General features: G+C 43.2%; 3 protein-coding genes and 2 pseudogenes across 3 annotated transcripts; 3 read left to right on the forward strand and 2 right to left on the reverse strand.

Annotated features, from left to right (window-relative positions):
- The first annotated feature begins 615 nt into the window (after positions 1-615).
- pabpn1l (PABPN1 like, cytoplasmic) lies at positions 616-10,632 on the forward strand. The gene is made up of 6 exons (XM_061814977.1): positions 616-834; positions 3,062-3,200; positions 3,591-3,658; positions 7,558-7,664; positions 7,753-7,840; positions 10,030-10,632. Exons 1-6 carry the CDS (start codon positions 763-765, stop codon positions 10,357-10,359), a joined length of 804 nt encoding a protein of 267 aa, XP_061670961.1. The 5' UTR covers positions 616-762; the 3' UTR covers positions 10,360-10,632.
- Positions 10,610-12,273, reverse strand: trappc2l (trafficking protein particle complex subunit 2L). Its single transcript, XM_061814978.1, has 5 exons — positions 12,193-12,273; positions 11,807-11,979; positions 11,016-11,103; positions 10,826-10,905; positions 10,610-10,749 (listed from the first exon to the last, which is right to left on the reverse strand). The coding sequence occupies exons 1-5, from the start codon at positions 12,223-12,225 to the stop codon at positions 10,713-10,715; spliced, it is 411 nt and encodes a 136-aa protein (XP_061670962.1). The 5' UTR covers positions 12,226-12,273; the 3' UTR covers positions 10,610-10,712.
- A 309-nt stretch (positions 12,274-12,582) lies between these two features.
- On the forward strand, positions 12,583-48,045 carry galns (galactosamine (N-acetyl)-6-sulfatase). The gene is made up of 14 exons (XM_061814976.1): positions 12,583-12,762; positions 14,897-15,020; positions 15,112-15,186; positions 15,326-15,428; positions 16,545-16,688; positions 17,617-17,683; positions 21,027-21,154; positions 21,228-21,367; positions 21,474-21,577; positions 35,394-35,536; positions 35,650-35,752; positions 40,882-41,003; positions 46,127-46,244; positions 47,662-48,045. The coding sequence occupies exons 1-14, from the start codon at positions 12,598-12,600 to the stop codon at positions 47,746-47,748; spliced, it is 1,623 nt and encodes a 540-aa protein (XP_061670960.1). The 5' UTR covers positions 12,583-12,597; the 3' UTR covers positions 47,749-48,045.
- Positions 48,046-50,116: 2,071 nt separating this feature from the next.
- On the forward strand, positions 50,117-50,235 carry LOC133498730 (5S ribosomal RNA; annotated as a pseudogene).
- Positions 50,236-50,532: 297 nt separating this feature from the next.
- LOC133498729 (5S ribosomal RNA) lies at positions 50,533-50,651 on the reverse strand (annotated as a pseudogene).
- Between the last annotated feature and the right edge of the window lie 1,509 nt (positions 50,652-52,160).

The following is a 52,160-nucleotide window of genomic DNA, read 5'->3' on the forward strand; positions in this document are numbered from 1 at the left end:
AAGAACATACAAACTCCACATAGGCGGGGACAGCATTTGAACCCCGGTCCTCAGAATTGTGAGGACAACGCTCAAACCAGTTGCAAAACTGTGATGCCCATCTAATCCATCCACCCATCCATCCAGCCATCTTCTACCGCTTATCTGAGTTGAGGTCGCGGGGGCACTAGCTTTATAAGGGACACCCAGACTTGCCTCTCCCCAGCCACTTTGTCACACACATCTTGAGTGTCATAGAGGTCAAAGAACACAGGTGATAGGTGAAGCGTGAAGTTTTTTTCTATCGTTAGTTGATCCGATTGATCTAAGTATGGTGGCGACACACAAGATGGCGTATTTGGAAACCTATCCATTGGCTGGCAACCAGTTCAGACTGTACTCCACCTCCTGCTTGATGATAGCTGGGATAGGTTCCAGCACTCCCGCGACCTTTGTGAGGATAAGCGGCTCTGAAAATGGATGGATGTCCATCCACCTGCTCTTGACAGTCGCCTCCAGTCAAGGGAGTAAAGGTCAGAGGGGGGGGGACTTCCGGCGCAGGGAAGCGGCCCTGACATCCAAGTATGAGAAGCGAAGTGGTTGACTCACGTGGTCCACGACGACGTTGAAGTTCGCACAGGTGACGCTCGTGAGCGAGTAATTTGACGTCACGCGCGTCCACATCACGCCGCTCTTCTGCTTCCGGGGTGACATAATTTGCTTGTGGCGTGCTAGCAGGGTACGGTGAGACTTCGGTGTAGATGCCATGCTTAAACCGTGAACATGGCCGACAATCATCTGGAATACGCCTATCTGCAGGGTCAGTCCATTGGGGAGCACCTCACCGAGGATCCCGTAAGTGTGGCTTTATTATCGGAGTGGAAAGACATGCCGCGACGTTAGCAGCGGTAGAGGAATTGCGCACACTCGAATATCATGTCGCTTTGCCGAACACGGACCGGTTTCACATGCTTGTTTTTTTACGTGCATTCTTTGAATATGTATAGATAATGTTCCAGTTATTCTTTTCCATGGGTGCGTAACACTTGATTACGGCATTTTGTCTGTAACACAAGTGGGCCGGGGAATCAGAACCGTTCTACTCAATCCCTTTGTAACGGTTTTATTTTGTGTTTTTGAATTCACCGATGTGTTTGTTCAACATGAACGAGCGCTTTTACAAGGATACAATGCACGGTAACCGTGCATTTGATGCACATCCACAATCGTATGATAACTAGGGCTGTCTGTCTTCAAGAGCTGTACGATGAATGGCTACTTGTACGTAATGGCACCCAGAGTAGAGGCTGAGCCGAGGCAGAGCAACTTGGATAAGCAACGAAACTGTTATGACAAGAATGTTTCTCAACCTTATTTAGCTAAGGCATGTTTTGCTTGTAAAAATCTCATTGGACACATAAATGTCAAAACCATACAGTACGGGTGTAATGGTTTGTTTCGACGACTTGTTTTCAATAGCTTTTTAACCCAATAGTCAAACATCTGACTGTGAAATAGATGCCCGGATATTGGACAGTGTAGGTGAAATTTTCTAAATTCCTCTTGTTTCTTCTACAAGTATTAGATTAGGTGAAATTATTGGAGGGTGGGGTGGGGAATCAACAATAAGCAAATTCATTCATTCTTTTTTCACAGTACAGCTCATGTCGCTTCACGTTGGATTATCAGAAGATTTACCTGCTACTGTTGTTTTTCAACACAGTACTGTAATATAAACTTTTTGTAATTCAGTACAAAACACATAATGTTCAGATGTTCTAGTAGTGTGTGTGTATACATGCTGTGTTATGCCCCATTCAACTAGTCACAGTGGTTATGTATCTGCTGTCAGAAGCTCGTGATGTCCAAGTTACCATCTGTCATTAGTGAAACACTACAGCGTTTGTTCCCCAAGTATGGTACAAGTACCACTAGTACTGTACTGTGTGGGCTCACTCTAGTAGCATGCAAGAATCAGACCGTTCAAGTTGCATCATGTTATGGGTCTTAAACTTAAGAACATTTTTAAAGTACAGTTGTATTTAACTTTGACATTTACATATGTGCAAATTTTTGTATATAGGAAAGATGGCTGATTGTGATAGTTTTTTTTTTTTTTTTTTGGGGGGGGGTGGGTCAGATATTTGTAAGCTATATAGGGCTGTATACAGTCATAATTTGCTTTCAATAGTCACAGAGATTGCGGACAGACTCATATCCTCATGCAATCAGTACAAATTAAATTGCGAAGTCACAATGAAGAACTAAAATTATAATCTAAAATTGTTTTACCATTTATAATCTGTGTCTAGTGGGATTGCCAGTGTCGAGTGACATATTAAAGCAGTGGTTTTCAAACTTTTTGCCCCAACCCCATTTTTTTTTTTTTTTTAAATATTCTCCAATGGTAGGGGTGCTACTACTGAAAAGAGCAAATGAATGTCCTCTAGCTTGGCTTACACAAACAGGAAATTACAAATTGTACAATAATATCTTTGTTCTCAGAGTAAAACTCATTTAGTTTTGTGAAACTATTTTGATGTGTGTATAATATATATATATATGTGTGTGTATAACCACATTTCATACACAAAGTAACTCAATGAGATTCAAATACATTAAAAAAAAACTTAAAGTACAATTAAAACAGCTTTTAGTGCAAGAAATATCCCTGAAAAGTGGAAGTACTGTAAAACACGTGGTGGCTGACTACTTTTTTGCCCCACTGTAAATTCCCAGCAATTAGCTGGCAGCCAGTTCAGAGTGAGGATAACCAGTACAGAAAATGGATGGATGGAGCTCTTTGATGCAACAATAATACAAAAAAAATAATAATAATAAATCTCGCTGATAGTGTCTATCAAAACTGATTGTCATCTTTAAGACCATAACGATACAGTTCATGTACTGGATCTCAATAATGTGCTTCTGCATATACTGTATGTTGTGTTGTGGCAGATACAGTGCATGACCCTGTAATATTTTGTGCATTCTTGTCCAGGATGTTTATGAACTTATGGTTCTCTTCATTACCTCTGTATTGTACTTTAACTGAAGTTATGCACATGTTTGTGTTTAACAGGAGCTAGCAGCCATCAAAGCCAGAGTTCAGGAGCTGGAGATGGAAGAAGAGACTGAACGAATTAAGGAAGATGGAATAGAAGAGGAGGATAGGTGTGATGGTGAAATGCAGCAGCTGCTGACCAGTAGCCCCCGGCCTGGTGAGACAACCTGTTATTTGATGCTTGGTACCAGTCAATACGGACTGTGGGAAGTGTAACATTGCATTTTAGGCTGGTTTATGCCAGTCCAGTTTTAACATTCAGTTGAGCTAGCTGTGTCGCCATGTGGCTTAACACTTGAGACAATTGATTTGCCTCATCGCTGCTCAATGAGACAGAGTAGTTTTTTGTTTTTTAGGGGCCATATCTACTTCTATGCTTCTCCACTCTTTATTTATCCCCCTGTCTTGCAGTGACCCGAATAACATTTTTTTTTTTTTCTTGTGGGGCCCAGAAATACAAGTGTAGGTGCATTCAATGGCTTATTTAACCTGATCTTGAACAGTTTATTAACCTTGAATCATACCCGCCATTTTTGTTTTGCCACAGGCCCATTCTACAACATGACACCTGAGGAAAGGATAGATGCAGACAACAGGTCCATCTATGTCGGAAATGTAAGATTTATTTTTCACGTTTATTACTTTTATCCAAATGCAAAAAAAAAACAACCTTATGACACTGAAAACTGATCATGGGAAAGCTCTGGTCAGCGATTACAAACTAAATAATCACAACACATAATTTCTCTTTCTTGAGTTATGCATGGTTATGTTCCACAAATGTTTCTTAGTGGCAAAATAGCTTCACAGTTGAGCCAGCTGCATACCGAAACAAACAAACTTGCAGTGTCGCACAGTGTCTGAGGTACTGTAATGCATTATTACTAGTTGCTGACTGTTTGCAACTACTACATTTAAGCTGGGATTCCAAATATCAAATCACATTTAATGGTGTCACAGAAGCACCAGATGTTTGCCAATTAAAATGGAGGTTATATTGTGTTCATTTTACAACAGAAAATGTTTCTTTCCAGGCTGCCACATTTTACCAATAGTCTAGAGCAGAGTTTCTCACTTTTGTCATCCTGGGACACACTATCTGAATTGTGTGAAAGTGGCAACCCACTTCCATAGAAGAATGGAGATGTTTTTTGGGCCCTGGAGTATCTGAAAATAGCCCATGAAAACATATGTACAGTGTTGTTTTTATATCTGTTTGAAGAGTTTACTGTACCTTCCGATAATGTCCACGAGGTGGACACTTTGTAGATTTGTAAACTAGTAGCTAGAGAACAAGGAAGAGATTTTCTTGTCACTTTATTTTAGTGTACGTGTCTATACTTTTTGTTGGGTGGGTACATAATAGGAATGAATACCTGTAATTTTTCACTAGCTGTCTGTGACCCACCCCAAATTGGTCCGTGAAACACTTTTAGGTTCCAACCCACTTGAAAATTACTGATCTACACTACTGTGTGTATATTTAATGACTAATAGCAATGCAACCAAAATGAAAAATCTTAGTTGAAAGTGAGGAAACAATGGCAAAATTCAAAACTTTTTTTTTTTTTTTTTTTTAAATTGGATTTTATGGCCATTACTGCACTCTAAATTAGGATTGGGCAACGTGGGGGAAAATGATCAAACCATTTTTTTTCTTGGTGTTCAATCACAATTCTTGTTGTGATTGGTGAGACTTCCCTTTCCCCAGCCACTTCATTCAGTATTTCCAGGGGTGTCCCGTTGCATTCCTGGGCCAGCCGAGGAGCTGTAATCTTCTTCAGCGTGTCTTGGGTCATTGTTGGGGCTTCTTTCCAGAACAGTCTGTCTGGAACACACCACAAGGGAGGAGTCCTGGCGGTATCCTAACCAGATGCCTGACACACTTCATTTGGCTCCTCTCAATACAGAGCAGCTCATTTCTGACCACCTCCCAGATGACTGAGCTTGCCTTTCAGCTCAGCGTCTTCTTCATAATTATAGACCAGTACATCACTGCAGCCACTGCACCAATCCTCCTGTTGACTGACATTTTCATTCTTCTCTCACTCACAAACAAGACTTTGACCTACTAGAACTCCTCCCTGACCAGGAGTGGTGATACGCCACCTATTTCTGACTGAGGACCAACATCCTTAGAATTGGAGGTACTGATTTTCATCCCAGCTGTTTCACACTCTACTGCAACCCTAACCAGTGAGAGCTGGGAAATCATGGGTTGATGAAGTCATCAGAAACACATCTGCAAAAAGCAGCAACATGATATTGTCATCATGAAACCGGGACCCCCACAACACCCAGCTGTGCCTAGAAATTCTGTCCATAAAAGTAATTAACAGAATTGGTGACAAAGGGGCATCCTCGACAAAGTAGACATTACTGGTAACCTGACTTACTCCTGATAATGCCAACCAAACCCTGAGATCGGTTCCACAGGGACCAAACTGCTCCTATCAGGGACTCTGGTATGCCATATTTGTGGATCGTCCAAGTCCACAAAACATATAGACTGGTTGGGTGAACTCCCATGCACGCTTGAAGACACACCAGAGGATGTAGAGTGAGTCTATTGTTTGACAGGCAGGATAAAAACCAAATGGTCCTCCTAAATGAGATTTCTTTAGAAGAGCCTTTAGAAACCCAGAATGAATCTCATTCACCCCTTGGGTGCTGCAACTGATCAACTTTTTGATCAACTCGGTGACCTCAACCCAGTGATAGAAGAACCGACCTCAGAGTCCCAAGACTCTTCCTCCTCATGGGAAGGCATGTCAGTGGATTTTGAGGTCTTTGAAGTATTCACCCTACCAACTAAAGTCCTGAGTTGAGGTCAGTAGTGGATTGCCCCCACAATACGGTGTTGACAGTGCAATGGTTCCCCCTTCCTGATGTTCCTTGTGGGCCAAAATTCCCTCAAAGCCACTCAAAAGTCGTTATCCTTGATCCTCACCTAAGATCTCCCACGCCAGAATTTTTGCCTGAGCGACCAGCAAAGCTTTGTTCCACTCGGCTAGCCAGTACCCTTCCTTCAGCTGCCTCTGGAGTCCCACAGTCCATGAAGGCCTGAGAGAAATCCTCCTTCACCTTGACGGCATCCCTGATTGCTGGTTTCCACCAATGGGTTCGGGTATTGCCCCACGACAGGCACTGACAACCTTATGGCCACATCTCCGGTCGGTCACCTCAACAATGACTGCACGGAACATTGTTTATTTAGATTCAATGTCACCCACCTCACCAGGGACATGGGCAAAGTTCTGTCAGAGGTAGCAATTGAAAGTCCCTCTGACAGGGGACTCTACTAGACTTTCCCAACTTCACCCTCCCCACATGCTTGGGTCAGCGAGGTCAGACCGGCATTTTCCTCAATCGGAGCAAACTTACCACATGTTTTGTTTCTTATGGACAAGACAGGTCAAGCACAGAACTCTACTCGTGTTTAGATCAGGGGGTCCAGTCCTCCCAATCACGCCCTTACAGGTCTCACTGACATTGCCCACGTGAGTGCTGAAATCCACAGAGAAACTCAGTCCTCAGCAGGGGCACTCTACGGCATCACTTTTAAGGACACAAAAAAGGGTGGGTACGCTGAACTGCTGTTTGGTTATACACAGTCATAACGTATGCTCTCACCTAAAAGCAGAGAGAGGCTAGTGTCTCTTCCACAGGAATAAACTCCAATACCCACCCCGACTTGCCATCTGTCACTGTGGACAACTCCATAGTAGAAACGGTCGACTCCTCACAAGAGGACTGGTACTGGAGCCCACGCTGTATGTGGAGGTGAGCCCAACTATATTTTAAACTTCTCAGGCGCCTTTGCTCCCAGAGAGGTGAAATTCCACATCCGTAGAGCCTTTCAGGGCTTGGACCGCTAAGGGTACTACCCAGATGACTATCCACTCTTGTCTCCTCTGAGAGTTGGTGAGCTAGCTCTTGGGAAGTTTAACCCTGTGGGTAGAGGGCTGGGCAACGGGCTGTCACCTTTTGAGTCCCATTTCCAGGTCTAGCTTGAAAGGGATGATATGGTGACCAGTGTCCGGGCATAGAAAACTGAGGTCAATGTATGTTCATCATAAGGGTCATTGGAGCCATGTTGTCTGGTCCCTCACCTTGGACATGTTTGCCATGGCTCTCCCAGGGGTATAACACCCCAGAAAATGTAGCTCCTAGGATGGTCAAACCCCTCCACCAAAATAATGTGATGATGGTGGCATTTTTTTTTTTATAAAGATGAGCATAGACAAACGTTGAAACAATATTTACTCAACAGTAAAAAAAAATAATAATAATAATAATTTTGCGGTGGGAGCACCATTTCTTGTTTTTGGCATATGCTTACGTGAATGTGCCTTCGAGTTGCCTTGTATTTCAAATTTCCATTGATGGGAGTAGTTATTTTTACCAATGTGTGGGAAGCATTGTTTTTTTTTTTTTTTTTTTTTTTGGAACAAGGTGAATATAACCCTGGCAGGTTTTAACCTTTTTAAGAGGATACGGTGTTCAAATTTCAGGTGGATTATGGAGCTACTGCAGATGAGTTGGAGATCCATTTTAATGGCTGTGGCCCTGTCAACCGTGTCACCATCCTCTGCGACAGATTCTCGGGTCATCCAAAAGGGTCAGTTTATTGTAAACCCCTGTGTTTTGGACCTCCTGTCTGACACAAACATCCTTATTTATACCTTTTTTAATGCTCTGTTTTCCAGCTTTGCTTACATTGAGTTCTCCGATCGCAACTCGGTACAGAGTGCCGTTGGCCTGCATGAGACCTTGTTCAGAGGAAGAGTTCTCAAGGTGAGACTCTCCCTCAATGCTCTAAAAGAACACAGCATGTAGTTGTAGCAGTGGTGTACTCTAGTTGACTCTTAAACAGCTAATGGCAGAAATAATTTAACAGTTTCAACAAAATGATTTGGGATAACTCTTTGTGGATTTTTTTTAAGCTTGTAGAAGTTAAATTTTAAACAAATGGTGGAAAAAGTGTGCAGTGTAATTGACCTTTCTGACCTGTCTATCACTCGTACAATAATGGCCAATCACATAGCTGCATTGTCTTAACCCTTGGCTTGACACGCACCCCTTGTCGTCATCTCCCATAAGCAATGCTGGTTATCATTTGCGTGCGCTTTGAAAAGTTAATGTTAAGAAGAAAATGGTCCTCAGATGTGCTTGGGGAACCTGCAATTCTGATGAAAGATATCCGGCTAGGTTACAAGGGGCCCGGTTGATTCATTTTCCAAAGCCTAAAACACAGTTAACCAAGTGTCTACGGTGGATAAAAGCTTTCGAAAGAGCGCACGTACAACTAAACGTGAGCAATATCAACAAACACAAGGCTGTATGTTCGAAAGTAAGTGAGGGAGAGGTATCTTCTCTGAGTTTGATTTCATTATTATCAGTGCTTTATACATTGCAGGAGAACAACCTTCACTTTGTTAGTGTGTTACTGACCTGCTGAATACAGTGTGTAATGTTTTATGCCGAAGAGTTGGATTAGTGATACGTAAATGCGCGATGTCATGCAAGAGAAACGTCTATTTGCCCATTTGTATCACATCGGACTTTTAAGACAGAGCACTGGGTTCCATTACGAGTCAATGAATACACCCACTCACTTATAAAGACTACAATATTACTCGTGATCTTTCCAAGTAAAAAGTACTCACCCTGCTTTACATGCGCAGTACGATTCCCCTATTTTATCCTGTTGGATTTCAATATGAAGTTTGACACCTCAAACTTTTTTGCATCGATCTCCAACTTTTCGCTATAACACTGACATTGGGTCCTGCTCCGTCCAAAATCTTAATTCCGTGTACATATCCTCGCGTGAAATAGTTGACCTTGCTGGAGTACCCTCTTGGACAAGTCTGGCACATTTGGCAAAAAACATACCGCAATGTTACCAGGAATACGTGATAGAAAATCCACTTGAAACCTGTTCTGTTCAGTCGCCATTTTGAAGATTGTGGCTAAGCTAAGGGGGGGTGGAGCTGAAGATCGCCAGTCGGAAAGGTCCATTCAAAATGATGGCATTTTTCATCCTTATACCAACCTGACTTTCACTCGCAGCTGAAGTCAGAGTACATCAAAGTTACTATTTTTAAACAAAAACAAATTACAAAGTTTGGGATACTTGGCTTTCAGGTGAACTTTTATTGTGAACCTAAAATGCTCAATTTATAACCTTTGCAGTTGAATTTAATCTTTGAATACAAATGTGTTTAATATAGTACTGCTTTGAACATAGTGCTGTTCTTTAACAAGGAGTTAAATGATAAAATTCACAATTTTTTCTTCATCAATAATGTGCCCAGTAAATTCCCAAGGATGTTTACTTCTGACATTCTCAGGTTAGTGGATACTTCCCTCTGAATATCATGTTTGAAGTCTGGTAATAATAAGGTACTGTACAAGTATGGTTCACTGTCTTCTTAGTCAAAATGTGAACAGAATGGTCAAGACAACTTTTTAAGTACCAATTCTAATTGAACCAGAAAATGTGTTGGTTAATAGCAAGTTGTGCGGAAAGTACTGGTGAGTAGTGCATGTTCTAAATTGAGTGTAAATATTTCCACTTACATTTTGTAGGAGCAATGAGCAGTGGAATTTGTACTTTGGGATGCAGGTAAACATTTTAACAATGCAGTGATAAATGGAGGGAACATAAAGGTGCATCTCAAACTTTATTTTTCAAGGGGTAAAGAATATTTTGACATAGTGTGACAAGAGTCAAACAAAAGAACTTATATGGCACCATTTATGATAAAACTCTTCACAGTAGCACTGATCTTAGTGCTAAATGTTGTGAGAAATATCAGGCTGGTCTATCAACTTTTTGCCATGACAGTTGTCCTTATTAAAACCATGTGTAGCTTCTGACAATTATCGCTGTTGGTTTCTGTCTTGTTGAGGGGAAAGGAAATTTTAATTATTGGGGCTGAAGACTTGTTTTGCTTCCCCTCCCAAAAAAAAAAAATCAGGTGTTGCCCAAAAGGACCAACATGCCCGGCATCAGCACCACTGACAGGGGAGGCCACCGAGGTGGCCACTCAAGAGGCCGAGGGCGAGGCTTCCAGCCCCCCAGGGGCCAGCCTGGCACTCGAGGCAGGTTTCGCTACCAGTCCACTAGACCACAACACCAGAACCTCCACCCATATTATGGAGGCCCACCGTTAGGGAAGAGACAGTGGGGCCACCTGGATTATCACGAACAGACATCCAAACGCTACCCTTGTCTTCTCCTCATCACCCCACCTTCAGAAGAGATGGGAGCCGCAACCAGCGGACAACACTACCCCCAACAGCGCTAGTGACCCCTTTCCTCTGCTTGTGTACAAAGTAGGTGTATGAACTGATTTGAAACGAAATTGGCTTCACTGCTTTGCATCAGTTCTTTATCATTTTAAGCTTGTGTAAATGCATGATCGGATGGGTGACTATCCTGTATTCATGCCAATGCGTCCTACCATTTTTACAAACTAATGGAAGTATTTTGTTTGTGTTCACTTGTATAAATCCTTTCTTTTTAACTTATACACCCCTTTTGCTTTATGTGAACAAATAAAGATAATTGTGATGCTTCATTTGTACTGAAATTATGCATGTACTCTATGTACACAGATTAGTAAAGAAGGGCAATGTACATGGGAGGCCGTACATGACATCAAGCCATCATTCCAGAGACTATTTCATCAAAGGCCCTGAAAGAAGGAAAAATTACTACACTGTTAACATAAACAAATGACTTAATCCACAAATGCTTAAGTATGAACTTACTTTGATTGAATAGGGTTTCCTGGCGTATGGAATGGGTTACACATTACATCAGTGAAGGAGTTGTGCAGTTTTCTGAACATCTGTATAAAAAAAAAAAAAAAAAAGTCATGTTTGGAAATAAAGGTATTGTTACCGAATGAGGAACATGGGGGGCGGGGGGGAATCTGAATTCTTAAATTATTCAACTTACACTTCTTATTTCGTTGTCTCTCAATGATGTGTTAGATGAGTCAACCACAATGACAAATTTAACCTTTGAGTTTGTTACATACCCATATCTGGTGAATAGTCAAGGGTTTACATTCAGGATTCGTACTCCACCGACAAACCATGACCCTGCACTCGATTCATTCAATACAATAAAGCGCCAGTATAACAGCTGTGTAATAAGGGCTGCCTTTCCACATATAACCCTTTTCATTGGCACTATCAGTGAATGTTATTTTAGTCTGTTCGTCACTGTGTTCAACTGGTAAGCTCATTCACCTCAGTTCTGAGGACCTGGGTTGAAATGCCCCCTCTTTGCAGGTTCTCCCTGTGCCTGCACGGATTTTGTCCAGGTACTCCTGTTTTTGCCCAAAACATGCATGGGTTAATTCTGGACTCCAAATTGCACGTAGGTATGAATGTGAGTGGTTTACATGTGCCCTGCGATTGGCTGGCAACTGCTTGTAGGTGTAGGGATAGTCTCCAGCATACCTGCACCCCTCATGAGGATAAGCAGTGTAGAAAATGGTTATACTTGCCTATGATGCCCTGCATCATTTTGAAGTTTCACGTTTTAGTCACCTTATCAACGTGGTTGGATTAATATTTTCATGACGGTGGCAATGAACATTAGTATTGCGTTTGCAATGGTGAAATCCGAGATACAACTTGTATTAAATAGCTTGGAGATGGTGAATGTGTAGACAGTATATTTATGCTTGATAATTCATTTCAAAACAAAACATCTATGCGTTTCTTGAGCAAAAAGGATACACTTTGTAGTCTTCGGTGGGATAGAGTAGACCCAGATAGAGCTCTCTCTGCTCCCCCAATGACTTGCCCGCAGCAGAAATCTTTTCCTCCACCACATCCAGAGAGGTGTGCACGGTGTAGTGAAATTTGAGCTCATTTTGAGTAGGAACGGTTCGGATATACAGCGGGTAGTTCTGAGCGAGAACAAAACAATCATGGAACTGTCATCATGTAAAAAAACAAGAAAATATTTCCAGCCAAAGGAAAGCGATTTACATTGAATGCTACTCTACTATACCACATGATTTTAACATCCCATCTGTGGTCTCCATAAACAACATAGTTTTGAGATTATAAGGACTACAAAACAAATACTGATCTTTTAAGGCCAGAAGAAGAGATATTACCTCTTTTGCTACAACGGCAATACACACCGCCATTTTAGTTGGACCGGCAGGGAGATCATGTGACAACGAGGCGTTCGGGTACTGTAGGAAACGTGATAATTATACATTTTTTTTTGCATTAAGCGTGCTAGTCATAGATTTAAAGCAATAATGCTATTTAAATTATTGTCAAACAGTAGATACACTTTATAAATTTTATTTGTGACAGTACATTTGATTAAATACCAACAACTGAGGGAAAAATGTATATCAGCATGTTCTCTATACGTTTTGTAGATATTAAAAATATTCCACTTTAAAGACAGTGACTACGTTTTATGAATACTGTAATTCTAAACTGCATGAAAATGACTCAACGACCGCGTTAGAGCTTTTGTTGAATGTGTATGCGCAAAATTTACGCACATGAGCTGCTTGAAGGGAACCAAAAGCCACTTCCTGGTCGGCATTGCAGTGTTTGGGATGTTTGCTCCAACTTTCACTTTGTTTTGTGTCATAATATGCGTTTCCTGGACAGAAAAGCAAGCAGCTGCGTCTCCTCCAAATGTTATCATTATGCTTATGGATGACGTGAGTTTTAGTTTTTCTTCTTGCGTTAGTCCACTCTACATTGTGGATGTTATTTTGGCATCATTTTACTGTGAGTGAGTCAATTACAACACGTGACAAATATTAGTGTTCTTTTTTTTTAACGGCTCTGGTACGTACAGGAGCCGAAATAAATATTTAACGTGTCATTGTTTTCCCATCCATCCATCCATCCATCCATCCATTTTATTTCACGCTTATCCTCACGAGGGTCGCGGGGAGTGGTGCAGCCTATCCCAGCTGTCAACTGGCAGGAGCAGGGTACACCCTGAACTGGTTGCCAGCCAATCACAGGGCACATCGAGACAAACAGCTGCACTCACAATCACACCTAGGGGCAATTTAGAGTGTCCAATTAATGTTGCATGTTTTTGGGATATGGGAGGAAACCGGAGTTCCTGGAGAAAACCCACGCAGGCACGGGGAGAACATGCAAACTCCACACAGGCGAGGCCGGGATTGAACCCGGGACCTCAGAATTGTGAGGCAAATGCTTTACCTGCTGATGCACAGTGCCGCCTCATTGTTTTCCCATTAAATATATTTCCAAAGTTGCGATTGGCATGAAAATTAAACCAGTAACAACCCAAGTAACCTACACAAACAAAGAATGAAGAATAAATAACATAAAACATTAAGTGTGTGAAACAATGTGACATGACACAGGGGAATGTATTGAGCACGCCAACTGGTTTTTAATACTTTGTACAAAAGCCTTTGTAATTACATCTACTGTATGGAGAAACTAGTCGCATCTGTTGCTCTGGAGTGTTGGCTTGCTTTTGGGCCACTCCAGTCTTCAAGTCGTGAAAGTTTGAGTTTCATTCCGTATTTTTTCATTTGGATTCATGTTAGGTGATTGGCTGGACCATTCTAGGGGCAGTATTTATTTATTTTTTTCTTTGAAACCAATTTAGAGTTTCCTTGGCAGTATTTTTTTGGGGGGTCTTACCCTTTTCAAATCTCCACCCTCATTTCATTTTCATCATCCTAGTAGATGACAGGAGATTTTTCTCAAGAATGTCTTGGTATCTTTACCCATCCGTCCTTCCTTCAATAATGTGAAGTTTATCTGTACCATTTTCTGAAAAAGAGCCCCATCATGTTCTCACTCATGTTCCCACCTCTGAACTTCACAATTTGTTTGGTGTTTTAAGGATGATTTGCTGTGCAATTTGTCCCGGAATCATGGTGTGCATTATGGCATCAAAAGTTTTACTTTCATCAGACAAGACTATTTTCTCCCAGTATTTAGCTGGCTTGTCTAAGTGTTGTTCAGGAAACTTTAAAAGATCTTTGAAATGGTATTTTGTCATCGTTGGGGTCTTGCTTAGTGAGTGTGGATACATGCTATGGCGGTTGAGTCCATTAGTCACTGTTTTCCTTGTGACAACAGTACCTGCTACTTCCAGGTCTTTTTGAAGCTCTCCACAGTTGGTCATTGGCTGTAAGACAACTCCTCTAATTATTCTTTGCACTCTTGTGTTAGAGGAGCACCTATTCCGGGGAAATTTATAGTTGTAATGATTGGCTTTCCATTTATGTATTATTGTCCCAACCGTTCTCACTGTAACATTCAGAAGCTTAGATATGCGCCTGTACCAATGCCATCATTATTTTTTTGCAACAATTAGTTAGTGATGGTCTTCAGACAGCTCTCTCTTTGTCATCATGAGATGTGTCTTGACTCACACCTTGGTAATGAGATCTTTTTGCAGGCCATCATTTAAGAATGAACTCGCTTTTATTCACTTGCACTGACAAGGGGCTGGAATGCTGTTTGATTATTGCTTGATTTTAGGTGTTGTCGTGACTTTCTATACCTTTTTGCACCTCCCTTTCTTCATGTGTTTTAATATTTGTCCCCGGTGTCATTTCAAATTTTTACAAGCATCTTCATTTGTGATTGTATTTGTTCAACAATCTGAATATATGTGGATTACTTGGGTTGTTCCCAGCATAGGGTGAATTTTTTCAGGTCAGTAGCACCTTTGGAAGTATACTTTGTGAGATAAATTGTCACATGTAAAATACCCTTTTCAGCCACTCTATGTGTTTGCTATAAAGTTATGCATTTGTCAACTATGTCCTGATAAATTCTCTTTCTGCAAATCAGATGGGTTGGGGAGATTTAGGGGTTTTGGGCCAGCCCTCCAGAGAGACCCCTAATCTGGATACTATGGCTGCACAGGGCATGCTTCTCCCAAATTTCTACACTGCCAACCCTTTATGTTCGCCATGTGAGTGAATAGACTTACTATCCTTTCTTTAATCCTTTCTCCTCATCTTGAAAATATCACCAAAAAAAAAATGTTGTCCCGTTTTACACAGCCAGAGCTGCGCTTCTCACCGGGAGGCTACCTGTCCGAAATGGTTTCTACACCACTAATGGCCATGCCAGAAATGGTGAAAATCCACAAAAACATCTTCACTGCAGCCAAATAAGCAGCTGGAAAACATTTCAAGCCATCATGTTCATCTCCTGTCTGCTAATGTCAGTTTGCTCCGTAGCCATATAAACTAAGTACTTCTACCTCTTTTATAGCATACACACCACAGGAGATTGTAGGAGGAATCTCCCGGGATGAGATCCTGTTACCACAGATGCTGAAAAAGAAAGGCTACGTCAGCAAGATAGTTGGGAAATGGTAAGTGCCTTTTGATTTCTCTCAGGTGCTTTCAAAATGCTGTGTGAATTTTGAGATTGTTTACCACCATGCATCACCACAGAGGCAAACCACCCAGGCCCAGCTCAATTCAACAAGTAAGTAATCAAGTCTCCCATAAGCATCTGGGGCACAATTCCCAATTTTGACATTCTTGGTCATAATGCCAACATTTATATTTATCATCATAAGAACACCACATCTGCAGTGAAGCACAGTGGAGGCATTATCATGCTTTGCAGTTGTTTTTCTTCAACTGGAAGGGACTCTTCTGTTAAGACGGAGGCAAAAATGAACAGTTCCAAAAGCCAGTAAATGTTGGCGCTAAACATTCAGGGGGTTGATGGCAAGCTGAAGTCGAAGAGGAATTTTAGTTTTGAGTACTGTAATGACTCAAAGCATACAGGATCATTTAAAGTTGTATTTGGAATGACCTAACGAGAGCCCAGACCTAAATCCTTTAGAAAATCTGTGTAGTGGCCTGAAGAGGGTTGTGCTCACCAAATGCCCTCTTAATCTTTTAAGTGTTTTGTACAGAAGAGTGGAAAATTAAGTCAAGATTTACAAGATGACTCATAACCAAAATGACTAAACTTTATTGAGAACTGTGTTGCCAAAGGTGCTGAAAGTACTGGGTATTTGTTTTAGGGTGTGCACGCTGATGCAACCGGTAAACATGTTTTCCCCATAAGGGGTGGGTGGCTTTTCAACTGATATTACAGGCTATAGGTCACATTCTTATTAACAATATTATTATTATTTTTACCAATTCACCTTATTTATTTTGGTAAAACCTTTTGTATTTTCTTAATGTATGTCAACAAGGTTGTTTTCTGTTTTTTTCTGAATGCACGAATTAACTTTATAACTTCTCAGATTGTTACATAAGCCACAACTTTTCCATTTGAAATATTAACACGGATTGTGAAGGGTAACATGTCAGCAGATCAAAGGCGGTCCCTCACTCAAGTGAATAGAGTCTGACTTAAAATCACTGCAATGTGGAAAATGTACACAGCATATGTGACTAAGTGGAAATGCACATGCCTAGTCAGCCACGTTGACACCACACTGTGAGAGCACTTTACTTCACGATAGGCATCTGGGCCACAGAGCGCAGTACCTCCCCCTGGAGAACGGCTTCGACGAATGGTTTGGGGCGCCCAACTGCCATTTCGGGCCATACAACAACAGCGGGCGACCCAACATCCCCGTCTACAACAACGCGGAGATGGTCGGCAGGTAGAATCGCACACGGACATTTGCGCACGGGGCCTTTGACAATAAGGCTCGATCATTTCCGCTCTTCTCCTTCTTCTGTCATGGTTGCAGTTATGTATTCCTTTTTACGCATGTTTGTTTCACGCGAAAACAGCCATGCGTGTGTTCAGGATTGCTGCAACTGGGAGTCAACTGTGTTTTTCGCTAAGGGTTTTAATCAGCGCAGCTTACCTGCGAGGTCGACAGACGCACCTACATGAAAAAAACGTTCAAACGGACATACACACAAGCACGCAAGCAAGCGCCCTCCAGAGACAGCAGGTTGTGTTTGTTGAGTGTGAGGACACCTGGAAGAAGTGAAGCGCATGGAAGAGAGATGGCTGTCACTGCATCTGTGCTCACAGTGCCACGCTTCAGCAATGCCTTATAGTGGTCTCTCCCGCTTGGCTCTGTGGAGACTTCCCAAACATGGCAAACCTCATCACAGTTTGCACCTGGGAAAGCTCCATCATCCCACAGTTATAACCTCCCCTCTGTTTGTTTAGTTTAGATTTGGGTTTAAATGATCAGAGTGGCAAGTAGGCAGCACTATGGTACTGTTTTTAGCTCATTTGTCTGGTTTGGGAATTGAATCTCACTCTTAGCATCCCTCTGTTTTAATGTCCCCCCCTGTTTAGTTTTCTGCGGGTACGCCTGCCTTCCTCGCACATTCCCTACACGCATGTTAGATTCATTGACGATTTTAAATCGATGATTGGGTGTGAATGTGGATGTGAATGGTTGTTTGTATATCTTCTATGAGATTGCCTGGTAACCAATTCAGGCTGGCATAGGATCATCCGTGACCCTAATGAGGACAAGTACTTCAGAAAATCAATGGATGAAGTAGTCAGTGCTTCAACGGGATGTTGGATAACTGATGGTCAAATGTTATCAATCTGTTTTGTAGATACTATGAGGAGTTTATGATTGACAGAAAGACGGGGGAGTCCAATCTCACACAGATTTTCTTGCAGGTAAGTGTCAATATTTACATTAGATGCATATTGTCCTGCAGTGGATGTCACTTCTTAAAAGAAGCACATGACATGCTGCATGCCGGAGAGGGTCATGACAAGGAAAGAAATTGTGTGGCTCTCTAAAAAAGGAGCTGAGTCTTGTTGGGGTGGTAAACTAAGATTTATCTCTTCGGGGTAATGGGGAAAATTTTAAATGTGTTGCCTAAGATGCACCACCATATCCATATTGCGAAGAAAAAAATAAAAATGAGGGGAATTCTTAAATAACACATTCATGACAAAGTGACTCACTGGTGCACATGGCTTCCACATTGCTGTATGGACCCCCTGCAATGTTTGGGAATGCTCCTGGTCTTACAAACAGACCAGGAGCACCTGTAGATGTCAGATGCTCATGCCACCCTTGCGTTTTTCCGTTGTATAGTTTAGCAGTCCTTTTGGTCTGTCTCCCTTCTGCCACCGGTCCTGGAGTAACTTGTACTGTGTCAGAAGACACAGCAAACTCTCCAGCCTGGGCATGGATGCTGTAAATGTATTGACCTAGAGCAGGGGTCAGGAACCTTTTCGACTGAGAAAGCCATAAAGGCCAAAATATTTTAAAACGTAATTTCAAAAGAGCCATGCAATATTTTAAAAACTAAGTACAGGTGGATTTGCGCATATATGTAAGACCAACACTTTTAGAGTACAATAAGTCTCGGAATTATTTTAAATAATATTGTTACGCTGTTGCTCACCAATGATGACAAACTTACCATGATTGCGACTTCTGGTGGTGCACGGTTTTGCTGATGGCTTTGGAGTCTTGTTTCATACATCGTCAGATTAAGTTTCACGCAGATCAGACTTCCATCCGTTCATCGTGAACGTAATTCAATTTGATTTGTCATCATGGTGGTACGATGGTGAACAGTTCTTGCCGACAAAGGCATGTGTTTTATTCGTTTGATTATCTTGATTATCGAAGTTCACAAAATGTTTATTGGCCATGTGGAGTACCAATGCTTTGGCATACTCCCCATCTGTGAATTTAACCACACAGCAGAACCCTCCCTTTCCATAAAGTCTGTCCATTCTTGTTGAAAACTTCGGTACGCCTCATATTTTTTTCTTTGAGCGACCTTTGTCAAAAGCGTTTCCATGATTAGTTGTTCCGACACGATCAGCATTAAACCCTTCTGCGCCTGTGGACATCGACTACCCCACAAAAACTACGGCCACCCCACTAGGACAAACTGCTTCATCTGCGTTGCCTCCCACAACAAACTATGGCAACCCCACTTGCACAAACCTTCCGTGCACCGCAGGAGACATGTACAGTGTGTTGTTATGGGGGCTCCGCGAGCCATATACAACCACCAAAAGAGCCAGGTATGGCTTGGGAGCCGTAGGTTCCCAATCCCTGACCTAGAGCAACTGCAGTACCCCACCAATGTCTGTGGGTTACAAATGGTACCTCATCTTACCACTTGTGACAAGGGCAGTAGACAAATGCAAACCAGCTAGGAATCAGTCAAAGGATTAGGAGATCGAGTTGCTCTGTTGCTTCACCTTCTGGTAGCCGCGCCCTATGGTGCAGTCCTTGAGTAGACTGCTGCCTGAGATGGTGTTTCCTAACTTGGATGCTCTGTACTTACCCTCGGGTTATTAGGTTATTACGGTTTTATTTTTAACCGGTATATATGGCGCCATGGTGGCTCAGCTGGTGAAGCGTAGTTCTGAGGACCCAGGTTCAATCCCGGCCCCGCATATGTGGAATTTGCATGTTCTCCACGTGCCTGTGGGGGTTTTCTCCGGGCACTCCGGTTTCCTCCCACATCCCAAAAACATGCAACATTAATTGGACACTCTAAATTGCCTCTAGGTGTGATTGTAAGTGCGGCTGTTTGTCTCAATGTGACCTGCGATTGGCTGGCAACCAGTTCAGGGTGTACCCTGCCTCCTGCCCGTTGACAGTTGGGATAGGCTGCAGCAATCCCCGCGACCCTTGTGAGGATAAGTGGCAAAGAAAATGTGTATATATATATATATATATATATATATATATATATATATATATATAATAAATTTAGGTAAAAGGATTTGTATTGCACTTTTTGTCTGAATAGTACTCGGGAATTAATTTTGATTGATTGATTGATTCCACATGAATAACCATTCTTTAGGGAGTCGTAATTGCTTAGTTGTTTTTTTGTTTTTTTGTGTTTGGCATCCTGTTCTGCTCTTACATCAAGCAGAATGGAGAATCAGCATTCCTTTTATGCCAGAACAGTTTTACTGCAATAGTGGACCTTTTGAGCTTCCTCTGTGATTTCTTAGTACATGTATTTTAATTGGAGTTTATTGAAGATCTGAGTCGATCAGTCGCACAGAACAGAATTTCTAGAGGGTGGAGAGAAAAGGTACTTAACAACTTAAGTTAAGAAGTTACTGTCGACTAATTGTTAGGTGTCATCTTGGTCTCATGATGTCAATGTGAACAGTAAGATGAAGGCGACTGTTTAAATACGAATTCTAATTGAACAACCAAATGTATTCGTTGAGTGTAAGTTGGTCACTGAAAAATTGAGCACTTGGACATTTGCATTCAAAATTTAGAGAAGCATAAATTTAGTTCACCTATTAATGTTATAGTTTTGTAATTTTACTTGAAAGGCAAATCCCTGACTTTTTGTAAGAAATTTATTAAAAAAGAAAATCAGGGTTACATTAATAAAAAAAAATAATAATTCTTAAATCCATATTAGGCTTCTATAAAAACATTGATAGATATAAAATAATATGAAACTATATAAATACAGCATTGTATTTTATGTTCTATTGTTTTATTGGATTTAAAAAAATCTAGACTTTCAGTTTCTAAATATGTACTACCTGTTTTCCCTTCTATTCAGTTCCGCACAATGCTGCTCACACATCGAAGTGAAGTGCAGTACATTTAACCGATACTTAGTGCAACAATCGCAACTGCCAAATTGAAACAATATTAATGACTGGAAAGTCACTGATGGTGTAGTGGTACACTTTGATGTGGCCAGCGTGGGATTGATTCCCGCCCAGTGATGGTGTTGATATCTGCCCTGGAACTGACTGGCGACCAGTTGAGGGTGTAGTCCGCCTTTTGCCCGAAGTTTGCTGAGATAGGCTCCAGCTCTCCTGTGACCCTTGTGAGGGTAACAGGTTGGATCATGGATGGATGGATGGATATTAATGACTGGTAGTTTTTAATAAATTTTATAAAAGAGAAACTACTATCCTCTTTCCTCCATCTGGAAATTCACCATCCACAGTAAACCTTTTTCTTTGACAATGTTGTCTCTCATATTTCCCTCTTGCACAGGAAGGTCTTGACTTCATATATCGCCAGAGTCTGGCTCAACAGCCCTTCTTCCTGTACTGGGCCGCTGACGCCACTCACGCCCCTGTCTATGCTTCCAGACGCTTCCTCGGGAAGAGCCAGCGAGGCCGGTGTGTTCTCTTATCATTCTTTGACGACAGGACCGGATGATTCTTTTTTGTTGAGGAGATGTTGTGTTCCTAGGTATGGTGATGCGGTGATGGAGCTGGACTACAGCGTTGGTCAGATCTTGTTACAGCTAAGGACTCTTGGTATTGAAAATAGCACCTTTGTTTTCTTCACTTCAGACAATGGAGCCGCTCTTACTTCTGGCGAAAATGAGAGTAAGTGTCATATTACTGTTTCAGAAACAAGCCTTCTTGTCGGCTTCTTTTCAGTGGTTATGTCATTTGGTCACTGATCTGTGCTCTTGTGCCGCCAATGGTTCAGGTGGCAGTAATGGGCTATTTCTCTGTGGGAAGGAGACCACTTACGAAGGGGGCATGAGGGAGCCTGCCATTGCCTGGTGGCCCGGACATATCACAGCAGGCACGGTGAGATTTGTGATAGAAAACTCTAGCCTGAGAAAGTAATCCCTAATTATGCAGGCCCAGTGGGAGAAATTTTCAGCTTTCAGAAAAGTATTTGAAAAAAGTTTGGAATTTCATTAACATCCTTATATCCTCTCCTTTAAGATTAAATAATTATTGGTTTATTTTTTTTCTACGAGTTCAACTTGACAAAGTAGCGTCAATATATTTATCGAATCAAAGTTGCTGGGTGCACACACGTGAGTGACTTCACTACTTCTGCTGAAGCCTAATTATGAATGTGAAGGACGACAAAGAGCAACATAAAAAAAATAACCAAATTTGCATATTGTTGTAAGTAAACAAATTAAACAAATAATGTAATGCAAATCCAAACAAATGTAATGTAACAAATGTAAACAAATTTGTCTTGCTAGAAATTTGCCATCTTATTCCTATCAACGATCAGCACCATGTTTTTGGCTTTGTTCTTCCCTAATGTTCCGCCTATCAACAGGTACCAGAAGTATAAATGGAAAGCTGCAGGCAGCGTGCAGTCCTGTAAATCAGTTTTCGAACGAATGAATAATTGATTTACTAATCCTCTGTATTGAATTGCTTGTTATGTTTTGTTTCTTTTGTGTGTTATTTACCACTATGCATCACAGCCACTTGTGCTGCAAGCGGTTAATCTTGACTGTGTACAACTTCTATCGAGTGATTGAACTCAACGGCAGGAAAGATCAAGTGTATGATTACAACCTAAATTTGGGGAAGCATTTCCTGTTATTTTTAGCTCCAATTATTGACTCAACTCTCTTCTCTGTCCCACAACCCAATTTAACCCCCCACCTACACCGTGATCCCTTAAGCCTGTGCGTTCTGCAAATGACTTTTAATTGTATTAGGGGCAGCTGTGACATGGGGCTGTGATGCGGAGGGATTTGGTGGCGGAGCGAGTGGAGGCTGCAGTCTGCAGTAAGCCTTGCCCCTGGCTCATCTCATAGGGTTGTGGTGGGGCCTGATAGCGCTGCAGAGTAGTGAGGGAGAGGGGGATTGGGAGCGTCTTAAGCGGCTAATCTGTTTGTGTGTTTGCTGAGGTTGGATTGAGCTGTAATGAGGACTTCAGTATCTGAATATGCCAGGCGCCGAGGATAAAGAAATGGGAAGGTGGGTGGGAGGCGGTCGGGGGTGCAAGGAAGAAGATGTGAAAGAGGTGGCTGCTATGGAAAAGAGAACAGGAAGAGGAATGTTCCACTGCCAGGAACATTGTTGCATTTGCAGGGCCTTGTCATCATAATTGTCCACTGTGTCTCTGCATGCGAGTGCGTCAAACATGAATATGTATGGGGATTCATTTTGTATGTCAGAGGTCTTTTTTGTGGTGGAATTCATATTGGAGCAGAATGTCATGTTATGAAATGATCTATAGATCTGAATTTATCTCTCTTTGTTGCTCCGGAGCCAGCAACATCTTTAATCCGTGCACATTGATGTCCTTTCGAACAAGGTGCAAGGGAGAAGATCAACAAAGAGGCTGAGACATAGAAAGTATTTCTTGTTCTCAACTACAGATTGCAATTCTCACAGACATTTTGTTAGGAAACCCCAATGCCAATGAATCAGAATCCTCTTTATTTGCCAAGTATGCCCAAAACTCAAGGAATTTGTCTCCGTAGTCGGAGCCGCTCTAGTACGGCAACAGGCAGTCAATTGACAGAGAATTCTTTTGTGACATAAAGACAAAAAAAGTCACTGACCAATAAAAGGTTACCAATAATGTGGTCATTTTTTTGACAATTGTCCTCTAGCATTTAGAACATTGTGCAAAGGGTACAGAGACTTCAAGAAATGTATACATTTTAGTGACTAGCAGTGAGATAATCTGGGACAATGTCAATTGGACCAATCTTGCAGATTCTACTCAGGCACATGAGTGGCCGGCATTGGTCAATATTCAAATAGTGCAGCACGGCAAAACTATTATAGTTTGTGCACAATTAATGTATAATTTGCCTGACACAAATGATACAACAAACTCAACACAAAAAATTGACAGCCTGTTGCAATGGAATTGTAACTTAAGTGTTTAAGAAGTTACTGGCAAGAGGGAAGAAGCTGTTGGAATGTCTGCTTGTTTTAGTTTGCATTGTTAGGTAGCACCTACCCAAGCTGGAAGGAGCTGGAAGATGTGGTGACCAGGATGTGGAGAGTTTAAGAGGATTTTGCATGTTCTTGTCTTTGTTCTGGCAACATCCGAGTCCTCAAGGGGGTGAGTTGGAGGGTACCAAGAATGTTTTCACCACTTTTGATTGTCTGTTGTAGTCAGAGCTTTCCCATTATTGTAGGATCACCAAACCAGACTGAGATGGAAGAACACAGGACTGATTTGATGACTGCAGTTTAGAACTCCTGTAGCGGGCTTTGCTTCCTAAGAACCCGCATTAAGTGCATCCTCTACTGTTCTTATTTGAGGATTGCTTCAGGTCCCAAGAGACTGTTGACACAGAGCAGTTGGAAAGCGTGAGGTCCATCTCTGGTGAAGGATGCTTCCTGAAGTCCACGATCATCTCTACAGTCTTGAGCGTGTTCAGCTCCGGGTTGTGTCTGGCACACCACAGCTCCAGATGTTTCACTTCTTTTCGATATGCAGTCTCATCACCGCCTTTGATGTGGCCGATGGCTATGGTGTTGTTTAAAAAATTCAGGATTTTGACAGCTGGGTACATTGAGGTGCAGTCATTTGTGTAGAGGAGAAGAGCAGCAGAGAAAGGAGACAACCTTGGGCAACCACGGTGCTGGTGGTGCTTGTAGATAAGGTGGTGTATACCCCAGCTTCACCTGCTGTGTCCTGCTCGTCACGAAGCTGTAAATCCACTGGCAGATGGCAGGCAAGATGCTGAGCTGGAGAGGCTTGGAGTGGAGTTTGGAGATGATGGTGTCAACGCAGACAGGATCCTTGCATAGGTCCCCATACTGTTAAGGTGTGCTAGAGTGAAGATCAGCCCCATGATGGCTGCATTATCCGTGGACAGTAGGCAAACTGGACTGGGTCCAGCAGAGGACCTGTGATATTCTTGGAGTGGTCTAATACCAGGCATGCATAGGACTTCATGACCACAGATCTCAGGGCGACAGGCCTGTTGTCATTCAAACCTGAGATTGCCGGTCTTTTTAGGGACTGCCATGATAGTGGGGATGAAGGTGTGGGCCTGGAGCTTTGTTAATCCTTTCGTGGATCGTTCAATGGAGAAGTCAGAGGTGGTATGGTGGTTGGTCGGCTAATCTTTTACTGTTCTCATCTTGGGGGGGCTTGTAATTGTTAACTGTATTCCAGACTAATTTAGAGTTGTTTGTGGTAAACAGTTTTTCGAACTTTACTGCATAAGTTCTCCCAGGGAATGTTAATGTCTTTGGTCAGCTGGTTTCTTTCGCGTATATACAGGGCTCTATCCCTACTTTGATATGCATCTATATTTGTTAGCCATACAAAGTTGCTTAAGTTTGGCAGTGACCATGGTTTCTTGTTATTGAACATGCAGGATAACTGTTGTTACGGACACACCTTCACTGAAAATTATATAGGATGTGACAGCGTCTGTATATTCATCCAGGCTGGCATCTGAACTCATAGTCTGTACAGTATAGGCAGGGGCGGGGAAACTAGCCCGCGGGCCCAATCGTCACATTCGTCGTTTTAATCCAGCCCGCTGAAGATTTGTACAGAATTATGGTTTGATGTAAATGATTGCATGTATTTCATTTGACTTTTAATGACAGGCATTTCAACACCAGGTGGCACAATAGGCACAGTGTCTTGATTTTACGGAGCCCGAGCCATTTCCAGTTATCGCTCTTCTTCTCCTGGTCAGATCAGAACCCACCTACAGCAATGTCAAAGAAAAGAAAAGTCGACAGTGAGTGCCGGGTGTTTAACAAAGAATGGACGCCTAAGTACTTTTTCACTGAAGTCCGGTCCAAGGCCGTATGTCTTATTTGCCAAGAAACCGTTGCAGTTTTAAAAGAGTACAACGTCAGCCGTCACTTTACCACCAAGCATGCTAATTACGCCAACAACCTTTCAACACGAGAACGTACGGCTACCGCTGACAGGTTGGTAGCTAGCTTGCACACTCAGCAAAACAGCTTTATTCGAGCAACTTCCATCCAAGAAGCAAGCATGAACACAAGTTATTTACTGGCATTCAAACTAGCAAAAGCCAGCAAGCCTTTCTCCGAAGGGGAGTTTCTTAAAGAGTGCATGGTAGAGACGGCAAGTATTTTATGTCCTGAGAGCAAGAACAAATTTGAAAAAATTAGCTTATCACGAAGGTCAATGACTCGCCATATTGAAGTAATTGACGAACACTTAACTAGCAAGCTAAACAAAAAAACATAATTTACATTATATTGTTTGGCACTGGACAAAAGCCATGATATAAAGGAGATTGCTCAGCTTTTAATTTTTTATCAGAGGGATTAATGAGAATTTCGAGATAAGTTTCTGGATATGGAATCCCTGAAAGGAAAAACATGTGGAGAGGATTTATTTAACAGCGTGTCAGCGGTCATACAGAAGCACAAGTTACCGTGGAGTACGCTCGCCAACGTTACCATAGGTGGATCACCAATTCTGACGGCAAAAATTGTTGGGATGCTCAAGAGAATTCAGGACAGGGTGAAAGAGGACAACCCAGAGAAGGAGGTAATTGTCCTGCATTGCATAATTGACCAAGAAGCACTGTGTAAATCCGTGTTGCAGCTTGATCACGTAGTGAAGCCAGTTGTGAAACTCGTTAACTTTATTCGAGCAAGGGAACTTCACCATCATCAGTTTCATTTTCTTGAAGAAACTGATGCTGATCACACGGACTTACTTTACCATTCTAATGTCCGCTGGTTAAGTTTGGGAAAAGTATGTCAACGTGTGTGGGGGCTCAAACAGGATATTATTTCATTTTTGGAGCTACTTGAGAATGCTGACAATTTTCCTGAGCTGAATGACACAGATTGGCTTTGTGATTTAGTTTTTACTGTGGACATACTGACACACATGAACGAGCTGAATGTGAAGCTACAAGGGAAACACCAGTTTGTTCATGAAATGCAAGCAAACGTCAGAGCCTTCAAAACCAACCTGGTTTTATTTTCGAAGCAAATGTCAGACAAGTCATTTACTCATTTCCCCACACTGGCTACGTTAAAAGAGGCCCCGCGACATGTGAAAAAATATAGGAAAACACTGGATGATCTGCATGAGGAATTCTGCCGTCGGTTTTCAGATTTTGGAAAAATTGACAGGGCACTTCAACTGGTATCAAGTCCCTTCTCACACGACCCAGAAACGGTGCCACAGGAGTTGCAGTTGGAACTGACTGATCTGCAATGGGACATGGTGTTAAAGGACAAGTTCAACTCCCTGAAACTGGATGAGTTTTATGCTTTATTAAGTGCAGCCAAATTTCCAAACATCCAGAAGATGGCACAGAGGATGCTGGTGTTATTTGGCTCTACATATGTGTGTGAACAGACCATTAGTGTGATGAACACCAACAAAGCACCCCACAGATCCCAGATGAGTGATGAACACCTCAGATCTGTTCTGAGAATTCTCACAACAGAAATACCACCAGACTTTGCTGCACTGGCTAAAATGGGTGATCAACAACACTGTTGTCATTAAAAAGTATGTTAATACTTCAATGCTTTTTTCTGTTTATGTTTGATATATACTGTTAACAAATGCAGTTTTTTATTTGTATTGTATCTTGTGCTGACCCGGCATGTCTGTCAAATTTTAAAAGAGGTGGATAGAGCGGGGAGGTGGTTTGGGCGTTATCCGCATGTCATCTAAATATGGCTCGAAACAATAGGGTAATGTTGCCCCGGTCAGTAACTTCACTCGGTTGTGAGATGTTTTCTTCGAAAAAAGCTTCAGTGTCTGAAAGGGCGTGTCCCACAGCGTGTTTTCAATGGCAAATGTCTATGGTGACGTGACGGACAGTAAATGCAGCCAATATGGTGACCACTTGGATGTCGAATGAGACTTCCGTGTCATGCTCCTGGATTCCAGCCAGGGCTGGGCGTGGCCAGCTAATCTGAAGGTGCACACCTGCGCCTCATGACCTTTGATTAAGACCCAGTACATATAGGACCCGGGGGACGACTATTACTCTGCTAGATCATTGCCTCTCATGCCTCGTTCCCGCACTACCGTACTCCTGACGTCTACCTCCCGTGTACCAACCAACGCCTGTCTCCCGACCTACCCCGTAAGCCTGCCGTTACTGATCTTGCTGCTTGTTTGGACTGACTCCCTGGTAACCGACATTGGAATGAATAAAGGCTTATTCCGCACTGCTTACCTCTCACCTGAGTCGTGCATTTGGGTCCACCCCCGAGTCTCGTCCGTGACAGAACGATCTAGCCAAGAACATGGACCCAGCCGACTCTGAAGCCATTCGCCGTGCGCTGCAAGTGCAGGGCAAACGCCTGGGTGAGCAAGAGGCTGCTCTCCAGGGTATGACTCACCAGATCCAGGAGCTCTGCACCCAGCTGCAACCGTGGCTAGCCTCCCAAGCTAGCGCGGCCGCTCCTGTGCCTCCCCGTGCCACCATCACTCCGCTCTCTCGACCAGAGCGGTTCTCAGGCGACTCCGGTAACGTCAAGCCCTTCCTGGCGCAGTGCGATCTCCACTTTGAGCTGCAAGCCTCCGCTTTTCCCACGGACCGCTCCCGGATCGCCTTCGTCATTTCCCACGCAACGTTTTCGTCACGCCTATGCCGCCAACGGCAAGTTCCTTTGTCGGGTTACACATCGCACTCAGACGCTACGTATGAGCTTTCCGGACGCTCACTCGGAGCGTATTACCTTTCATGTCTTCGACGCACGTAGTAGCAACATCATCTTGGGCAGCCCGTGGCTCAAAGAACATAATCCGCACATAGATTGGGCCACGGGTCAGATCAAGACTTGGGGAGAGGACTGTCTCAGTCGCTGTGTCGCTGTCCGGAGAGACAGGGGTATTCAAGTTGCGCTGGTTCGGCTAACAGAACCTGGTACCGCCCTGGACCTGACCGCAGTGCCCTCCTGCTATCATTACCTACGGGAGGTCTTCTCTGAATCTAAGGCAAAGTCTCTACCGCCACATCGGTCATACGACTGCGCGATTGAACTCCTGCCAGGCACCTCTCCTCCCAGAGGGAAACTGTTCTCTTTAACCGGACCAGAGCATCAAGCCATGAGGGACTACATCGAGGACTCGCTGGCAGCCAGACTCATTCGCCCCTCATCCTCACCAGCCGGTGCGGGGTTTTTTTTTGTCAAGAAGAAGGACTCCACACTGCGACCCTGCATCGACTACCGAGGCCTGAACGACATCACAGTCAAGAACAGGTACCCTTTGCCGCTTATCTCTACAGCATTCGAACTCCTCCAGGGAGCCCGGATCTTCACCAAGCTCGACTTGCGCAGCGCTTACCACCTGGTGCGGATTCGGGAAGGGGATGAGTGGAAGACGGCGTTCAACACCCCCACAGGGCACTATGAGTATCTGGTGATGCCCTTCGGACTGACTAACGCTCCGGCCGTCTTTCGGAACTTCATTAACGACGTGCTTCGGGAGTTCCTGAACAGATCTGTCTTTGTTTATCTGGATGATATTCTCATCTTTTCAGCAGACCTAACCTCTCACATTCAACAAGTCAGAGAGGTGCTCCGGCGTCTGCAGCAGCACCAATTATACGTGAATATGGAGAAGTGTGAGTTCCATCGGGCATCCGTGTCCTTCCTGGGCTTCGTCCTGGCTGAGGGAGAGATACGGATGGATCCTGGGAAGGTCGACGCGGTGCTGGGGTGGCCTACCCCCACCAACAGGAGGGACGTACAGAGGTTTCTGGGATTTGCCAATTTCTATAGGAAATTCATAAGGAACTTCAGTTCCGTGGCCGCTCCTCTGCATTCGCTCACCTCGCCACATACCCTCTTCGACTGGTCCGGGACCTGCCAGGAGGCCTTCAGCAGGCTCAAGGCAAGTTTCACTACTGCGCCCGTTCTCATTATTCCGGACCCAGATAACCAGTTTGTGGTGGAGGTGGATGCATCGAATTCAGGAATCGGAGCAGTCTTGTCGCAGAGGAGTCCCAGGGATGGAAGGATCCACCCGTGCGCGTTCCTGTCTAGAAAGTTGACCCCGGCAGAGAGGAACTACGACGTGGGAGATAGGGAACTGCTGGCGGTCAAGAGCGCGTTGGAGGAGTGGCGGCACTGGCTGGAGGGCTCGCAAGTACCGTTCGTTGTCTTCACGGACCATAAGAACCTTGAATACCTGAAGTCGGCGAAGAGGTTGAACGCCCGTCAGGCCAGGTGGGCCCTATTTTTCACCCGCTTCCACTTTAAGGTGTGTTTCCGCCCAGGCTCCAAAAACGGCAAGCCGGATGCACTCTCGCGGATCCACGAGGGAGGGCGCACGGATTCAGACGTCGCTACTATCCTGCCAGCGGGGTGCTTCGTGGCCGGTTTCACCTGGGCGATCGAGTCGCGGGTGAAGGAGGCTCTGGGAGAGACACCGTCACCCGCGGATTGTCCGTCGGGCCGCCTGTTTGTCATCCCATCTCTGCGGGGAGACGTCATCAACTGGGCCCATACCAACAAGACGGTCTGCCACCCGGGTATGGCGAAGACACGTTCAGTGGTCGAACAAAGGTTCTGGTGGCCTAACCTCAGCAAGGACGTAAGGGAGTTCGTCAACGCCTGCCCGGTGTGTGCTGCCAATAAGACTTCCCGCCTACAGCCTGTTGGTGAGTTGCAACCCCTGTCCATCCCCTTTCGTCCGTGGTCACACATCGCGCTGGACTTCGTCACCGGCCTGCCGCCTTCTCAAGGGAACACAGTGGTGCTGTCCATAGTGGACCGTTTTTCCAAAATGGTCCACTTCGTGCCGCTTCCGAAGATCCCGTCGGCCAAGCAGACAGCCCAGTTGGTATTAGACAAGGTCGTCCGTTACCACGGCCTACCCCAGGACATCGTTTCGGACAGGGGTCCGCAATTCAGCGCCCGTTTCTGGAAGGAGTTCTGCAACCTCATCGGCGCTTCAGCAAGTCGGACATCGGGTCATCACCCAGAGTCTAACGGCCAGACTGAGAGGATTAACCAGGAATTAGAGACCGGTCTTCGATGTCTGGCATCCAGGGACCAGAGCACGTGGAGCCAGCACATCAGGTGGGTGGAGTATGCCCACAATTCCCTACCCTCCGCTTCAACAGGTATGGCTCCACTCCATGTCGTGCATGGGTATCCTCCGTCCCTGTTTCCTCCACTGGTCACAGAATCCACAGTTCCGTCGGCCCTGGCCGTGGTGCGACGCTGCAAACGGACCTGGGAAGCAGCTCGGAGGACACTGCTGCGCATGAGCAGTGCCTACAAGGCCGCAGCAGACCGCAAGAGGAGGGCCGCACCAGAGCTCAGAGTGGGACAGCGAGTGTGGCTCTCCACCAAAGATCTCCCGCTGCGGACGGAATCCCGCAAACTTGCTCCCAGGTTCGTTGGCCCGTTCCCGGTTTCCAAAGTTATTAACCCGGTCGCCGTCTCGTTCAAACTGCCCAGGTCGATGAGGGTGCACCCTACGTTCCACGTCAGCAGACTTCGCCCGAATCGCACATCGTCGCTGGCTCCTCCGCTCAAATCCCCCCCGCCCCCCCGCATGGTCGACGGTGGGTTGGTGTACACTGTGCGCCGGTTGCTGTCTTCCCGTCGCAGAGGAAGGGGGGTCCAGTACCTGGTGGACTGGGAGGGATATGGCCCGGAGGAGCGCTCTTGGATCCCCTCCCGCTTCGTCGTGGACCGCTCCCTCATCAGGGACTTTCACGCGGCTCACCCTGATGCTCCTGGGCCGTCCAGAGCCGGCCGTTGAGGGGGGGGTTCTGTCATGCTCCTGGATTCCAGCCAGGGCTGGGCGTGGCCAGCTAATCTGAAGGTGCACACCTGCGCCTCATGACCTTTGATTAAGACCCAGTACATATAGGACCCGGGGGACGACTATTACTCTGCTAGATCGTTGCCTCTCATGCCTCGTTCCCGCACTACCGTACTCCTGACGTCTACCTCCCGTGTACCGACCAACGCCTGTCTCCCGACCTACCCCGTAAGCCTGCCGTTACTGATCTTGCTGCTTGTTTGGACTGACTCCCTGGTAACCGACATTGGAACGAATAAAGGCTTATTCCGCACTGCTTACCTCTCACCTGAGTCGTGCATTTGGGTCCACCCCCGAGTCTCGTCCGTGACATTCCGCAACTTTGTGCATGGATGATGCGCTCTCCGCTCATCATTTCCCCAGTAACTCTGTGATGTGGTCTTCTTGGTGGAGATGGAAACCAGGTAGCATCACGACAGCATCGGTGACAGCCTTACAAAGCCAAGTCACCGAAAAGCACAGGGTGGCGGAACGTCCGAAATCTTTAGTGGTCTTTGTCAGAAGATGAAGTTTGTCCATTTTGTTGTGTCGGGAGTATATATTTGCGAGCTGGACTGAGGGAACCAACAATCTGTATCTGTATCTTACGGAACTTCACCTGGATGGCAGCACGCTTCCCCCCCTCGTGGCCTTCATCTCCATGCGCCACAGACCACAGCTGACCCCCAGATGAGTAACTCGGAAGGGGAAAAAACTGAGTTTGTTTGCAAATGTTGATGAAGGAAAGTCCACTTTAGACACCCTGATTTTTAGCCAAAGAAAAAGAGTAAGTCGGTTGAGTAATGTCTCCAAAGAGGAATGAAAAACACAAAAATATAGACTACAGACCATGTAACCGAGGCGTCCACAAGGATAAGTGCCTCTTTTTTTTTTTTAATAAATTGAATTGAAGACTACCGTGGGTCAATACATTAAAGCATATTATACTGTCGCATTACAGCAAATATGCTCTTAAGGGATGTCTATAAAGATAACATCTGGCCATTCTGGTGCTTTCAATGCCGTAAAATTGTTGCTTTTCTTTCCTTAATCTCACCTTTGTTCTTGTTACATCCATTCATGCATTTTCTGTAATGCTTTATCCTCACCAGGGTCGTAGGCGTGCTGGAGCCTATCCCAGCTATCTTTGGGCGAGAGGCTGGATACACCCTATTAGAGCCACAAATTCCTATCTTTGGGTGGGAATAATTCATGTCACAACTTTCTGTAAAAAATGGTTCTGGATTATCCAGTTGATCAACCATTTAAACTATAACCTACTAAACCAGAGCACCCTGACCAAACATTTTTTTTTACATTTTATGTTATTTCACCACTCAGTATACACAGTTAACTTCAAAGTTGTATTGAAGAGGGTGTAAGGTGGTGTAGTGGAATGAAGGGTTGTGCGAAGCAGGTGCATTTTCAGCATTCTTCCCAATTCCATATAGTTCTAAAGGCCCTGGAGGATAAGGAAGGAACAAAGATGGAGAGGCGGGTGGGGTGTGAGGCCTGTCATTTAGCGGAGCATCACAATCCCTTTTTTGTTATCAGGATGCAGACACAAGCACAGAGAGCCTCCTCCAAATAACCAACACGGTCGCACAGCAAGCAGAAAAGGTGACATTAACAAAGAGTGATGAATCAGAGGAGACAAAAAGAGAAGAACCCAAGGCTAGAGGAAAGCATGAAGTTCAATGCACAATGAAAAAGAGTCCAAGCTTATAAAAGAAGAAAATAAGCAACATGAATTAATGCTCTGTCAGAAAACTATTGTGTTTGGTCATCCTAGGTAATGCAGGCTAAATGTCAGTGTGGCTTCCCTTTGTCCCTTTGTAAAAGTGTGTGTGTGTGTGTGTGTGTGTGTGTGTGTGTGTGTGCGCGTGTGTGTGCGCTTGCACTCTCCCGTGTGTGTTTGCATGTGAAAGAAGAACATTAAAAAATAAGGAGAAAAGTTAAGGACAATCTCTATTTCAACGGGCTGTATGAGTTCATGGAATGCTTTCCACCGACCAATTGTGTGGCTGCTGCGGAAAAAAGTGAATTAATTTCAGTGCTAGTGCGCCCATGTTTGTGTGTATGTGTGTCTATACATGTGTGGATAGGAGCACAGCAGCACATGGCCATGCAGCTGCACAGGCCTGATAGTGCTATCTGATTGTGAGCGTGCCGTCTCCCTCCGAGGCTCGCTCAGGAGAGAATGGAACGGAAGATCAAGGATGACAGCGGAAAAATGGCATTTTATCTGAAAATAGTTCAAAGTTTATAAATAAAATAAAGCTTTTTCAGTGAGAACTGGGAGAAGGAGATAAAAAAGCAGCTCGCTCTGTCTCCAGACGCCTCCTTGCCCGGGCTGTGTCCTCTCCCTGCTTCCTCTTACTTCCCCTCGAAAATTTAAAAAGATGCATTTTTCTACAAAAACCTGCAAGAGAAGATTAGGTGTACTGAAGAAATGCACTTCTTATACTATCTGTGTTCGAACACGCACACTATCATAACTATACGTGTTCATTTTAATGATAAAATCCAACATAAACGAGCACATTTTCGGTATTCCTCAAGTGCAAAATGGATTTGGGAACCCAGACCAATTCTTATCCATGGCTAAAACAAGCAGTTATGTCAGTCAGATGGAGACGCATGGAGCATCAAAACTATTTGTGTAAGCTTGTGTTCTGTTCCCTTTGGTTGTTACAGGTACACTATAATATCATTCATACACTACAGTGAAACACTGGTCAATTCTCAATTTCTTTGCGTTTGAAACCATTTGACCATATAGGAAAAAATGCATGTGTAATCCATTCCGGGTATGAACGACAGAGTTATGAAACCCTTAACCCTGCAAGCAATTTGGAGTAACTTTTTACTGTCATGCAAGTGTGAAAACAACTGAAATGAAGAATGACAAAGGTTTAATACCAAGTTGATTTGGGACACAAATGTGCATGCCTTTGGTATCTAAATTGTTGAAATTCATAATTGTCACATGTTAAAAGAAGTGAACTTCAAAATGTAAGCACATTAAAATGCTGTGAAGATTATCTTTTACTACTTGGGATCAGGGTCTGCCTACCTCACTTCCGGTTTCCATTCATCCATTTTCTGTCCTGGTTATTTTCAACAGTCATTGGTGGGCTTGAGCGGGATTCAAACCCACAATAGGCAGATGTGCTAACCTATTTTTCTTCCTTCACTATTCAATGCACTGACTAAACGTTTTATTATTTTTGTGTTTGGATGCTGGCTGATCACGTGTGTTCATACATGTTTCAAACGCTATACAGTAATCCCTCATTTTTTGTGGCTAATTGGTACCAGACCCACCCGGTAAAAGTGAAAAACCGTGAAGTAGGTGTAAATGGCGTTTATTTTTTTTTTTTTTGGGGGGGGGGGTTTCCCTTCAGAGGTCCTTGTCGTCTTGCAGGGGATGCCACATTATACCCTAGCAATGTGGCTTCCCACTACAGTACTGTACTAATTCATGCTGGAGGTTTTTTTTTTTTTTGCTTCACTGGTCTGTGTCGTCTTGCTGGGGAAGCCGCATTATACGCTATCAATGTACCCTTCTGGTAAAGTACTGTACTAATGTATGCTGCTGTTTTTTTTTTTTTTTTTTTTTTTTTTTTTGCTTCATTGGTCCAATGTCATTGCGCTGGGGATGGCGCATTAGTACATCCCGATCTGGCTTTTTTTAGATATCCGTGATACACTGAATCCGCGATAGGTGATCCATGAAGTAGAGAGGGATTACTGTATAGTGGTGTGAGGGAAGGAGAACCTTGGATTTAATTGTATCTATTTTATTCAATAACTTCATGATTCAAGGGTAGTTCACAAGTAAACCTATTTAATAGCCCTAATTTAAAATGTGCTGTGCTTTTAAAGGTGAATTTCCAGCTGTCCAGTATAATGGATCTGTTCACCACTAGTTTATCACTGGCGGGAATCAGCCCACTTGATGATCGAGCCTTGGATGGACTGGACCTGACACCAATTTTTCTGAACAGCTCACACACACTACAAAACAGGTAAATGTATAACCTACACTCATGGACTTACACATTTTGCCTTCATTTTTTGACCAAGATGCCAAAATGGTCCCATGTAATGCCCACTCACAGTTGTGCATCTTTTTTAACAGGCCAATCTTCTATTACCGTGGAAATGAACTGATGGCTGTTAGGCTCGGGCAATACAAGGCCCACTACTGGACCTGGACCAACTCCTGGGAGGAGTTCAAAAAGGTAAGGTAACTGTGCTAGAAACGCTTTGTCAATAAAGTGTTTGTGGTAAAGGAGCTGACCTAGACCCATCATTTTTGCCGGGAACTAAAAATTTTCTTTGTCTTTGTTGACCATATACTAAAACAAATCCACACAAGCTATAAGACAAAAAAAGGGAGAAGCAATAATAAACAAAAAAGACTGTACAATGTACACATTCAATAGTAGGAAGAGGTGCAAAAAAAACTTATCAAGTTTTATACCAAAAAAAACGCAAAACACTTTCGACATTTCCTTGATCCCAACTTTATTGGAACAATTATGGCAAGATCCTTTATTTTTGAGCATATTTGTGAAAGCAAGATCGTTGAAGGCATGCACAAATGAGTTTGATGTTGAAACCTCAAGCCTATGCTTCTGTTATGTTTAGAACAGATATTGTGAGGTGGTAGACCCATTAATCCAACGTGTGTGAACGCTGACCTCACTCACAAATGCACTGTAGCTTTTGATGAATGGGGACAATTTCCCTCAAGTCAAAATCCTTTGAGAATAGGAGGACTCGTGCAGGTTAATGGACATCTGTCCCAATACTTTTGCTCATATGGTATACTGCAATCAGTGTTCTGTTGTTCTACAAATGCACTGACACATCGAACCACTTCGTGGCTTTCTCTGCTGGTGTTGTGTTGAAAATGGCTCATCAGTCGACTGCTGTGTACATAACAGCGTAATGAATATTAATGAGGACCCCCTAAATCAGCAAACTTGCATCATTCATCAGCCAGTAGACTTGTTTGTTCCAGCTCCAGTGGAGAATTCCCTCCTAGCAATTTACATACCAACATTTCCTGCTGTGGGACTTCTTTTGCCATCACACAGATAGACTGAAAAAAGAGGGCAACTACAACTTTGTGCTGCTTACATGTATCAAGAGGAATATGAAATGTGATATTTGAGAAGCAGTACAGTTTGATACTGTTTCTCTAAATGTCCATCTCTCCTCCTCCGTGTTTTGCTGCGATTCAGTTTGCTTTATGCCCCATCGGTCGCTTAAATTGCTCTCTCCTTCAGGGATGCTGAATCAATAGCAGCCTCCTTTATCATCTCATGCGAACTGAAGTGGAACTTCACAAATAATGGTGTCTGATTGCCTGCGAGTTGCTTATTGATTCGTGTGAGTACATGAGTGAGAAAGAGAGAGAGAGAAAGAGAGCAAGAGACAGAGAGAGAGAGGACAATAGAAAGCGTTTGCATGTATGTACTTTGGGTTCTATTTGTTTGAGGTCACACAAAAGCCAATGTGCAAAAGTAATCGAATGCTTAAACTGTTCAGAAAACAGATAATTTGCTTCATAGACACACTAAATGTAAATAGAATACTTAATCAACTTTTTTTTTTCCAAATTCTCTGATGAGACTGGATTGGTGCAATTGGAGGATTTTTTTTCTTTCAGATAATCAAGGTTTTCCTGCTTATGTATCAGCTCTTGTGCTGCTTTCTTATAATTTAGATTTTATCCCGCATACTGAAAAATAAACAGGGGTTGTGTGTGTGTGTGTGTGTGTGTGTGTGTGTGTGAGAGAGAGAGAGAGAGAGAGAGAGAGAGAGAGAGAGAAGGAGAGAAATTACAGGTTAATAGCCAGGAGCGGTATCACTCAAGGCTGTGTTCGTGCAGCTCAGCCATGAGGAAAATGAGAAATTTCACAGGCTTAAACGACTCCCATCAAACTCTCTCCAGGCATTGTGTTGACGTTAATACTTCAAAATACTTTGTCATACCTGTAGGTCTTTTGTATCGGAAACTTGTCCTCATGTGGTGTTTCTTTGAGTAGCTTTTTTAACTCAACAATACCGTGCCATTAAATCAAATGACTATTCAGAAAGCCTGGGTTGTTTTAAAAACAATGTCTTTACTTCATATTGATGTACACATAGTTTATTTTGCAAGCCCCAATTCCAATGAAGCTGGGGTGTTGTGTAAAATATAACTTAACAAGAGAATTCAGTGATGGGCAAATACTTTTCAATCTGTATTTAAAACGCAACAAAGACGAGATATTTATTGTCCAAACTGATGTAAATGTTGTTAAATGTAAATGTAATTTTGCAGATGGTGTCTGCAGCATATTCTGAAAAAGGCAGGACAGGGGCAAAAAAAAAAAGAGAAAGTTGAGGAATATCCAAAAACACTTATTTGAAACATTCTACTGGTGAACCGGTTAATTGGTAACAGGTGAGTGTCTTGATTTGGTATAAAAGGAGCCTCCCCGAAAGGCTCCGTTGTTTACAAGCAAGAATGGGGCAAGATTCAACACTTTGTGTATAATTGCTTCAACAAGTAGTCACGCAACAGTTTGAGAATGTTTCTCAACGTACACTTCCAAGTAATTTGGGGATTTTGTAACCTACATTCATATTATCAAAAGATAAATAAAAAGAATCTGGATAAATCTGAGCACATAAAAAAAATGGGGTAAAAAACTGTTTCAGATGACATTTTCAGTGTTTTTCCAAATCAGTCATTCTCATCCCTGGCTTTGTGGGACCCCATAGGTCATTGCCATTCGATGAGATTGAACACTTGCAATGGTTACAAAATTACTCCTCTCCTCCATGTAGGACCTTAACCATTTAAGGACTGTTCCATTTAGTCCTACCCACGTTTCCAATATTTTCTGCAGTAAATTAATATCTACAGTATCAGTACAGTATCTAACCCTTTCCGGTCATTTTGCAGCTAGGACCTAGCTCATTCATATGCCACGCCTCCATCTTCCTTGCGCTAGTCTCCGCTTTAGCCCACCGTGCCCGTGTCATCAAAGTTATTATTGATTACACTTTTTAATGTCTACATGTAGCCCACTAACCCCCCCCCCCCCCACCCCCATTTTGTGTATAAATGTTGTTATACAGTATTATCCATCCGAACCATTTTCTGGGCCGCATATTCTCTTATTATACAGCATTTGACTTCCTATACTTGTATGAAAGTTACTAATGTTAAAATATGACTGAAACATTGCATATATAGTTAATAAATGTTTAATGTGGCACTTGGACCCTAGAACACAACACTTATGATAGTCACATGCCTTATACCAAATATTCACTTCATTATTATACAGTATCTACTGTATATCTATTTTTGTATTTGGATGCGCACTGTTTCTCTGATGCCCTGCAGCTGAGCCCTGCTTGAGTTTGAAATCATCCTCTTTTGGTTTTCATATCATTTATGTCCTTGGAGACATGAGTCCTTTCTGTTATGTTTCGAGTATGAGGAACAGAGATACACACACCCGGCCTCGTCAGTGTCCTCTGGGATGAGCTCTCATTCTTTCCCTTTTACATTTCTGAGCTTTCAAAGGCAGGAGCGGTCAGGATCAGACGAGCCTCTGCGGGGCAGCAGGTATCTATCACTCTCCCTCGCTCTCTGCAATATGTATTTTAAGGTGTTCTGTTGGGCCAGCTCAGAGGGGGGCCAGCAAGACTGCCTTACAGATGAAGGCTTTTTCAATTTTACTTCTGCTCACCCAAAAGTGAATGTGTGTTTTTGGAAAAAAAAAAAAAAAAAAAAAAAAAGTCAAGATTTCCAGGGGTTTCTGAAAGGTGTGTGTGTGTGTGTGTATGTGACTCAATCATGATGCCCACTAAAGTGCAGGCAGAGTGATGAATGAATCACAGAAAAAGCTCTTTGAAAACTAACAGTACAAGCATTTTCAGCATGGTCCAATGATTAAATAACTCACACATTTTTACATATATTAAAGAGCATTCATGCAGAATTAATCGTTCCCCAGTATCATCCATGAAAGTGGGTGGTTCGCATTTGATAAAGTAACTATAACAATGTCAATGTCTTAACACAGTTGTGATACAGAAACATTTCCATTAGCTTTGGAAATTTAAGTGTGATGTCCGGAACAACACCAGTGGCATTTTTTAATTGTGGCGATCTCAAGAATGACATACGGTAACCATGCATTGTCGATTGCACGTTGTAAGAATGGACATTTGGAAAGACAAAGGAAGTATCCTTGTTCTACAATGAAAAAAATATGAACAAGCTTGTTTTTTTAATATTGTTTTTAACAGAGTGGGAGAAACTCACTCTGAATCTTCTGCAGTCCAGTTTAGTAATAATCATTATCCCTGCCCACCAGAATTTTCACAGCATGAATGTACAGGAGCTAAATTCCTCAAAACTAATCATTATGTTTTTGTTTTCAGAACCCAAAATGTAGTTGAGATTCTATCAACAGCAGCCAAGTAGTGCACTAATCAACTGTTAACAGAATTCTTAATAAATTGATTATCATACCTCTCCATACTTTCTACGATAATGCCATTAGACTGGAACATCTTTTGGTGACATTACTACAAAAGCTGTGAAGCATGTTAGGGCAGCGGTGCACTTCAGACTAACTTTGTTTAAGAAAGGAGGATATTTAGTTTCTATAAAGCGTGTGCATGCCACTGTTTATTTGGCAACATTTTTGTGCGATAAAGAAATGACCAAAAGTAAGTCATTGCAAAACTTATTTTCGCCATCACCTATATTCTGTGCCATCCATGAGAAAGGAAAAAAATGAGAAGTACTGAGACATTGTTTTAAAGTGTGCACATCCTTTTAGAACTGCAGATATGCCTGTTTTAATAACATATTTAAGGTTCCTCTAATTAACCCCAAATAAAGTTCAGCTCTTCTAGTATGTCTGAATGTGAACAGGGGTTGCTACACTTTTTAATATATCCATCTATATAGGATATGAATATTCAGTTTTTAGAATTGTATTGTTGATACATCCATGTGTACAATTATATTTATAGAAGGTCATGTAAATTTCAGTGACATTGTGGCTCCCTAGTCTATTGTACTTGTCGTACGGGTACCTTGTTTTGACCATCATCTGTTGAGCATCCTTGAAAGTTACAAGCTTGTGCTTCAAATAAATATAGGAGGATAATATAAAAAATAAAATATAAAGGATAAGCCTTTAATAAAGTTACAAAGTGATTGGGAGCACCCCACTAGTGACTGATCCTAACTCAGCTCCGTCCACAATCATGTCAGATGCATGATACTCTTTTTTTTTTTTTTTAAATGTCTTAATACCATCTAAAATCTGATACTGTATTCTTTTAGGGTGTAAACTTCTGTCCCGGTCAGGAGGTCCCAGGTGTGACCACACATGAGCAAAAGGAGCACACACTGCAACCTCTCATTTTCCACCTGGGTCGAGATCCCGGAGAGAAGTTTCCCATCAGGTCAGTTGCTGGAAAAGTTCAGTCGGATTTTATAGTGGGGTGCGAGGATGGAGCAGGTAAACAAATCAGAAAAATAAGAAACGGAGCGATGGGTGAATATTGTGCGAGGCTGTTGCCTGCTGCTCACGCAGAATGGTGACGGGATCAATGTGGATTCAATGACATAAAAAAGAAGGCGGACGATTGATCTGCTCAGCCAGAGTGCACCTGATTGCACACTTGTCTTTGTGATTACAAACAGCCTTCTTAAAGATTACCGCGTCACGGCGCTTCAGTTTTAAATTGCAAGATAAATTGTTCAGCTCTGAATTCAGAGCGAGTGTTGTTTAATAGGGTTTGGTGTTGAACTCGGGTCAGAGGACGAAACAGGACAACGCAACATAACACATCAGGGATTAAATTCAGGTGGCTTACACTTTATTGATATACCACTAATTCTCATTCAAAGTCTGTGTGCCGCAAAGTACAAACAACATTCAAACACAACATATACTAAATAACCCATGTGAGCAAGCACTGTGATGACCAACCAAGTCAAGGAAAAACACGTAACGGGAAGAAATGTCAAAATGAACCAAGACGTTTTTGGCCAGGTGTGTGCTCCCATCTTAATTTGGATTGAAATAGATTGAAAAGGGATGTAAAGGATAAGAGAGTGACAAAGAATTGAAGAATTGGGGTGGAGACGAGAAAACATTTTCTCACAACAATGGTTGTACAAATATCACTAATAGTGTGTAATGATTAATAACAGTGAAGGAGGTCTTCTACAATCGGCACAACAAATTACAGCAACCCTGTGACCAAAATGGTTATAATAAGTGAGAAAGGTCAACAATGTCTTGTTGATAATGGCTTAAATCTACTATTTAACTTAAAAAGTATAGGGTGCTATCATATTAGTTGTTTTTCACAGAGGATAAAGACTATATGCCCATGAATATTGTATTATATGTCTACAACTGTCGCTTTACATTTTGTGTTCAAATTAGTTAAATGGTTATAACACACCGACAAACTATGCTTTCTGTTAGCCTGTAAATTCCATTTTCCATTTCAAGTAAGCATTAGGATTAAGATGGGACTGGCATTCTAATTTTTGGTTGTATTTTTCAGGAGTAGTAACTAATGGTGTACACACGCCTTCCTTTGGTGCGCGCAGCATGGGATCGATTCTCACTCAGTGATGGTGTCGATATCTGCCCTGTGACTGACTGGTGACCAGTTCGGGGTGTAATCCGCCTTTTAGCTGGGATAGGCTCCAGCTTTCCCACAACCCTTATGAGGATAAGCGGCTTGGATAATGACATGACATGACATTTTTCAGTAGTAGTAATAATAGCGTTTACGAATGACTGTGTTTACGAATATTTGGGGTTATGTACAGTATTGTCATAGAAAAATCACCTCTAGGTCCCTGATATTTTCAGATTTCACACAGTCTTGGTATGGACAAATGGAAGGATTTATGTTTTGCTTCCACTTGTGCTGCGTGACAATCATTGACTCTGCGCCTAATAATACTTGGATTTTGTCATGCTCTGTTTTAGATTGGATCGTGTTTGGTTTTGCTTCATTTTTTTCCTGTGTTCCATGTTTTCCATGCCTTGGGTGCTCGTTTAGTTTTTGTGTCCACCCGTTCTCTTCAACCTTCCATCTTGTGTCAACTAATAAGCTCCCTCCAGCGGCCCTTGTCAACTTGTTTGCATTTAATTCCCTAACTTCTTCCTTTCTTTCTTGTCACATTTTGTAGACGACTCCCCATTAATTTCGCACAGTTACAGTACATCAGTAGTCATGCCATGTTTCCAGTTTTATGTTGACTCAAGTGTTTCTTTGTCGCTTTATCAGTTTTGGAATTTTGCTTAGCGAGCTTTTTCCATGATCCTTGTTTGTCTTTGTTCCGGGGCTGAACACAAAAGCAAAAAAAATTGCCAAATTACAACTCGTATCTCGAAAAACTGGTAAACCAGGTTACTCGTATCTTAAGGAACCAAGGTTACACAGTACTGAATTAACATTACTTTAAAACATTAATTAGTGTTGTTAGCCCCAAAAAATTCCCAATTGTTTAAATGTCATCATGCTAACAGATCGCTCCCACCAATAATGGGAGGGTGAGGGAGTACGGGGTCATCTAACTTTTCCTGCACTGACTTATTTAAAAATAATAATGTAAAAAAAGCTCATACCGCAGATGGAACGCTTTAGGGGTTTTGAAAGTGACTGTTATAAATGGCAGTAGCCCATACCTTGAAACCAGTAACTACTTCACATGTACATTATTGTTTAGGTTTCTGTTGAAGTCGGGCCTCGATCTTGCTGATCTGCAATTTGACTCAATCGCTACTGGCTGGCATTTCAGTCCCTGTTCATGTGTCACAAGATAGTGTAGACGCCAATCATTTAATGAACACTGCTCATTGTTTATGTATCCTCAGTCTGTGTCCATTTTTATGATTTTACAAAGCAACAAAGATGACCATCTCAGCCATGTTATGTGATTAATGAATTCCTTTGCTTTCAAATGATCTCTACCCTTGCGGCTTTGCCTCGGGTTTTTTTTTTCATGTCCTCATCTCTTGTTCACCTCTGTCTCAGCTCTGAGGTGACGTTGGATGATAAATTATTAATTTAAGTATTGGTGGAGGTTTATAGTCCTGCTGTCTGCTTGAAAGAGTAAATAAATAAATAAATAAATGGATAAATCAAAACTAATCAATGTGCAGTCATTTACTAAGTGCATAGATGTTTCACTCTCGCAAAGACCAGGCAGGACTTCCAGAATGCAAGGTCACGCACTTTTTTTTTTGTCTACTCTGATCCATCCATTTTCCATTCTCCTGTTTCATTAGAGTTTCTGCTTCTTCCCTTCTCAGTGGCTGTCATTCTGCATCTACTGGGAGCATTCTGCTCCATCCTTTTTAAGTGTGTGTTTGCGTGTGCCTGTGTGCGTGTACATTTGTGCGCTCCTCGCTCCCACAGCTGGACTGACTGCTAGGCTGCCATTAATCTCTGCCTACACCTAAAGAGCCACTTAAGATGATGCAGCGCCTGTCTGCACACATGCCTTCACTACCACTGTGGTGCGAACACTCCAAAACACGAATGCTGCAAACTTGAATCACAGCGTTCAGAAAAGGACTTTGTTTTTCAGTTGTCATGAGGCTTGAATGCATTATTGTTGTTGGCCAGCACATGCCAACTCAAGGAACCTTCACCATTCCCGAGACCCACTGGACATGTTCACAGCCTTTTCCTGCCTTTCACTTTGCTCTGCAACTGGATGAGCTGAGGCCTCAAGGTTAACACATCCAGAGTGCGGTATCAACTCCGATGCTGCAGGCAGGCCCACTCCGTTGGGCCTCATCTGCTGCCTACCACCAAGCTCCAGTGTTCCCAATCAATAGTGCTCCATTTCCACAGGGAAGGGGAAGGGGTAGGGGAGGGGGGGGGGGGGGGGCGGACACTTCCATTTGATTGTCTCCTCAATTCCCCCACCGTCTGCCACTGTGTTCTTGATTGTGCGTGTATGTGTGTGTGTGTTCCAGAAAGTGTTATGAATCAGTAATCGGCATGGCGACACACCTGAGCAATGCCCCCGCCCACCCTTGGGTGCCATAAATTATAAATCAAAAGAGTCCATTTGCATACAGCCTTCTTATTATTCCGCCTTTTGACTGTGCACCAGCAAGCTAAGGGTTATAGTCATGCTAATGAGCCGCGCTGACGGTGGCTTTTCATTATTTGTTTGCACAAGAGACACAAACAAATGATATAATTAGATTTTGATGCGCAGCTTTGCTCAATACGATTACCCGCGTGTGGACGCAACAATGGCAAAGTTTGTGTTTTGTGCAAATCTCTTTGCGGGCACCATGCTTCGCTTCCAGAGAAATTGAAGACTTGCGCTCTTCCTTACGTGATGTTACGTTGCTCCATCACTTATCGCAAAAATGAATCATGAGCCCAGATAGCAAGGGGAATGAATATCCCCTTTTGCTGATCGGAATCAGGAGCAGCAGAGTCTGCGATTTCAGATAACTGCAGGAAATTTTGTCTGCTTTTTAACTGAGAGGTGTAATCAATCTTTTTTTTTTCCCCCTCCACAGCGAGGGTCACAGTCGTTAGCTGATGACAAACGTGAAGCGAGAGTGAGAGAGACTAATTGCAGTCAGCGCGCTACCACTCGTCTAATTGTGGAGAAAAGTCAAAAGCTGAGAGGATGGAGGAAGGGAGCAGGTGCTGGCTGACAGAGGAAGCCTTGCTGCCCTGTGGGAGATCCGGTTTGGGAGGGTCGGTGTGAGCCGGACAGGGCCTGGGGTTATTACTCTAATTGACACTTCACCTCACACGCATGCACGCGGTCCCTCGGGGCCAATCAGAAGGCAGGCCTTGTAGCGAGCGGAGGACACAGGGCTGGCGGCGAGTGTATCAGGGGTGTAATTGCGTTGCTGATATTGCAGTCAGATACACTGATATGCAGAAGACCACTCCCCCAACACACACACACACAAGCATACAACACAGTCCATTAACCCTACAGGTCCTATTGAGAGCAGCGTTCCTTTGAAAGCCTTCAGGGGCTCTGTGTTTTACACACTGAATATAATAATGCACAGAGGTGCGGGGCTCCCTCATGTCCAACACAAGTAATTGAGAGACAGGGGATGGTTCCACAGTTACCCTGCTGAGTGGGCTTTCCCACAGGGTACCGGCGTATGTGTTTTCATGCTTTAAACCTGCGGCGGGGCCCCACTCTGAATGAGTTAAGCCCGGCCGTCGCAGCCATGTTTCATCACGCCCTACACGAGGGCCACCGTTTCACTTGCGGCGCTCGTTGACAAAGCCACAACAAACTGAGGGATTATGTTCTGTGTGCACGCGCCTTTTAAATTCCCTGTAAGCAAGTCGCAAACAATTCCACGCGTAGTTAATTAGATGTCTGCAAATGCATAGAGGCCTTCAGATATATAAAAGCTGAAAATTGTGAATAGAAATCTTTGGGTTTAGTGCTTGGGGGCAGGCAGATCAATTCCACCAGTAAAGACCTATGAGGAAATAATGGGTATTTAACATATTATGGTGATGACAGGTAATTGCAGTACCCTGTGTGTCGACAGTGTTTCAACAAAAGAGTACCAGGATGTACTCAGCCGCATCTCGCCAGCTGTTGAGCACCATAAGAAGACGCTGGTCGCGGGCGTCCCCCAGCTCAACATGTGTGACGTGGCAGTGATGGTAAGTTGTTCTGTGTTGTGATTCAGTCTTACAGTATAATCAATACTAGGACATTTTAAAGAAGAAATCAAAGACTAATTGCAAGTCCAATCGCTCTTTTCCCCACAATTTCAAGTCAAATGTTCAGAACGTTTTGAAATGTTCTCGTCTCCAAAGTGAATATTGTGCTGAACAGTATGCACAAAATAATGTCATCTGAAAAATGATAAATCAGTTGGAGTAGAAGACAAATATGCAAAGTACCAAAATCCTGCTGACCCTCAATATTAACTCACATGAATGATGTCCACAGAACAATCAGTTCACGCCGGACTTTTTGCATGCCTTTCATTATTTTATAACAAAACGTTCATTGTCATTCAAGCAAATGGAGTAATTGGGGACGAATAGCTTTTGTTCCTATCAAATTGTCAAAGCTGGCTAAACAGCTGACTCATTTGTGGCATACTACTCCCCTCTGGTGGCAAATTAAATAATTGCAAGTGCAGTGAAAATGGAAGGTGACCAGGAATTCCTTTATTGTCATCATTTTTTTCAACAAAGCCCTTCCTGTTGTTTAAAGTGGTTCAAATAATCTGAGTGGGAAACGTGTTAATTAAACCTTTTCACTTTTAAAAGTTCAAGTGCAAATATTTACGGTTCCAATGTTTGCAGTCAGGCGGCACAGTGGGTCAGGTGGTAAAGCGTTGGTCTCACAGTTCTGAGGTCCCGGGTTCGATCCAGGACCCGCCTGCGTGGAGTTTTCATGTTCTCCCCGTGACTGCGTGGGTTTCCTCCGGGCACTCTGGTTTCCTCCCACATCCTGAAAACATGCAACATTAAGTGAACACTCTAAATTTCCCCTCGGTGTGATTTGTGAGTGCAGCTGTTTGTCTCTATGTGCTCTGTGATTGGCTGGCAACGAGTTCAGGGTGCACGCCGCCTCCTGCCCGTTGACAGCTGGGATAGGCTCCAGCACTCCCCTCGACCCTCGTGAGGATAAGCGGCAAAGATAATGGATGGATTGATGTTTGCAGTCATTGTCTCAGCAGGATATATATGCGAATCCATATTCTTGGCTCACCTAAATGGAAGTCACCCAGTGAATATTGCTACTTTTTTAGCATTTTTTTTTAAAGTAATAATACAACAAGTGACCACTAGCGGTGTAAAGCGACCCTTTAGTGGTTAATTCATCTGAAATCCCCTCAGCCAGTACGGGTGCAGCTCTTCAAATATAATCACAGAGCATAAGAGACATAAACAAAAACAACAAAAGAAATAGTATTATTACCTCGCATATACACGAGCACATAATTGTTTACCTGGAACAATATGCTTAAGCTGTTTAAAGTAACACCAGTGCTATACTGTAAATAGTATTCTGTACATGACAGCTGAATATTTGGATGTCTGTGTGGCGACTGTTTTGTTTCAGAACTGGGCCCCAGCCGGCTGTGAGAAGTTGGGAAAGTGTCTCCGAGTGCCCACATCGTCTCCCTGGAAGTGCGAGTGGCCACACTGAAGAAGCAGGACGCAAAAACTCAAGCATGTGCCTTACCGAAGATGCGTCGACGACTTCTTTTTAACCATTTCGTATTCTTAAATTACCATACTGTATTTGGTAAAATGTAAATGTCAAAGTTAGGACTGAATAAGTATCACGATCGTGTTCCATTAGATTTGGGAGATTTTTTTTTTTTCAGCTTCCCCACTTGAAGGTTATCTGAAAATTGTAAATATCTGACAAAGGTAACCAAAGTCAACATCAAATCCAAATTTTAAATGGTAATTGTATTTATGAAATAAATTGTTCCATTTTACCTAGCTGGCTCTTTGTGAAGAAGTAATTGCCCAAATTATTAAATCATGAACTATGTTCATTTATACTGACCACACCGAAGCCTGATGAACTCGAGTTCTGTTCAATCAGGAAATGGTTTACATCAAACCTGTCTGTTAAAATGAAATCGGCCAAAATGTTTTTAAAAACTGCAACAAGCTGTCATGATCCAAAGAAATCCAAAATGAGGTGAGTAATGGATTTATTGACATCTCTCAGTGTAGAAAGGGTTACACAGCCATTTCGAAATCTTTTGGGAACCACGGTGAGAGCCATTATACACCGATGGTGGTGATTCTTCCCAGGAGTGACTTCCCCTACAAAGGATAACCCAAGAGCACAATGACGACCCATCCAGGAGGTGACAAAATAAACCAGGACCTCATCCACGGAACTGCAGGTCTTCCTTGCCTCAGTTAAGGTTAGTGTTCATGACAAAACAAGGAAGATACTACAAAAATAACATCCATAGCAGCGCTCCAAGTCCAAAACCACTGCTAACCAAAAATAATCTAAAGGTTCATCTTTCATCCATTTTCCATGCCACTTATCCTCACTGGGGTCTCGGCCATGCTGGAGCCTATCCCAAACAAGCAACCAGTCACACTCACATACACACCTTTGAGTAAATTAGAATCTTTGCTCAACCTACCAAGGAGTCACTGGTGGTGTAGTGGTACACACGCCTGACTTTGGTGCAGGCAGCAATGGATTGATTCCCGCTCAGTGATTGTGTCAATATGTGCCAAGCAACTGACTGGCGACCAGAACAGGGTCCGTCATTTGCCTAAAATTAGCTGGGTTAGATGCTAGCAATCCAGTTACCCTTGTGAGGATGGATTAACTGAGCACACATTTTTGGGGGATGTGGGAGGACACCGGAAACACAGGGAGAACATGCAAATTCACACAGGCTGGATTTGAACCCAGCTCCCAAGAACTGTGGGGAAGCTGTGCAAACCATTCATCCACCTTGCTCCCAAGGATTCATCTTTCAAGGCTTAGTTTACCACCCCCAGAAAATAAAAATATCTTAAAGATTTGGGAGAATATGGAGTCATGAGATGAAAGTTGAACTTTTGGGAAGGTCTCAGTATACCTGGCCTAAATGTAACACAACATTTCAGAAAATGAATATACTAACATGGTGTTTCGGTTCATCATTGTGTGACGTCAGGGTGTGTACACTTGTGCTCTGCAGCAGGATAATGATCCAAAACACAAGAGCAACGTATGACTGGCTGGGAGGTGAGGTGGGGGTATTTTGGAATGCCCTAGTCAAAGTCTGATCTTGAATCTGATTGAAATCCTATGGCATGACAGTTCTACATAATAAATGCCATTATTCAATGAAATGTATGTTTTAAACTGTTATATTGTAATGTGTTGCGGACATTTGCACCAAAACAATTGGCAGTGGTGTACATGCACATCATTTATTACAGCATGTCCACACACAGAAACGTGAAACATTCAGGGGTCCCAATTGACGTGTGTCCAACATCTGCCTTTGGTGCTAGCCAATCAGAGGCCGTGTTGGGCTTCTTATCGTTCCATAAAATGGGCTCCATACATTTCCATTGTTATGGTAATCCCCACCACACGGCTCAAGATGCAGTCACTCGCTGTCAGAACAGCGAGTCCAATATCTCAAGGTGACAGGTGGCCGCCTCAAAATTGGAGGCGTGGAACATGGTCCACCTGGAGTCAGTATCCCCGCACCCTTTCCTGGGACTTGAAGTTTTGCCACAGGTGGGAGTTAGAATTCCTTCTGAGCAGGGATTCTGCCCGATGTTCCCTGCAGATCCTCACAATACGCGATGGTCGGCCAGGTCAGACTGGCATCTTCACTTATCATTGGAGCCCATCCACCACTGGGTGGTGATCAGTTGACACCTCCGCCCATCTTTTCACCAAAGTGTCCAAAATTTGCCGTAGAAAGTCCAATGACACGATCACAAAGTGAGTCATCAAACTGTGGCCTAGGATGTCCACATTGGCACTCAGCACCAAGACTGAACTTATGTCTGAACAAGGTGTTCATTGTGGAGCTTACGGCCATGCTACCCTGAGAACACTCGATCTCGTCAGATCTCGGAAGCTAAGCGGGTTTGGCCCTGGTTAGTACTTTGATGGGAGACCACCTGGGAATACCAGGTGCTGTTAACTTCTCTCCCCGGCTAAATGCAGAGGAGTTGCATCAGGAAGGGCATCCGGCGTAAAAGTGGGTTAACTAACTAAACCCTCACCCTTAACCCATAGCAGAATGAGGGAGTCCCCGACAGGAGCCCTCCAAAAAGGTTGGGTACTCTGATGTGCTGTTTGGTCTTCTTCTTTTCCTTTCAGCTTGTCCCGTTTGGGGTCGCCACAGCGTGCCATTTCAGAGGAACGCATATTTGTTTGGCACAGTTTTTATGCCAGATGCCCTTTTTGATGCAACCCATCTGTGTTTTAGCCGGGGAGAGAAGCTGACAGTACCCAGTATTCCCAGGCGGCCTCCCATCCAAGTACTAACCAGGGCCAAACCCACTTAGCTTCCGAGATCTGACAAGATTGGGCGTTCTCGGGGTAGCATGGCCGTAAACCGAAGTCCTGTTTGGTGCATTGCAGAAATAACAGTCAGGACTCATCTTCGCCACTGGAACGCAGAAGGGGGCTACCCTTTTGTATATTGGGGTGAGCGCCAACGTACAAGAACTGAGCCCGGTGCAATGACCACACTTGGGCAACTCCAGAGCGGGAGAGAGTCCAACCCCTCTCAAGAAGATTGGTACCTGAGTCCATTGTGTGTGTGAAAGTCAGCCCGACTATGTGCAGATGGAATTTTTCAACCTCACTCACCAACTTAGCCTCATTCCTTAACAATGAGGTGGCATTACACATCCTTAATGCCAGGTTCTGTAGCCAGGGATCAGCTTTTTTCTCACATCCCCAAAACATGCACGGTAAGTTAATTGATTAGACTAATTGAAGACTAAATTACCTGTTGTGTGGATCTGAGTGTGAGCGATTGTGTGTTTCTTTGTGCCCTGAGATTGCCCTGGTGACCAGTTCATGGTGTACCCCACCTCCTGCCTGATGACAGCTGGGATAGGTTCCCGCACTCCCATGGTGCTAGTGAGGATGAGCAGCTCAGAAAATGGATGAATTAATATGAGGATAATCTTGGCCCAGGTCAAAATGGACCTGGAACGTGTGCACGGAAAATGTACTGTACGCATACTTTGCATCGTGCTGAGAACTTTTCATGGAGTTGTTCAGCAGAGCCTGCAGCTGCAGGGATGAACATATTTTAATTTCATACTCCACATTAATATTTGAGCTTTGAAAAGACAGATTGCAAGATGTAATTCTAGTACAGTGTATGTTTCTTATACATGCATATATGATTCCACAATTGGCAATTCAGATAGGTGTACAATATTGGACATTCAAAAGGTTTTTTCCCCCCTCATTAACATACTGGCAACACTGTTACCACTAACTTACTGCTTTACAGTAAATTACCGGCATTACCAAGTGGGCAGCAACACACCCTGCACCATCACTCGGAACACAGGGGTTCCTCAAGGTTTTGTGTTGAGATCCTTCCTTGCTGACTTACGATACACACCAACATACAGCTTCGCCCTTTTCATCAAGTTTGGAGATCACACAACTGCGGTTGGTCTCATCAGCAAAAGGAGACGAGGTAAAGCAAAACAAAGCAAATTTATTTGTATAGCGCATTTCATACACAAGGTAACTCAATGTGCTTGACATGATTAAAGGCATTTGAAAACAAAGACATAAAATATTTAAAACGGGATAAAAACAATGAAAAATGACAAACAAAATATTTTTAAAAAGACCGCATAAGATGCAAGTAATATGATCAAAAAGTGGAAATATTCTAAAAAGCATGAGAAAAAAGAAGAGTTTTCAACCTGGATGTAAAAACATTCACACTTGGGGCTGACCTCACCTCTGTTGGCAACTTGTTCCATTTGTGTGCAGCATAATAGCTGCTTCACCATGTTTGCTTTGGACTCTGCGATCCACTATTTGACTTGAGTCAGTCGATCACAGAGCTCTACTGGGTTTGTATTCCGTAA

The sequence above is a fragment of the Syngnathoides biaculeatus genome, chromosome 3 (assembly GCF_019802595.1).
Source record: "Syngnathoides biaculeatus isolate LvHL_M chromosome 3, ASM1980259v1, whole genome shotgun sequence".
NCBI lineage: Eukaryota > Metazoa > Chordata > Actinopteri > Syngnathiformes > Syngnathidae > Syngnathoides > Syngnathoides biaculeatus.

Bases quoted from the DNA above. Each gene is read 5' to 3' on its own strand.
- trappc2l (XM_061814978.1), bottom strand. From the start codon at position 12,225: ATGGCGGTGTGTATTGCCGTTGTAGCAAAAGAG. The intron at 10,906-11,015 runs GTAAGTTGAATA...TTTTTTATACAG, and splicing joins GAGACAACGAAATAAGAAGT to ATGTTCAGAAAACTGCACAA. The intron at 10,750-10,825 runs GTAAGTTCATAC...TCCTTCTTTCAG, and splicing joins GGAAACCCTATTCAATCAAA to GGCCTTTGATGAAATAGTCT.
- pabpn1l (XM_061814977.1), top strand. From the start codon at position 763: ATGGCCGACAATCATCTGGAATACGCCTATCTGCAGGGTCAGTCCATT. The intron at 3,201-3,590 runs GTGAGACAACCT...GTTTTGCCACAG, and splicing joins GACCAGTAGCCCCCGGCCTG to GCCCATTCTACAACATGACA. The intron at 7,665-7,752 runs GTCAGTTTATTG...TCTGTTTTCCAG, and splicing joins TTCTCGGGTCATCCAAAAGG to CTTTGCTTACATTGAGTTCT.
- galns (XM_061814976.1), top strand. From the start codon at position 12,598: ATGAGCTGCTTGAAGGGAACCAAAAGCCACTTCCTGGTCGGCATTGCA. The intron at 12,763-14,896 runs GTGAGTTTTAGT...TCTGCAAATCAG, and splicing joins TCATTATGCTTATGGATGAC to ATGGGTTGGGGAGATTTAGG. The intron at 41,004-46,126 runs GTCAGTTGCTGG...GTGTGTCGACAG, and splicing joins GGAGAGAAGTTTCCCATCAG to TGTTTCAACAAAAGAGTACC.